This window comes from Tasmannia lanceolata, unplaced genomic scaffold (genome assembly GCF_043159265.1).
Source record: "Tasmannia lanceolata isolate RefF3 unplaced genomic scaffold, GAP_Taslan_0.1 ptg000006l, whole genome shotgun sequence".
In the NCBI taxonomy this organism is placed as follows: domain Eukaryota; kingdom Viridiplantae; phylum Streptophyta; class Magnoliopsida; order Canellales; family Winteraceae; genus Tasmannia; species Tasmannia lanceolata.
Genome location: NW_027518683.1, coordinates 31,488,281 through 31,560,369, shown reverse-complemented (window position 1 = coordinate 31,560,369; position 72,089 = coordinate 31,488,281). Strand labels below are relative to the sequence as shown.

At 41.6% G+C, this 72,089-nt stretch overlaps 3 protein-coding genes and 1 long non-coding RNA gene across 6 annotated transcripts; 1 reads left to right on the top strand and 3 right to left on the bottom strand.

Moving 5' to 3' along the window:
- The first annotated feature begins 4,561 nt into the window (after positions 1-4,561).
- Positions 4,562-5,109, top strand: LOC143878921 (uncharacterized). Its single transcript, XM_077381137.1, has 2 exons — positions 4,562-4,578; positions 4,677-5,109. Exons 1-2 carry the CDS (start codon positions 4,562-4,564, stop codon positions 5,107-5,109), a joined length of 450 nt encoding a protein of 149 aa, XP_077237252.1.
- A 36,353-nt stretch (positions 5,110-41,462) lies between these two features.
- Positions 41,463-46,291, bottom strand: LOC143878920 (uncharacterized). Its single transcript, XM_077381136.1, has 3 exons — positions 46,215-46,291; positions 42,007-42,452; positions 41,463-41,927 (listed from the first exon to the last, which is right to left on the bottom strand). Exons 1-3 carry the CDS (start codon positions 46,270-46,272, stop codon positions 41,463-41,465), a joined length of 969 nt encoding a protein of 322 aa, XP_077237251.1. The 5' UTR covers positions 46,273-46,291.
- A 5,752-nt stretch (positions 46,292-52,043) lies between these two features.
- On the bottom strand, positions 52,044-53,249 carry LOC143878552 (uncharacterized). The gene is made up of 2 exons (XR_013251011.1): positions 53,110-53,249; positions 52,044-52,777 (listed from the first exon to the last, which is right to left on the bottom strand). It is a non-coding gene; the product is annotated as an uncharacterized LOC143878552 (long non-coding RNA).
- A 2,687-nt stretch (positions 53,250-55,936) lies between these two features.
- Positions 55,937-70,191, bottom strand: LOC143880231 (transcription initiation factor TFIID subunit 13-like). 3 transcript variants are annotated; one of them, XM_077383058.1, is made up of 6 exons: positions 70,044-70,191; positions 67,821-67,946; positions 63,569-63,606; positions 62,266-62,325; positions 60,167-60,241; positions 55,937-56,243 (listed from the first exon to the last, which is right to left on the bottom strand). In XM_077383058.1, the coding sequence occupies exons 2-6, from the start codon at positions 67,921-67,923 to the stop codon at positions 56,133-56,135; spliced, it is 387 nt and encodes a 128-aa protein (XP_077239173.1). In that variant the 5' UTR covers positions 67,924-67,946; positions 70,044-70,191; the 3' UTR covers positions 55,937-56,132. The 3 variants fall into 3 exon arrangements, with proteins under 3 accessions (XP_077239173.1, XP_077239172.1, XP_077239176.1); XM_077383057.1 differs by lacking the exon at positions 70,044-70,191 and adding an exon at positions 68,693-69,380; XM_077383061.1 differs by lacking the exons at positions 63,569-63,606; positions 70,044-70,191.
- Positions 70,192-72,089: the final 1,898 nt, after the last annotated feature.

Below are 72,089 nucleotides of genomic sequence, written 5' to 3'. Positions count from 1 at the left end.
CACATGTGGCTACACTCTCACACACAATCTGCCATCCATGAGTGAGGACAAAATCTGGTGATAAGTAAGCCCATGAATAATGACAAAATCTGGTGAAATTTTAGCCTTTGTGGCTGTACTTTCACATGCAACAGTCATCTGCGAAATACTTTTTTTTTTTTTTTAGCCACCAACAATTCCCACTCTTTTAGCCTTCTCACATCTACCCTTCTTCTCTACTTTTAAATTTTGGTTTCTTATTTGCGGGCTGAGATAAAGGTGGCTGGAGTGAGATCTGAGTTTCAGGCATGGCTTGGGTAATGAAAGCGAAGTGGGTTTTGTAAAAGGATTGGATCGGATTGGGTTGGAAGAGAATATAGGTCTTGACTCATGTTAAAATCAAAGGGCTTTTTGAATGGGGCCAATATGTGATCAAAGTGAAGAGGGTTTGGGTCTGTGTGAGTGTGAAGATGTGTGCGATTACGAATTCTTTGAAGATAGAGGGATGTTGTAATCCAAGTGAGGGTAGAGGTTGTCGTTAATAAATTGGGCATGAGTGTGCTGTCGTTGGGTTTTGAAATCAATGGTGGCTGTTGAGTTGGGGTTCACAGTTGGATGGAGTATGAGATGGGCTACCTGGAACAGGGGTTTTGGGTTGTGGATATGTGAAGAAGAAGGGTTTTGTAGCTGCGGAATTGAGATGGGTTTTGGCTGCAAAATTGGGTGATTGGGGTTGACTCGGCTGCAATTGTAAGCGAAGTGGGTTTGGAAATTGAGTTTGCTACAATTCCAAACGAAGTTAGTTTTGAAAAGTGGTGGGTCTCGTTAATGGGTTTTGAAAAGTCTATTTCTCTCAAACTCGTTTCCTTCATACACTCCTTAATCAATTTTTACTGATTTTTTTACCCAAAAGAACCCGAATTACCCGAGAATTTAACGAATTTGAAACCTCCCTAAAAGCCTATATAATTTAATTACTAATCTAAATTAGTTATTAAACTAGGATATAATATGAAGAAAATCTGATGCAGATAAAGAAAATTTAGAACATGCATAGGGGTTAAAGCTAACAACAAGAGCCATAACATGGTACTTACCTATGAGAGAAGAACTCTGGCACAAAGAAGATTGAAGGTGAAGATCTGCTTCAGCAAGGATGGAACTCCAAAAAATTTGTTTGACAGAGGAGACCTTTGACGAGAATCCAAGAGAGGGCTTAAATATGAGAGAGAGAGAAAGATGAGATCTGCCGTGTGGAGAGAGAGAGATGAGAGTTGCAGTGGGGAGCGAGAGCTTGAGGAGATAGAGAGATTGAGATTGGGAGAGAGGCAGAGAGGTGGTGAGTGAGCGTGAGAGAGCAGAGAGGGATCAGCGTGAGAGAGAAAACCAGAGAGGTCGAGGGCTATCAAGAACCAAGGGAGAGTTGAGAGAGAGCTCCAATCTGCAAGAGATGGAGATCTTCCTTTTTTTTTGCACTGTTCCTCTCTCTCCCTCAAAAAGACAACCGTCCTCCCTTCTAAATTCAACCACTCAGAGAATCTTGTCCCCCCCAATCAGAGAGAGATCTCCCCTCTTCAACTTAGTAACATGCTATATCAATAAATGAACAACTATACGCCTCCTCATGAATTTTAGCAACCCACGTTTTCAATTTTTATTGAACCCAATTGACAATGAAAAATGATACCCATACACCCCCCTCAAATAGCAGACACGTTTTGACAATTGAGAAAACGTGTAATATTCTTGGTACCTTTCAAACAAAGAGGCAAGTTATAAAATTGATTTCCAATCTCTTACCCTCCTTCTTTAAAAAAAGGTATATTTGGAATCCTTGCAAGCTGGGTGTACTTCCCGGAAAAGCATTTCCCTTGTTCAATTTAGGAAATTAGCTCACTGATTTGGACGGCTCTCACTTACTATTTTCTTTCTATTATTTTTTTTTTTTGAATTAACCGAATCTCCTCTTCCTCTTTCTATTTGTATTGGGCCCTATTTCGAATTCCCAAAAAAAACATATCCTTTTGCCGAATTACATTTCTAAAAAAAATTGGTTTCTTCAAAAATATTGCGGGTCCCACTTCTGGTGAATTATTCTTGCATTGCAATACTTGCATTCAAATCCCCTCCATTGGATGATCTCAACCGTCCAATTTATGGGTTGCGGCTTATACGAAATATTCCTCGAAATTGATTCAAATTAGAATGATCTGAACCATTGATTTGCTAGGCTACTATGTAAGGTTGCGCCCTCTGAATAAATTTCGTGAAATGATCCAATCGGTCCACTTGATGCAACATAATGTAAATTAGTTGTGCTCCATAATGATCTCCATGGGCTAATCTGATCCGGCAAATGCCGAGTTAGATGTGAATTGGTTGCGCCCCCTAACTCATTTCCTTATAATAATCGAGAACTTCCCATTAATGGATCACAAAGCAAATTGGCCGTGCCCCCTTAAACCTTTTCCATCAGATGATCCAAACCGGGCTGCAATGTCCATTGGCTGAAATACACTATGCTCGTTATGAAAACAACGCAGTTCACACTTGCTTGATCAAAATCTAATCGAAATGTTCAATGCACGGTCACCCAGTGGGTCCAAATTCTCTCCTGCTCGGATTCTCGTGAATAACCCTTCTCAACCCTTAGCGGGAAAATGTGAAACACGACAGAAATGATCGAAAAAGATCGAGAAAACGCAAGAAACGGACACGGAAATAGAAAACGGTAGAAAACCGATAGCAAAACACTAACTTCTTTGTTGATTAAAGCGGAGCAAAATAGGGTGTCTACAGTAGGGGAAAATGAGGGTTTTAATGAGGGAAAGGAAGGGAGGGGTGAAAATGGGAAGAAAGAGGAAGAGATTGGGGTGGAAGAGAGAGAGAGCGAGGGAGGAGGAGCAGGAGCAGGGGCGGAAAAAAAAATTGGCTGGGGCGAGTGGGAAGGGTGGGCGAGAAGAAGGAGAAAAATGAGGAGCGTGATGGAGGGAGGGAGGAGAGAAGAAGGAGAAGGGGAGCTTCTCCAATGGTCCCTAGGGCACAAAAACCCCTAGGGCTCTGATACCATGTTGAGAGGAGAAGAGATTAGAGAGAAAAGGAAGAAGTTAGGGTTTACTCCCCCTTACTTTAGTATTTATATATAAAGAGAACATACAAAGACCACTATGCCCTTAGGCTATGCAATACACCTTCTAACACTCAGATTTCCCACCCTTGGGCAAATCTCTTCTCAACGAGCCCCCAAACCATATCCCCAAGACTAAACCATGTCCAACTAGCTAATTCTGAAACTGGGAACAGGAAAATCTCTTTTTCAATGGAGAAGTATGAAAAAGGAACCAGCCGTTGGACAAACTGTCTAGTGGGATTTTTCGTGGGAAAAAGACCATTTGTGCAAACTCTCAGAGAAAATCTGGAGAAAAAATGGGAGCTTAAAGGAAGTCTGGAAGTCTTCACTCTCAGAAATGGATCCTTTCTCTTCAAGTTCAGTTGTGAAGAAGATTGCTCCTCCACTCTTGAGTGTGAAGGGCAAACTTATGCTGGCCGTCCCCTGATTCTCCGAAGATGGGACCCCAATGCCCCGCTGGAAAAACCTATTATAACCTCTGTTCCCATCTGGATAAAACTCCCCGGCCTCCGCCTTCAATTCTGGAATACGGATGGTATTAGCAAAATCGGAAGTGCTATTGGCAAACCGCTTTACATGGATCTAAAAACTGCAGAGGCAACCCGTCTTGGATTTGCCAGGCTGTGTGTTGAAGTTGAGGCTGGGGATACCCTCCCGGACTTGCTGGACATAGATACTCCGTTTGGAATCATTACTCAAGAAGTGGAATATGAATGGCGCCCAAGATCGTGTATTCATTGCAAAAATTTCTATCACCCAACTGAAAAATGTGTCAAAAATGATGCCCAGCCCAGCAAAATCGTTCAAAAAGAATGGAAACCAGTGAAGTTCAATAAACCTACTATTGCGGAAAGCTCAGACCATTCCCAACTGCAGAACACTATAGCCTCCACAGGCCCAGATTTGACCTCAGCTATTCTTGATCAACCTGAAAATGTAAGCAAGAAACCATCTGAGATCATTCCTCTCACAAATAGTTTCAATGTCCTTCAAGACATTGAAGATGATGAACCGCTCCATAATACTGAAGAGAAGCAGAATTATCAGAATTCTGATAATCCTCACCTGAATATTGACACCCCTCTTTTTGCAAATCTGGTCAAAAGGCCAATTTCTACTGAAGAAAAGCAAAGAAATGTCATGGACCAGATTGATGATGAAACCAAATTTCCTTCTTCTGAAGTGGAACCAGATAACTATGCAGTTGGTGATATCAGTGCTGCCCAAACTTCTGAGCTCAATTCTGTTCCCCATGTCTAAGATCGCAGTTTGGAATGTGAGAGGAATAGGCACAACCCAAAAAAAAAGGTGATATTCGTAGACTCATCCAATCAAATGATATCCCTTTTATCTGTCTGCTGGAGACTAGGGCAACCCAAGAAAATATGATCGAATATGTGCATGAAATATGTCCTTCTTGACATATTCATGCTAACTACAACCACTCTTACAATGGTAGAATTTGGATTGTCTGGGACCCAATCCTTGTCGGTGTTAATTTCATCAATGTGTCTGCTCAATTCATCCATTGTGAAATTCATTTCTTCCAAACTCATATTCACTTTAGCATTACTGCTGTATATGGGTTTAACAAAAGTCATGAAAGAAACCAGCTGTGGAATGAGCTTATCAGCTTATCTCAGACTATCAACAACCCTTGGATTGCTCTTGGAGATTTTAACGCCACCAAGTTTGCTGATGAGAGAATCGGTGGTGCTCCTCCTGTTCTGGCTGATCTGAGAGATTTCAATCACTGCATTGACTGCTGCTCCCTCTCTGACCTTAGATCTATAGGTCAATCTCTCTCTTGGAACAATAGTGCTAAATCCTCTGAGCCTAAGTGGAGGAGACTGGATAGAGCTCTGGTGAACATTGACTGGCTCTGCCAATTTCCCTACTCTTTTGCCGAATATAAACCTCCTGGCCTTTCTGATCACTCTCCTCTTGTTGTTCAAATCTATCCTATCCCTTCGCTTGGAGGCAAACCATTAGATTCCTGAATATGTGGCTTGATGATTTGATCCTTTACGAAGTGGTGGAAAGAGCTTGGGCCACCAGTATCTCTGGAAACCCTATGTTTCAAGTTGGCTCATGAACTCAGACAAGTAAAACAGTGTATTAAAACTTGGAATTCTGAAGTATTTGGTAGAATTGATGTCCAGGCTCCTATTCTCAAAAATCAGCTGAAGGAAATTCAACAAAGGATTGCTTCCAATCCTGCTGATAGTTCCTAAAAAAGAGAAGAGCTCCTTATCAAAGACAACTACATCAAAGTTGCTCAGAAAGAAGAATCCTTCTATAAGCAGAAATCTAGAATTCAGTGGCTCAACGTGGGCAATTCTAACACTCCCTTCTTCCATTCAGCCCTGAAAACCAGGAGAAACTTGAACACCATTCACGGCATTTCCAATTCTGCTGGAGACATTACCTCTGACCCCAACCAAATTGCTGATACCTTTGTTGAATTCTTCTTTAATATTCTTAACACCCACCATCCTGATCCAACCATTCTCGTTCTAGGCCCTATCAGAACCCTGGACTCCGTCATGGCTGACAACCTGACGAGAGCTTTCACCGTGGAAGAAATTAAAGATGCTGTCTTCTCTGCTGATGGTGATAAAGCCCCGGGACCAGACGGCTTTAACCGTAATTTTTTCCAACATTTCTGGTATCTTATTGGAGATGATGTCTCGAAGGCAATTCTGCATTTTTTTAAAAATGGAAATCTGCTGCCTGAATGGAATGCCACCTTCATTTCCTTGATTCATAAGATCTCAGATGCTACCTCTCCTGACAAATTCAGACCCATTTCTCTCTGTAATTTCCTTTATAAAAATCATTACCAAGCTGCTGGCCCAAATCGGACATGAATAGTCTTGTTAGTCCTTACCAGTCTGCATTTGTAAAGGGAAGGTTAATCCAGGACAATATTCTCCCATGCCATGATCTCTGCCATAACTTCCACATAAACTCATCCATGAAAGCAATGTGCATCAAGATGGACATCAGGAAAGCCTTCGATAGTGTCAAACATGACACTCTCCTATCCTTCATGCGGAAAATTGGGTTTAATGAAATATGGTGCTGCTGGATCCAACAATGTATCGCCGCTCCCTCCTTTTTCTATTCTCATTATTGGAGTTCCTCATGGATACTTCAAAAATTCCAATGGCCTCCGACAAGGAGACCCTCTCTCTCCTCTTCTTTTTTGTATTGTGATGGAAATGCTATCTTGAATCCTTCACACTAGTACTTCTCAGGGTCATATTAAAACCCCTTTCCGCAGAGAAGGCATCTCTATTTCTCACCTTTATTTTGCAGATGACATCATGTTCTTCACTGAAGAATCCTCTAACACTGCTCAAGGCCTAAAAGATTGCTTAGACACTGTCAGTACCTGCTTTGGGCTTGCTACTAATCTCAACAAATGTGAAATATTCTTCACTGGCATTAAGCCAGGGAACAAAAGGGAAATCTGCAACATACTGCACATGCAGGAAGGTCATCTCCCCATCAAGTATCTTGGGCTCCCGTGAATCAGTTCAAGGCTTACAATCGCTAATTGCCAGCCGATTATTGATAGACTCAGAAGTAGAATTTCAACCTGGTCCAACAGGCATCTCTCCAAAGCTGGTAGATTGGTACTGGTTAAATCTGTTTTATCTTCTTTCCAAATTTACTGGTCAGCTTCTTTCCATCTCCCCTTAGGACTCTTGGATAGCATCGAGAGGATCTTCCGCAATTTTATCTGGTCTTGCCATAACCCTCAGCGAAAGTTTCACCCCATTGCTTGGAATTCCATGTGTAAGCCCAAATCTGAAGGAGGAGTTGGTCTTAGAAAACTTGCTGATATTGACAAAGCCTTCCAACTGAAACAAGTGTGGCATATTATACAAAACAGGAGAACTCCCTGGGTCAAGTGGTTCCATGCCAAATATGTTCACCGTAGGAATTTCTGGATTATAAACGCGCCCAGCTCTCCCACGTGGGCAGCTAGGAGTATCTTTAAAGCTAGAGATTCAGCAAAATCCCTGATCTGCTACCTAGTTGGAGAGGGTCCTAGGACATAAATTTATGGAGCCAACCTTGGCTTCCCTTGGGCCCTATTAATTCTCTCTCTTCTCTTGGTTCGCTACCTAATTTCATCCCAAGCAAAGCTTCTGTTCGTGATGTATTTAATGAAGGTTACTGGGAGCGGATCCAGCTTGAACCTCACTTTCAAGAGCTGAAGAATCTCTCTTCCTCTGCTTTGTTTTCCTCCAATTCCATCGACAGGACTATTTGGAAACCTTCCAATGATGGTTTCCTCAACACTAAAAGTGCATGGAATGTTGTCCGTCCCCTTCACCCAAAGGTTCATTGGTACTCATCTATATGGTTCACAGGTCATATTCCCAAACACAGTTTCATTGCCTGGCAAGCCATCCAAAACAAGCTCAGCACATCTGATAGGCTCACTTTCCTGGGCTCCTCTCTTAATACTACTTGCCCCCTTTGCCAAGCTGCCCTTGAAAACATAAACCATCTTTTTTTCTCTTGTTCATATTCTGCTTGGATCTGGAGAAGTGTTCTGTGGCGAATTTCTTATAGGAAAAAGCAGAAAAGATCAATCTTCGAGGAAGAAGAATGGCTTAGAGGAAAATTTAAAGAGAAAGATCAGTCAGCCACTGCTGCAAAAATTCTGTTCGGGGCCTCTATCTACTACATCTGGGCGAGACAAATCAGAGAATCTTCAAAGGTGCCGCAAATCATAAGCAATACATTCTTCGACAGATTCTCCACTGCTCAAGAAACCGTATTCTATTCCTCAAACTTGATGTGAAATTTGCAGATGACTTAACTGTCAACTTGAGACTCCCTGGTTTTCTGAAAACTGCGGTTCCGAAGTATTGTCGATGGATTCCTCCTGATTCCAATACCCTGAAGTTAAATTCTGATGCGTCTCTTGATGAGGACATTGGATCCCTCGGTGGTCTGATCCGTGACCATAAAGGGTCAATCATCGGCTGCTTCTCTGTGATTTGCAGGTCCGAACCAATTCATCACCTGGAGCTTGAAGCTATTCTTGAGGGGATTATTCTTGCAGACAAGTTGAACATCTCGAAAATTTGGGTCGAATCTGACTCCCTCTCAGCTGTCCTAGTTATTAATATGGGTCAAAACTGTCCTTGGGCAAAGATCCCCACTGTTGAAGCTATTCACAATGCCCTTAAGAAATTCATTTCGTGGGAGATTTCTCATATTTGGAGAGAAGCCAATGAAGCAGCTGACTATCTTTCGAAAAAGGATTACCCCTCAAAAGGAATTTCTCTTCCCCCCTTTCAGCTTCCACATGATCTGAAGGCAATCATCACTGCAGATTCTAATGGAACTCAATACCTTCGGCTGTAATCTTTTTACTGGTATCCAACCCGCATTGGTTGGTTTTATGTGTTTTTGGGAGTGTGTTCCCACCTTGTTGGCCTTTGAGCCTCCCCCTTTTTTCTTCTTACTTGGCCAGAGGCCCTCATTGTATTTTTCTCCTCTCGGCTATAGGCCCCTGTTTTGGCTGCTCTCCTGTTGGGAGCTTGTTCCCTTCTTGTTGGTTTTCGAGCCCTCATAGTTGCTCTTTTTATTTTCTCAATGAAATCTGGTAGCGGTCCTGCCTAACCCCAGCTTACCCATCAAAAGAAAAAAAAAATTGAAGTCTTTGGGGGAGCAACTCAGGGCTAAGAATTGAATGCCCCAGGTCAAAAACTCCCAAGTGAGAACTTGAAAATCTCCATGCAAAAACTCCTGCTGAGAACTTTAAAGTCATTATCAAGAACTTGAAAGTCTTGGGCGAGCTACTCTAGTGGAAGAATTGAGTCCTGGTTGAGTAACCCCCTAGCGAGGATTGACAGTCATCATCTAGAACTCCTTGGATGAGAACTTGAAATTCACAAGCCAGCAACTACGAAGTGAGAACTTGCTAAATGCCCTTCGGGTGGCTTAGTAAGCCACTCCTAAGCCACCCAAAGATCATTTAGCAAGTTCTCACTCCAAATTCCCCTATTAGATCCATTTCAACTTTCAAAGACCTTAACACCCTCACTAGGGGAGCTTGCTTTAATCTTGTATACTTTAAAAATCCCCCTCACATGTGGCCCCTCTTTCTTTGGGTTGGCCCATACATGGACATGTGCCCCACTTTTGGGTTTGGCCATTGCATGTGAATTTTGGTATCAACTATCAAGGAGGTTTGAACCCAGGCATTTGCTCTGATACCATGTGAAACAACCAGTTACTCCAAAAGCTTAAGCTGTTGGAGAAGGTGTTATTTAATCTTTTATAGTTTAACAAAACAGATGCAATAAATATATAAACGATATTTTAAATTCCGATTTTGGTCGGCACGGAAATGGAAATGTTTCGGTTTCGGTTAGAAATTTCGGAATAAGTCATGTAAAATCATGGAAACATACAGAAATATATGCAAATGATAGAATTTTAAGATTAAACTTTAGGAAATGCTAGAATTAGAACAAATACAAGCTTAGAAACCATCACATACGTAGGATAGCCATCTATAATGGTTTAATAACATTGAATATCTAGTGACATACATTGTCGCACATGTCTGATAAATTAGTAGATACTGCATTTCGCATATAATTTATATAAATATTTATACCTAGGGATTCACTAGCGTCCATCACAGAAGGCATTTTGCTGATGGTCTGTTGCATGTCAGAGCAGCCACCTCATGAATGAAGACAAAATCTGCTGAAAAGTGAGCCTGTAGCTGCCCTGGCATGCAACAGACCATCGGCGAAATGCCTTCTGCGATGGACGTTAGCAAATCCCTCATACATAACAGATACAATTCATATAAATATCATTATGTAACACGTTGATATAGTATACCAGTAATTTTCTTATGCTTTTGGCTTCGATATGAGTTTCAATTTCCGTATGTGGAGATGGAAACAAAAACATTCCGGTCGTTTTGTGTTAGGTTCAGTGGAAATTTAAAATCATGGTCATAGAAGCATTTGGACCTTCCTCCAAATTAATAGGGATTAAAGACTGGGAAAATCAAAGGGCAGAGACCCTATTGGAAGAACAGTCTATTTTGTCAAAAACATAACCAACAATGGTAGTTGTAGAAGTGTATGTAGGGATTCAACTAATAGCAGCCCAAACCAATGGGCAGTAACCTATGATGGTCATGACATTTTAGATTTCGCTAGAACTATGGACGTCACTTTGTGAGGCAAATGAGATCATCTTATAAATATTTCACCATATTAATAACATTGTCATTTTTCAAATATGCAAGTATGCAACTTGTCAACTAAATTGTTTCCTGCTCAATGGAAAAGAACTTGGGAAGAATGAATGCCTTAATTTTTGCAACCAAATGCACCAACTTAAAAAAAAGTTGAGTCCCACAAGAATTTTGGTGGCTTTTAAATTGTAACATCACATCTCTGAAGCAAATGACATGTGTGCAATAAAAGATATGTTTACATATTGATTGGCAACTAGTGGCCTCATTATATGAGGATAGAATTCCAACATAGCTTTTGGATTCAGATAAACTCAGAATATGCTTGGAAATCTTTGAGCTAGAAATAAAAAGATGCATCTATCTACAATGTTTTTATGAGTGTTTTTAAAGGTGGACCATGGACAGACGACACGAGACATTCAAACCTCTCATGAGGCAAGGCCGAAGCCTCACAGATTATCTAATTTATAATTAAAGATAAATAAATATAGAAGAAAAGAAAATTTACTTAAAAAATATCATAAATTCTAGAAAAAAGGTGCGGTTCATTTTCGGTCAGAAATCTTCACTCAACTAAGAAAGAAAGTATAAGGCTTAAACATCTACTAATATATTGCATTCTTAGAAAGCTAGTCATTCTCTCAGCTCCCAAAATACAACTTACCAAAGCCCAAATCACAAATTCGGAAATCAAAACACAAATGAAAAGCTGTAATTCAAAACCCCAAAATACTACAAACACAAATGAAACAAAAAAAAGAAGAAGTTAAAAACTAGGTTGAAGGTCAAAAAAGAGAGAGAAAGAATAGGCTTTTGTAGTCATCTTTGCAATTGATGTTCATTCACCACAAACTCTACATCCAAAAGGGTGCTAAAGAGAAATCCCTCATAAGTGATGCATTTTAATTCCATTGGACAATTAGGAACTGCTGAATAAAATTGTGTTCCTCCAAAAACTATCCCCCAAATCTTCAAATCTCTATGATCTCATATAAGAGGGTTTTATTTTTATTTTGGAATGATGATGAAATTTGTTGAGAAGATAAACAATCAACAACTGGCCGAGATGGTCACAAAGAAGAGAAGAAAAGGAAGCCAAAAACAGCTCAAATGGGCACACCTTAAGGATAGAAATCAGAAATAATCAATGCTTCTGTAGACACTCTGGCCAAGTGAAACTTATCCGTGAGGTTGTTGGCAGATCACCTGACATGCTGAAAATGCGAGGGTTTCAATTCATGAAAATGGACTTCATATAGCTCACTACGGCTGTGATAAAGACGCTACGGCTACCGTGTTTGATGAAGATGTGATAACACTCTTTTTTGGAGAAGAAAAGTGTTTACATGTTGCAGATCAGGGTGTAGAGTGGGTTGTTGATTCAACTGCTTCTTCCCACGACTCTCAATAGGGAGTTCTTCACTTCATATAAAGCAGAAGACTTTGGTATGGTAAAGATGAGAAACACCAAAGATTGTGGGAATCGGTGACGTGTTCATCGAAACCAATGTTGGGTGCACATTGGCTTTGAGGGATGTGTGATATGTTCCTGATATGCGCCTAAATCTCATTTCTGGGATAGCCATAGATAGGGAAGGTTATGAATGCTACTTTGGTAAGGGAACTTGGAAGCTCACCAAAGGTTCACTCGTTGTTGCAAAGGGGAAAGTTTGTTGCACATTATACAAGACTTATGCGAAAGTGTGCAAGGATATGGTAAATGTTACTGAAGACAGTTCTCCTAGCTTGTGGCACAAGAGGCTTGCTCACATGAATGAGAAGCAGTTGCAGAATTTTGCAAAGAAGGCACTTATTCCATTCATCAAAGGTACGCGTCTTGACCCATGTGATCATTGTTTATTTGGTAAACAACATAGGGTCTCTTTTGTTACGTGATCAGAAAAAAAATTGATGTTTTAGACATGGTTTATTCTGATGTGTGTGGTCCCTTTGAGGTGGAATCCCTTGGTGGCAATCGCTATTTTTTCACTTTTATTGATGATGCATCTAGAAAAATGTGGGTTTATTTTTTTAAAACAAAAGACCAGTTGTCCAATATTTTCAGAGATTTCATGTCATGGTAGAAAGAGAGACAGAGAAACCTTTGAAGTGCCTATGTATTGGTAACGAGGGAGAGTATATATTAAACGAGTTTAAAAGTTATTGTTCTAAATATATGATATAAGACATGAAAGACAGTTCCTGGTAATGGGGTAGCAGAGCAAATGAATCGCACTATTAGTGAGACGGTCAGATGCATGATGAAGATGGCTAAGTTGCCATAGTCATTTTGGGGTGAAGCAGTTCGCACTGCTTGCTACTTAATTAACAGGTCTCCCTCGACTGCGTTGGATTTTAATATTCCAGAAAGAGTGTGGACAGGAAAAAAATATTTGCTACTCTCATTTGTGGGTGTTTGGGTGTAAAGCTTTTGCTCATGTGCCCAAAGAGCAAATGATGAAGCTTGACGACAAACCTACTCCGTGCATATTTGTGGGCTATTGAAATGAGGAATTTGGGTACAGACTATGGGATCTTGAAAAGAAGAAGATAGTTAGAAGCAGAGATATTGTGTTCCACGAAGATCTGACTTTTATAGATTTTAAGAGGGTTGAAAAACCTAAGAGGTGGTTAATGATATTATTGATCTTACATCTATTCGTTCTTCGTTCGAGCATGTTACACATGGGGAGAAGTGCAAGAAGATGGTAGTGATCATGGATCATATGCAAGTGGTCATAATACTGTGAAAGATCATGACCAGGGGGAGCAGCCCCCACCGACGAGATAGTGGAATATCAGGTTAGAAGATCTACTAGAGAGCATCTACCATCAACGAGATATCTTACCTCAGATTATATATTGGTTACTAGTGAGGGGGAGCCAAAAAGTTTTCAAGAGATACAATCTCATAAAGGCAAAGAATACTGGGCAGTAGTGGAATGGATTTTCAGGAACTGAAGGATCCGTGATGCGATCGAAACACGGTTGGGGCAGTTGAAGAAGATTCGTATTGTCAAGAATCCGTTTAATAAGTTGACTATGGTTGTTTCCACTGGAAAGCTTGAGCTATGCCTAGACATAGCTTGTATGGACTCCAAATGAGAGTCAAGGATGGTGTCTCCTCTTCATGGGCTTGGAGGGGTCTAGCCCATGTAGGCCCCACACCCAACCAAGAATTCTATTAAAATTGGATTTCCAAGTTTCCTATATGTAAAAGGAAACAAGGTGGGTTCATTTCCAATTTGGAAATGCAAGTACCGTGTGTGGGTGTGTGGTTGACATTTTTGTAAAAATGTGAATAGAGAAAAAGAAAGTAAGAGAAAAAAGAGAAAAAGAGAGAGAGAGAAAGTGAGGGAATAAGAAAAAAAGGGGTTTTTCCTTTGTGTTAGGGTTTTGATTTGGGGATCAAAACCTATGGCTCCTTTTGGAGTGTTCTTCTTGGAGATTTTCACTGCGCCGTTGAATCCTCTCGTTACGCGGAGACTTCGCAAGGATTTGTATTTCTTCGACTTGAAGATCGAAGTGGGTAATTTTGGTGAGAAAGTGGGTTTTGTTGTTCGCAACGAGGTAACCCTTTATCTCTCTTGTTTCTTGTAGTTACTCAAGTTTAGGGTGAATACTTGAGAAAGAGACATTGTATTACCTATTTGATTAGTGAATATTCCGTCGGATTCGCCCCGTGGTTTTTCCCTCTTCATTGAAGGGTTTTCCACGTAAATCTCGGTGTTCTCTTGCTTGATTGCTCTCTTGATTGTTTGGTTCTTTAAATCCACATATTTATTTGCTTCTTAATTAAAGTGGGTTTTCTTCGGCGAAAAACCCAACAGACATCCCTAAGAAAAATGAAATGTAAAACACCTGTAAATAGATTAGTTTTTTATTTTTATTTCTTTGGTGATATGCAATATGTAACTTCCTTTAATTTATAAATAACAACATTATATGAAATTCCGTATCCAACTCGACACCTACAATCAGATCCGGATGAGCTCCAATTAATTGAATCGGATTGGATAGACAGGCTTTTTATTGGGATAAAAGAGCCCAAATCGTTGCTCAATTCCGGCAGGCTTTTGATTCTCATTGAACATGGCAAACAGGTAAGCCTCAATCTGGGTCCGTGGCCTCCTTGGAGTTCCATGGGACGATGCATGCCGAATTAGGTTTGCAACTTTGCATTGTATTTCTTGGCGTGGTCAATCGTCACCACATTGCCTCCGGCCGATGGCCAACCACTGGGAGTCCCTGCCCTCTCCAATGCGGCATAAAGGGCATCCACACTTGCATCAAATAGATTCGAGTATCTAAGTCCATTGTCCCTAAAGACAGCTTTTTTGGAAGTGAACAATGCGTAGGGTAAGGAAATGTCCTTAGGGTCTGACACATAGCTAAAATGGGGGTACACATTGGCTAGAAGAGGAGCCCTCGTGCTAGCTAGAAAGCGAGCTATAGGAACCATGTGATGGGGTGTGAAAACACCAGCCTCTCACAGGCTGCCACCTGTCCCAGAGTAGGTGAGCTACAGCCTCTCACAGGCCGCCACCTGTCCCAGAGTAGGTGAGCTGCAGCCTCTCACAGGCCGCCACCTGTCCCAGAGTAGGTGAGCTGCAGCCTCTCACAGGCCGCCACCTGTCCTGGACACCTGTCCAGGACACCTCACCAGATTTTCCTATAAATACAGGATCAAAGCTCAGACCAATGGGTAATGAAAAATCCCTTCTCTCCCTAAAAACTCTTAGACATCTCCCCTTCACTCCTGCTCATACTGACTTGAGTATCGAAGGGCCTGTCCGGAGTAAAACCCGGTCTGGTCTTCTGACCTCGCTTGCCTTGTGCAGGACTCAGCCCTCATAGCAGGACTCGTTCTCGACCACCTCACTTCTCGTTCACTCCGGTCTCTCAGGACTCGGCTCCCCTAGTCATCTAGCTCAGCTCTCACGTCACTGCTGTACCTGTTACCGATTTTAGGTCTAACAGATTGGCGCCATCCGTGGGACCCCAAAACTAAAAGCTGTCCTTACACATCCCACTCACAAAAATGGCAGGACGCAAGAGTACGCGGATGCCTACTGCGCGGGCGCGGACTACCCAAACCGCGCTACCCCGCAGGACCCGGAGCGAGCGAATTGCATCACTAGTAGTAGCAGCTTCTGCTACAGCAGAGCAGAGCCCGGCTCGCTCAGAACATCTGAATCCCTTGCCCACCCCGGAGCAAGTTCAAGCTCTATTTCAACAGATGACAGCTCTCGTTGGGCAGTATCAGCAACTGCTTCAGACGCCTTCACAACCTCCCCCAGAGGCTCTGCGATCTGTCCAAGAAAGGCCAGACATCCACAGGGGAGAGTCGTCGCGCCATGGTGAGGTTCGAACTCACCACTCCACCAGACAAGTCCATCACCCCACAGCGAGACATTCCCAAACAGAGCCTCACCGCCGCCAAAGGTCACGGTCCCGCTCCGCACAAAGGCGCCGAGCTCATGAAGATCGTGCACCACCAGTGAAGTCCCAACCTCGTCGTATGAGTCGGGAGAGCCAATCCGGCTCTGCGGCGAGCCAGTCTGTGGAAAGGATCAGGTCCTTGGACCACAGGACGGATCCGCTGCTACAGAGAATGGAGGAGATGGACCATCGGATAGAGGAACTGGCGAAGGACCAGAGCCGGCCTGTCTCCAGGGCGTTCTCAAGTAGGACGCCATTCACTGATGATGTTCTGGGTGCCCCAGCACCCAGAGGGTTTAAAATGCCCGCCGTCCCTCAGTATGACGGCACTACAGACCCCGTGGACCACTTGGAGACGTTCAGAACAATTATGCTCCTCCACGGAGCTTCCGATGGCTTTCTTTGCAGAGCGTTTCCAACGACGCTAACTGGCGCAGCAAGAGACTGGTATTCCAGAATCAAACCGAACTCCATCAACAATTTTGATGATTTTGGAGAGGATCTTGTCCGCCACTTCATGAGCAGCTGCAGGCCAAGGAAAACAACAGCTTCCCTGATGGCCTTGCGACAGGACGACAACGAGCCTCTGAAGGTGTTCGTCCGCCGATTCAACAGGGAGGCACTTCAAGTGCCAAATCTAGATCCCTCAGCAGCAATGAATGCGCTCCTCGCAGGCGCCAGGTCTAATGAATTCCGTCGAGCGGTGGCTCGACAAAATCCGCACTCACTAGCGGATCTTATGGCCGGGGCAGAAGTGTACATAACGGTGGAAGAAACACTGGCAGCTCTTAATTCAAATCGGAGGATAACCTCTGAAGAGAAGAATCTCCCTAAGCAGCGCAGGGAGGATAAACCTCTCAGGAGAGAGAAGTCTCCGCCTACTCAGAGAAGAGAAGAAAACTTCACGCCTCTCAACACCTCCAGAAAGCACATACTGGCGGCGATCAGCGAAGAAGAGTTTGTGAAGTGGCCTGCTAGAATGATCTCCAAGGGAAACAGGAGAGATCCCTCAAAGTACTGCCGGTTCCACAAGGACCACGGCCACGACACAGATGATTGTTGGCAACTCAAGCAGGAAATTGAACAACTCATCAGCCGGGGCTATTTGAAAAAGTATATCCGAACTGACAGCCGCAACCAGGAGCGCAGAGGAAAGAGCCCCCAGGGCCGCAGCCCTCGAAGATCACAGCAGCCCCCTGCTCGGGACAAAACCCCTCAGCTGGGCAATCCGCAGCCTGAGGCACCCCAACCTCAGCCAAGGGGGGTCATCGGTACAATTATGGGTGGGCCTGCAGCTGGGGGCACCTCTTCTACCGCTCGCAAAGCATATGCACGGCGAGTTAACGCCGTGCACACAACCAGCAAAAAGACGAGAACGGAGAATGAGATCTCTTTCTCAGATGCAGATCTGGATAATCTTATCCTGCCCCACGACGATGCACTGGTTTTAACCATGCTCGTCGCCAACTGGGAGGTGAAGAAAATCCTCGTAGACAATGGGAGTTCGGCGGACATTCTATACTACCACGCCTTTGAGAAAATGATGATAGGCGACGACCGTCTGAAGCCGGCAAACTCAGATTTATTTGGCTTCTCCGGAGAGGTCGTGAAAGTGGTGGGGCAGATCGAGCTCCCTGTTCTTGTCGGAGATCCACCTTGTCAAGCTTTCGCCATGGTCAACTTTCTGGTAGTAAGGGCCACTTCGGTCTATAATGCTATCTTGGGACGGCCTGGCCAGAACCTCATCCGTGCAGTAGCCTCGGCCTACCACCAAAAATTGAAGTTCATAACCCCCAATGGTGTGGGGGAAGTACGAGGAGATCAGCCTCAATCCAGAGAGTGCTACGCAACGGCACTTAAAGGCAAAAATGCAGTGGAATCACTGCCAATTGAACTGCTCGATGTAAGGGACGAGCTCAGAGGGACTCAACCTGCTGAAGACCTCCTCTCCATCCCACTGTGCCCAGAGGACAGTGAGAAAGTCGCTCTGATCGGTTCCTCCCTCAGCGCCGACATTCAGCACCAGCTCACCAATTTTCTCCAGGACAATGCAGATGTCTTTGCATGGGTTCCCGCCGATATGCCCGGCATTGATCCAGAGATCAGCACACACAGGCTCGGTGTTGATTCAACCTGCAGACCGGTGAAGCAGAAGAGATGACATTTCGCCTTCGAAAGGCGGCAGGCAATAAAAGAAGAAGTGGAGAGGCTTCTGAAGGCTGACTTCATTCGCGAGATTCGATACCCGGACTGGTTGGCAAACGTAGTCCTAGTCAGGAAGACTAATGGGAAATGGAAGACCTGCATCGACTTCACCGATCTGAATAAGGCTTGTCCTAAGGACAGCTATCCACTCCCGAAGATCGACCAACTCATTGACGCCACAGCGGGTCATGAACTGTTGAGCTTCATGGACGCCTTCTCCGGATACAATCAGATCAGGATGTACGAGTCGGATATACCAAAGACCTCCTTCGTCACAGATCAAGGGACTTACTGCTACCGAGTTATGCCCTTCGGCCTCAAAAATGCCGGAGCCACTTACCAAAGGCTTGTGAACAAACTTTTTCAGAACCAGATCGGCCGTAACATGGAAGTCTATGTAGACGATATGCTGGTCAAAAGTCGGAGTGCGCAGGATCATGCGTCTGATCTCAGAGAAACATTCCAGGTCCTGAAGAAGCACAACATGAAACTTAACCCCACTAAGTGCACATTTGGTGTCAGCTCGGGGAAGTTCTTAGGATTCATGGTGAGCCAGCGAGGGATAGAAGCAAATCCAGAAAAGATCAGAGCCGTGATGGAGCTTACTGCCCCAAAAACCATCAGGGAAGTCCAGCGGCTCACGGGAATGATAGCGGCGTTGGGTCGCTTTATCTCCAAATCAGCGGAAAGGTGCCTCCCCTTTTTCAGCGCGGTCAAGGGACTCAAGACCGCGCCCTGGACGGAAGAATGCCAGATCGCATTCGAAGAGCTGAAAAGATATTTGTCCTCTCCGCCATTATTAACAAAGCCGGAGCCGGGCGAGGAGCTATTTTTGTATCTCTCCATCAGCTCCACGGCTCTGGCAGCTGTACTCGTCCGTGAAGAGCACCGCCAGCAAAAACCTATTTATTATGTTAGCAAGGTGTGGGACCCGATCCCGCGAGAGGGGTGGGGCGCGTGCCGCCAAGCCCTCTCTTGGTCTCTCGTACCCACGCGATTGGCGTGTGCATTTTAATTATTGATTTTAATTCATCTTTTATGTGAACTTGGGATCACTAAAGCAATCCGAATTCCACACAAAAGAGACTGACAGAGTCGCCACCTAGATGTGAGATCTAGGACTCGTAATTAACCAGAAATCTAGACTCGCTACCTGGTTGCAAGAATGGAAGGTATGGGGATTTATCCACCACATGCACCATTCTTGCCCGATAATCGGTCTTCGATTCCAAAAGCTAACTCTTTTAAATTTATTTTAAATGGCTCATTCAACTCTCTATTAATGTGCTAACTACGGGACATGCATTCTATGATCTAATTTCAATGTATTTCCTAAATGGGGTGAATGTGAATTTTATTAACCTAAATGCACTCTAATTCTTTTAGCCGTTCACAGTTTAGACTCATGCGGGCCAGGAGTGCATCCTACATGCAACTACATGCCTATGTGCCTATGTGATTGTTTTAAGATTGATGAGATTTGTTTTGAGTTGAATTAGGTTGATTAATTTGAAGTGGAGTGACTTATGCTATATGAACCTAGATTTAATACAATGGACCTAAGTTACATTCTTAGTATATTTGTGAACTTTGGATTCTAAGAATTCTATTTTGAAAATCTAGAGTGTGGTCTCTAAGTTTAGAGCCTAGAATTTTATGACTGGGATTTTTCATCTTAGATGATTATAAGTTCTTAGATTCTTTTAAGATTTTTGAATTCTTTTGAGTTCCAAATTTAATAAACACAACTAATCATGCAAAGAAAGCAACTAGCATACTAAAAAGCAAAACAACTAGCATGTGATTCTAAGCTTACGATAAGAATAATTTAAAGAAATCTAAACATGCAACTAATCATGCAACTAAGTAAAAGAAAATATCTAACATGCAAAAAGGGTTTAAGGAAAAGGAAAGAGTGAATAGGGGAATGGAAGGGATGAAGAAGGGTGTAGGGGAACGAGAAGGATGGAGAAAGGTGCGACTGAACTTGGGATTTGAGATGAGATCTTGGAGTAAAGACTCAGGTTTGGATTTTGGAATTGGGCCTTCGAATTTGGATTTGAATTTAAGCTTTGAAAGAATCATTAAGAAATTGGATTGTGAGGATTCAAGAGGCGAATCTATGAGATAGGCCAAGCGAGATCGGTTTTGAAACCATTGGGTATTTTGCTAGTGGGTTTTAACTTTGGTTTGAACTGGACAAATTGGTTTCGAAAATGGTTGTTATTCGGTTATGCGGAGTATGACTTGGTTAGGAAGTTGGGGACACAACTCGGTTACTCAGTTGAGTCATTGGGTTGCGACTTGATTGGGTTGGAGAATATAAAAAGATGACTCGGTTTGAATTAATTGGGTTCGGCTGGATCCGTACACACTGCTGGGTTTTGAGAACATTCATGTACGTGTGTTGCTGGGCATAAGATATAGCATGGTTCATGTGTTATGGGTATGATGGGGTATAGGAAAAGTTGGTGGAAGACTGCCATGGAGAGGGGTTGGTTACAGGGTCAGAACCTGGTTGGGCCTTGGTTCAGCCATGAGACCATGATTTTGTTGGGTTGGTTGGTTGGGTCGAGTTCAAGTTGAACTGGGTCAAGTCGGATTGGGTCCAAATGGGTCGGGTTAGATCCAAATGGTTAGGTTGGGGTTGAGGTGGGTCTGGGTAGGACTTGATTGGAATGGGTTGGAAGGGCTCGGGTTGGTTTTGGTTGGTCGGGCTGAACTCGGGTTAATGGGTTGACTCGGCTTAGACCGGATTGGACTCGGTTACGAATTCGGGTTGCAAATCGAGTTGCGGTTCGGGTTCAGGTTCAAGGTGACTCAGTTAGGTGATTCAATTAGGTGACTTTGTTATGGCGACTCGCTTGAGTCGAATGGGAGAGGAAACTGTTGGGTCAGTTTATGGTGAATGGCCGAGTGATGTGGAATATAAGGGGTTAGGGTATGGGGATAAACATGTTGGGTCTGTTGGAATGTATGTGATGATGTATGGTGTATGGGATGGGGATAAGGCATCAATAGATGGAGCATGGGAGTGTATGAGGTCTATGGATGGCTATTGTAGGCTACTGGTGGTGGTGAACCTGGATATAAGTGGATGGAAGTAGGGTGTTGGGTTAGGTTCGGTTGGATCAAATCAAATGGGTCATGGGGTGCGACTTGATGCGTATTGTGTGGCCATGGGATTGGATGCATCGGCGTGGGTATGAGCATTGGGATGCATAAGTAGTGTAATTTCGGGTAAAGGTCTATGCCGAGATCGGTGTCGGGCTAGGTACGGGATGGACCAATTAGATTGAGCCGGAGTGGGTTTACTTGGATGGGCTGGGTTGAATTTGGGCTGACTCGGTTTGACTCGGATCGACTCGGGTTGAACAAGGGCTGACTTGGTTTGACTCGGATCGACTCGGGTTGAACTTGGGCTGACTCGGTTTGACTCGGATCGACTCGGGTTGAACTTGGGCTGACTCGGTTTGACTCGGATCGACTCGGGTTGAACAAGGGCTGACTCGGTCTGACTCGGATCGACTTGGGTTGAACAAGGGCTGACTCGGTTTGACTCGGATCGACTCGGGTTGAACTTGGGTTGGCTTGGGCAGAGATCGACTCGGGTTGAACTTGGGTTGGCTTGGGCTGATCTGCTTGGATCGGGTTGGATTATATTCGGTTGGGTAGAGGTTGACTCAAGTTGGGTCATGCTGGGTTCGGGTTGGGATGTGGCTGAGTGGATGTGAGTAGGGGTTTGGCTATGATTGGCCGAATGGCCATGATTTGGGTGAGGATTAGATTAGGCCGACTAGGCCATGGGAGGTGGGTTTGGACCAAGCGCTAGGCGGGTTTGGGCTAGGGCCGAATGCTAGGGGTTTGGGCTTAGGTGATACGGCTTGCCTAGGATGAAACTAATGGATGTGCATGTATGGGTATGATGGTTATGCAACAGTGGGGATGATGGTACATGGTTCGGTGGGATGATGCTATGGATGGGCTGATGGTGTTGAATGAGATGAGAACATGGGCCATGGGATGTAGCATTTAAGATTTATGCCACGGATGAATGGAGTGATGGGGTGTGAGAATGGGACTATTGGATATGGATAGGCTGTTGGATAGAGATGAGAATATAGGGTGTATGGTTCGGATGAAAGTTGATGGTTGGGGAGGTGAGGAAATAGCTATGAACGATTGGGATTAATTTAGGCATGGGGATATGATAACATTGCAGAATAGCTAAGAGAGGTGGGATATTGGGTTCCGCCAGGAGAGTTGTGTCGGGTGAGCCGAGTGGGCTGCAGCTTGAGTCAAGGCCGACTGAGCCAGGCGTTGGGGTCAAGGCTGATTAGGCCGTGGGCTTTGGGTTCGGGGTGCCGATGGGGTGCGGCTTGCGGGGCTGAAGCGGGTTAGGAGTGCGGCTTAGGTTGGGTACAGTTTCAAGTTGAACCAGGTTGGTGGGGTTTGATTGGGCTGGATTGGGTTGGACGTAGGTCAGGTTAGGTTGAGTGGGGTTAGGGATTGGATAGGGCGTGTGTAGACACCCACATTTTGCTTTACTTTAACCAACAATAACCTAATATATGTTTTAGGTCATTAATATCTTGATCTGACTTTACGGATCATCAATCGGGACAAAATAAGATAGGGTCACTTCATAGCCCGAACCCTGATTCCATTCCGAGACCCGATTTCCGTAAATCGTTAGATCAATGGCAGATCTTGACCTGGGTCTAACCATCCAAAACCACCTAACCTCTCCTCTCATCCTAACCATCCAAACCTCACCTAACCTCACCTAACCTCTCCTCTCATCCTAACCATCCAAACCTCACCTAACCTCACCTAACCTCACCTAACCACCTAACCTTACCTAACCTCACCTAACCTCACCTAACCTCCTATCCCATTCTCCTATAAATACCCTCTCATCCCACCATCCATGAAAAAGAAGAAAAAGAACCCCTCTCTTAGAAAATTCATCCCTCTCCCTCATCTCTTCAAGGGTTCGGCCATCCTTGCCGGATCGGGTGATTTTATACGTTGGGTGATATATATCAAAAGCAGTCATTATCAAGCAAGGAATCATCTTCAAGGAATTACCATCAAAGAAAAATCAAACACAAAGTGGGTTTCCAAAGAGGTAGGCATTTATTTCAATTCTATGTAGGGTCTGTTTTCATGCATATCTTTTACTTTAAAAGAAAAACCATGTTATGAAGCATGTAGGGTCTGTTTTCCCCCTGGTTAGCCTCTGGTTAGACCCTGGTTGCACCCAGGTTCGCTGCTGGTTGCACCCAGGTTCGATGCTGGTTGCACCCTGGTTCCCTACTGATTCGCACCCTGGTTCCCTGCTGGTTGCACCCTGGTTCCCTACTGGTTCGCACCCTGGTTCCCTACTGGTTCGCACCCTGCTTCCCTGCTGGTTGCACCCTGGTTCCCTACTGGTTCGCACCCTGGTTCGATATTGGTTCGCACCCTGGTTCCCTGCTGGTTCGCACTCTGGTTAGACCCTGGTTGCACCCAGGTTCGCTGCTGGTTGCACCCAGGTTCCCTGCTGGTTGCACCCTGGTTCCCCTGCTGGTTCGCACCCTGGTTCCCTGCTGGTTCGCACCCTGGTTCCCTGCTGGTTCGCACCCTGGTGCACCCTGGTCCGCACCCTGGTTTGTACCCTGCTTCCTCCTAGTTAGACCATGGCTAGTCTCGGGTTTGCTCCTAACTTAGACCCAACTCACTAAACCCCATACCCATAAGCCTTAAACCCTATAACCGAGTCACATCAACTCAAGCCATACCTTTGTCCACTCACTGAGGCACACCATTTATCCATAAATCTGGTTACATTAAATCTAACCCAGCCAGGCCACCTGCAGCTTAAGTCAAATCGCCCCAATACAATCCAACCAAGTGGGATCCCAACCCAGCTCAACTGAGTCAACTCTAGCCAACCTCCCTAGTCGAGTTGACCCAACTCTCTAGTCGAGTATGCTCAACCTCTTTAACCGATTGGACTCTCCCCTTAGTTGACTCAATCCAATTCCTTAATCAACCCATCCCAATGCAACCGAGTCGCATTCGACCAAGTGGCGGCCTTCCATGTCACAACCGAGTCATTCCCCTATTCTACTAATGCCCGTTTACACCTAATAGAACTTCCTCCCTTTTGCCTAACCAAGTCATATCCCAACACAATCTGAGTCGCATGTCTGAATCCATTTGGCCGAATCTCATAAGCCCGCCCATTTTGAATTCCCAAAATTCAAACCCTTGATGATTCCTATATGCTCAATTCTTTGATGCAAATTCCCAATTCCAAAATCCCATTGATAAATCAATGTTTCTGAATCTCAAGTCCAATGCTCAAATACAAACCCGATTCCTGATCCAAATACCAATTCTGTTTTCCAAAATCCAAGTAACCTCCCCTGTGGAACTACGTGTGGCTTGATCCCCATCACGGGGTACGTAGGCAATTTGGCACTCCCAAGTTCAGTCGCACCTTTCTCTATCTTTCCCATTCCCTCACACTATTCATCATCTCGATTCATCTCGTGTCTCTCGGAACCATTGGATTATGGTTTCCGTCGTAAGGACCCTTAGAGCCCAATTTAGGAACACCGGTGTCGTGTCGTGTCCTAAGTTTTAGGGAGTCTTAGGTTTTAGGGAGTCCTAGAGTTAGGAGTCCAGCCTCATCACGGACGTTTGCTATGTATAGCAACCGTGCCATAGGTCTAGTTACACTAGTCACCCAATCTTTCCCTAGGACAAGCCTAGTAAACTAGGATGTAGGCAAACCTGCATTAGTCTAAGGGACCATTTGCATTTAGATGAGAATCATATAGCATCTTAGATGAAATCCTAAGATAATAAAATCCTCAACTTGAATTAAATAACTTCTCCTAAAACTGTTGAAACAGTCAATCCCGTCTAGGTCGGTGTCCTAGTTGAGTTAGGCATAAGTAGCTTAGCTTAGGTGCACCGAACTACGTCGACTCTGATCCCAGTGAGGCTTGGGTACGTAGGCAGCTTGGATGTCTGATGGCATACCACCCGCGAGTCGGCACCACAAACAAATTGTGGTGTTTTGTATATTAATTTTCTTGTAAATGCTTGATCAAATCACTTAGGACTTTCCATGAAATTAGAATTTTAGGAGAACTTTCACTTAGATTGAATCCAGACAAATTAATAAATCAAGATACACATTTAGGATTCACATTGAAATTAGATCATAGGATGCATGTCACTTAGTTCGCACATTAACATAGAGTTGAATGAGCCATTTAAAATAAATTTAAAAGAGTTAGCTTTTGGAATCGAAGACCGATTATCGGGCATGAATGGTGCATGTGGCGGATAACTCCCCATACCTTCCATTCTCGTAACCAGGTAGCGAGTCTAGATTTCTGGTTAATTACGGGTCCTAGATCCCACATCTAGGTGGCGACTCTGTCAGTCTCTTTCGTGTGGAATTCGGATTGCCTTAGTGATCCCAAGTTCACAGGAAAGATTAATTCAAATCAACAAATAAAATGCACACGCCAATCGCGTGGGAACGAGAGACCAAGAGAGAGCGCGGCGGCGCGCGCCCCACCCCTCTCACGGGATCCGGGTACCACAGTTTGGCGACTCTGCTGGGGATCACCTAACTTCATTAAAATTCCAAAAGATAATTCATTTGAATTTAATTTAACTGGCTCATAAGAACTCTATCTCTTGTATACTTGTCAGATTAGTTTGTCTTGTTTTATTTTCTCATCACATTTTACTCAAACTTAATCTAACAAAACCTGAAGGCATCATAGATCGCGCGAACTTATTGCACACACTTACATCACTTGCATCTAAACCCTTGCATCTCACGTGCACACACGTCCTATTTTAGGAACCCGGAGTGTTATCTAGCATGGTTGACTGGGATTTCATCACCTGGTGCCTCTGTGCTAGAGAAGCATTCCACCCTTAGCCTGGTACCTTTATGGTACGTAAACGGATCTCTTGTTCACGTACTGATACGCCGGACACTGGTACAGTATATCGAGCAGGGATTCGCGCTAAGGGAACTCTTGGCCTTACCCCTAGATTAACCCACACATGCATGTAGTATACGAACACATGTGCATCACGTGTGTGAGCCTAGTTTAGGATATCCTACCCATTGGTGTCTAGATTAGGCCGTGGTCCATCTTCCAATGGTCACGATCGGTCCTTATATACACGAACAAAGTCATGAGTCGAGATTCTCTCTCCACTCCGATAGATTAGGATTAAGGTTGATGCCTTCAGGTAACACTGATAAAATGTGAAAAAAAAAAATTCCCTTTGAGTTAGGATATAAATCCCATCATTTCCAAAGATCTCATAGGATTAGTCATTCATGATCTATCCGTTGAAAGCAATCTTATGCTATCTCATCTAATCTTTTGATCGTGCGTCTTTCGTTCTTCTGTCATACGATTCGATCGTATCTTCATGCCATCCCCTAACTGGCAGATGCAGAATCTCACAATCTTTCGATTATGCGTTCTCATGATCTGATCATGCCTGGTCCAGATAATCCAATCTTGCTTGTACCCCTGGTCTGTTCCTCCTCTAGGGGCTACCTTTTTCAAGATTATTTTGCTAAGTCCTTCAGAGTTCACTCTCAGAATCCTTGAGCTAGGGGCATTTCCCTATGCGAATCAGTCATCATTGTCCAAAATTGAAAGTATCAGCCATGATGATGTTCAGAACGAACCAGCCTTCGCCGAGCCTTCAACGCCAAACAGTTGCAGCAGTTAAAGTTTTAGTCACTTACTATTTTATGTTGAGTCAGTCATCATGGTCAGTATAATTGTTGAGTCCGGTCTTACAGTTAAAGGTCAATGCCTAGTCCAGGCAAGTTATCTTCTGTTTCCCTTTCTTATTTAGAGTTGTGAATCCTGAGCATGTTCAGGATAGGTCGTCTGATGTAATAGCTTTTCTTTAAATAAAATTTCAGTCAGTTCCAAAAAGTTCACTTGTGTCTGTTCTTAAGTGTGCTTCTGATCTTAAAATAAGACTCCCTCTTCAAATGAGGACAAAATTGACGAAACTCCACTTGAGTCACAGCAATTACTTGAACGAGAGGAGGAGCGCCAATCCCAACCTTTCAAAGATGAAATTGAAATGATAAACACTGGCACTGAAACTTTGATTCAGTGAATGCCGATTGAAAATACATTACCCTCTAAAGAGTGTGAAGAATTGATAAAATTATTTCAAGAATAAGAAGATTGTCTAGAAAAGCTACAACCGATACCAGGGGCAAGACATAGATGGAAAGCTCAAAGAAAATGAAGAAAGTGAGAAGATATATGCTATACAAGGGGCATAGAGTGGAAACAACTTTCATATTTCCAATCAATGACCTTGGTTCTCAAATTCATAGCAAAAAGCCAACAAATTCAAGATGAAAAGTTCAAGAGCAAACAATGAAAAGTGATCATCAGATATCGAGAGTACGAATCCATAGATGGAGGATGTCAAAGAACAAGTTTCGCTCTATGAAAGTCGAAAGCACACTTTAGAATCTTGGAAGAAGAAGATCCATTATCTCTTACCTGGAAATGCCGTCAAACTCCGTAAAAAAAAAAAAAAACAAAACAAAACAAAAAAGAAAAAAATAATCAGTACCAGACGGACTCTAGCCAATCTGAACATCGGAAGGCCCCCTTTGGCCTAATAAATCCCAAAATCAGAACCAATGTCAAAAGAATACCGGTTTGCAAACCCTTCGAGCCTGAATAAAATTTTCTTGAAAACCCATCAAACCAGGGGCATTTCCCCGAACTACGCGAGACCTGATCCCTATACTGGGGTACGTAGGCAACTCGGTTGAACCGAGTTCGGTCGATTCAAAAAGGAAAAGAAATTCAATCCTTTCAAAAAAAAAAAAGAGAGGGACAAGTTCCAAAAGAAGAGAAGTTAATTGTTCCAGAAAGAAAAGAAAAAAGGAAAAAAAAATCAAACAATTTATCTTCAAACTAGGGGCATTCGCCCTGAACTACACACGACCTGATTCCTACCTTGGGATATGTAGGCGACCTGTTCACAGGTTCGGTCGAAATCTTTGTTGAGCCTTAAGCCATTCTTTGAAAAGCCCTATCCTACCTATAAAAGTCCTTCTGGTGTTCAGAACTAATGAGCTAGGTCCTGAGATACAATAAAAAAATGAAATGATGATGAATAAGAAAAATAACGGAGTTTGAAGATCTGCTAGACTGAAAACCTGAAAGGGCGGTCTAGGCAAAATTTAAGATCATTCCCCTGCTAAGTTGAAAACCCGAAAGGGCGGCTTAGGCAAAAGCTAAGGGGATAGCCTGCTGGATCGAAAACCTAGAATGGTGGTTCAGGCAAAAGTTAAGGCTAGCGCGGTCCGCCAAGTTAAAAACCCCGAAGAGGTGACTTGGTCACGGTAAGAGAATCATTATAAGAAGGCTACAGCTGGTATCAAGACTGAAGATCAACTGAAGTTCAAGCAAATTCAAGTGATATCCTCAAAACTGGGGGCATTGAAGCTAAGCAATCTTAGGGGGCGTAATTAAATCCTTGAGGCATTACTGTTTTAAGGAAAAAGTCCAGTGTTTACCAATTGAAAAACTATTCCTCGAAAGGATAGACTTACCAAACAAAATATTAACTAAGTCAGAAGCATCACTGTGTTTGTCAGTATAGTCAGTCAATCTTTGTTATTCTAAGTTCACTCCTTCAGGGCTGCTCAATCCTTTGAGTAGTGCCTTTCATCTAAGTTTTCTCTTTAGAAAGAGTCAATCGTCGTTCCTATGTCCAAATGATGTAACTGCCTTGGTGAAGGAGGCCCGGCCTAGGCAGCTCCCTGCAATTATACCTGAAAGGGTTCGAGAATCTAGTCAAACAGCTACATTTCAAAGAAGATCAACTCAGAAGAGTTCAGAAGTAGAAACATCAGAAAGCCCAGCTTCCGTAAAAAGATCATACCCCAGGAAGGCACCTTAAGCTTGGAAGAGCCCCAGATGCAATGGTGGTTGAGCCAATTTCTCAGAAAGATGAACCATTAAAATTCAGAATTTCCTTCCGGTTAGTTAAATACTATCCTGGTCAAGAAATGTTCATCTAAGCACCTGTCAAAAACAGATCCCGCTTTTCCATGTTAGAGAGCCGTTGTTCTAAATTACCAATTTCAAGTATCTTGTTCAAGGTTTCAGTTATCAAAATCCCCAGAAGACAAGACCAACAGTCTCATTGAGAAAAATCTTGTTGAAGTTTCATAAAAGTGTTCCTAATCCATTCTTGTTACTAATGGTTCTTCGTTCATAAGGTTGGTCGTCTCATCATTCGTCAAAGTCTTGGTTTCCAATATCTTTACTGGGCACGATCTATAATGTCCCCGATTTCATTGAGTTCAAAAAAAAAAAAAATAAAAAAAAATCCAAAATTCATCAAATCCAATCCCCGATTCAAACAAATCCAATCTTACGTCAAATTCAAGTTCATGAAAAATCTCATGTCCTCTTTGAGCCCTTTTGTGAAAGGTGCCTCATTTCTCGAGTCCATTTGTGAATGGTCTCGTCTTCTCCTTGAACCCGTTTGTGAACAGGTTTCTCATTCTCTGAGTCCATTTGTGAATGCTCTAATGTCCTCTTTGAGCCCGTTTGTGAACGGTGCCTCTGTTCTCGAGGCCATTTGTGAATGGTCTCATCTTCTCCTTGAGCCCGTTTGCGGACGGTACCTCATTTTCCAAAAATAAAAAAATTTATCAAATCCAAATCCTTAATTAAAAATAAAAAAAATAAAAAAAATCCAATCCTACGTCAAATTCAAGTTCATAAAAAATCTCTAAATTCTTCGAGCCCGTTTGTGAACGGGGCCTCATTTCTCAAGTCCATTTGTGAATGGTCACGTCTTCTCCTTGAACCCGTTTGTGAACAGGTTTCTCATTCTCTGAGTCCATTTGTGAATGGTCTCATGTCCTCTTTGAGCCCGTTTGTGAACGGTGCCTCTTTTCTCGAGGCCATTTGTGAATGGTCTCATCTTCTCCTTGAGCCCGTTTGCGGACGGTACCTCATTTTCCAAAAATAAAAAAATTTATCAAATCCAAATCCTTAATTAAAAAATAAAAATAAAAATCCATTCCTACGTCAAATTCAAGTTCATAAAAAAATCCCTAAATTCTTCGAGCCCGTTTGTGAACGGTGCCTCATTTCTCGAGTCCATTTGTGAATGGTCTCGTCTTCTCTTCGAACCCGTTTGTGAACAGGTGTCTCATTCTCTGAGTCCATTTGTGAATGGTCTCATCTTCTCCTTGAGCCCGTTTGTGAACGGTGCCTCATTTTCTGAGTCCATTTGTGAATGGTCTCGTGTCCTCTTTGAGCCCGTTTGTGAACGGTGCCTCATTTCTCGAGTCCATTTGTGAATGGTCTTGTCTTCTCCTTGAGCCCGTTTGTGAACGGTGCCTCATTTCTCGAATCCATTTGTGAATGGTCTCGTCTTCTCCTTGAGCCCGTTTGTGAACGGTGTCTCATTCTCTGAGTCCATTTGTGAATGGTCTCATCTTCTCCTTGAGCCCGTTTGTGAACGGTGCCTCATTTTCTGAGTCCATTTGTGAATGGTCTCGTGTCCTCTTTGAGCCCGTTTGTGAAGGGTGCCTCATTTCTCGAGTCCATTTGTGAATGGTCTCATCTTCTCCTTGAGCCCGTTTGCGGACGGTACCTCATTTTCCAAAAATAAAAAAATTTATCAAATCCAAATCCTTAATTAAAAAAAAAAAAAAATCCAATCCTACGTCAAATTCAAGTTCATAAAAAATATCTAAATTCTTCGAGCCCGTTTGTGAACGGGGCCTCATTTCTCGAGTCCATTTGTGAATGGTCTCGTCTTCTCCTTGAACCCGTTTGTGAACGGTGTCTCATTCTCTGAGTCCATTTGTGAATGGTCTCATCTTCTCCTTGAGCCCGTTTGTGAACGGTGCCTCATTTTCTGAGTCCATTTGTGAATGGTCTCGTGTCCTCTTTGAGCCCGTTTGTGAACGGTGCCTCATTTCTCGAGTCCATTTGTGAATGGTCTTGTCTTCTCCTTGAGCCCGTTTGTGAACGGTGCCTCATTTCTCGAATCCATTTGTGAATGGTCTCGTCTTCTCCTTGAGCCCGTTTGTGAACGGTGCCTCTTTTCTTCGAGTCCATACAACTATGGTCTCTTATCCTCTTTGAACATCATACATCTATGATGTCTCATTTTCTTGGAATCCGTACAAATACGGTATTTCATTCTCTTCGAGTCCATACAACTATGGTCTCTTATACTCTCTGAACATCATACAACTATGATGTCTCATTCCCTTGGAATCAGTACAAATACGGTATTTCATTCTCTTCGAGTCCATACAACTATGGTCTCTTATCCCCTTTTGAACATCATACAACTATGATGTCCCATTCCCTTGGAATCCGTACAAATACGGTATTTCATTCTCTCCGAGTTCATACAACTATGGTCTCTTATCCCCTTTGAACATCATACAACTATGATGTCTCATTTCCTTGGAATCCGTACAAATATGGTATTTCATTCTCTTCGAGTCCATACAACTATGGTCTCTTATCCCCTTTGAACATCATACAACTATGATGTTTCATTTCCCAAAAATAAAATTAAAAAAAAATAAAATAAATTAAAAAAAAAAAATTCATCAAATCCAATCCCCGATTCAAAAAAATAATAATAAATCTAATCCTATGAAAAATCTCTAAATTCTTCGAGCCCGTTTGAGAACGGTGCCTCTTTTCTTCGAGACCATACAACTATGGTCTCTTATCGTCTTTGAACATCATACATCTATGATGTCTCATTTCCTTGGAATCCGTACAAATACGGTATTTCATTCTCTTCAAGTCCATACAACTATGGTCTCTTATCCCCTTTGAACATCATACAACTATGATGTCTCATTTCCTTGGAATCCGTACAAAAACGGTATTTCATTCTCTTCGAGTCCATACAACTATAGTCTCTTATCCCCTTTGAACATCATACAACTATGATGTCTCATTTCCTTGGAATCCTTACAAATACGGTATTTCATTCTCTTCGAGTCCATACAACTATGGTCTCTTATACCCTTTGAACATCATACAACTATGATGTCTCATTTCCTTGGAATCCGTACAAATACGGTATTTCATTCTCTTCGAGTCCATACAACTATGGTCTCTTATCCCCTTTGAACATCATACAACTATGATGTCTCATTTCCTTGGAATCCGTACAAATACGGTATTTCATTCTCTTCAAGTCCATACAACTATGGTCTCTTATCCTCTTTGAACATCATACAACTATGATGTCTCATTTCCTTGGAATCCGTACAAATACGGTATTTCATTCTCTTCGAGTCCATACAACTTTGATCTCTTATCCCCTTTGAACATCATACAACTATGATGTCTCATTTCCTTGGAATCCTTACAAATACGGTATTTCATTCTCTTCGAGTCCATACAACTATGGTCTCTTATACCCTTTGAACATCATACAACTATGATGTCTCATTTCCTTGGAATCCGTACAAATACGGTATTTCATTCTCTTCGAGTCCATACAACTATGGTCTCTTATACCCTTTGAACATCATACAACTATGATGTCTCATTTCCTTGGAATCCGTACAAATACGGTATTTCATTCTCTTCGAGTCCATACAACTATGGTCTCTTATCCCCTTTGAACATCATACAACTATGATGTCTCATTTCCTTGGAATCCGTACAAATACGGTATTTCATTCTCTTCAAGTCCATACAACAATGATCTCTTATACCCTTTGAACATCATACAACTATGATGTCTCATTTCCTTGGAATCCGTATAAATACGGTATTTTATCTTGCCCAAGCCCATTCAAAAATGATGCTGCATTTTCATTAAGAATCTTTCAAAAGTCATCCATTATTCTCTCTGAGACCATTTGAAAATGACGTCTCATTTCCTCTGAAGCTGTTCAAAAGCGATATTCCTTTCCCTCCGAAAATCCATTTGAAAATGGTATCCCATTTCTCTCGTTGCCAGCGGCACCGCAGCGGGTTTGTTTTATTGCATTCCAATTCTAGGATTTCATCTAAGGTCTTGCATTATATTAGGTTGCATTGTGTTTAGGGGGTTCCTTTGTCGATTAAAGTTACGCAAAATGGTTCTGTCATTTTAACTTTGGTATTCGATGACTACGTCGTCTCTACCAAAGAGGGGCATCTGTAGACACCCACATTTTGCTTTACTTTAACCAACAATAACCTAATATATGTTTTAGGTCATTAATATCTTGATCTGACTTTACGGATCATCAATCGGGACAAAATAAGATAGGGTCACTTCATAGCCCGAACCCTGATTCCATTCCGAGACCCGATTTCCGTAAATCGTTAGATCAATGGCAGATCTTGACCTGGGTCTAACCATCCAAAACCACCTAACCTCTCCTCTCATCCTAACCATCCAAACCTCACCTAACCTCACCTAACCTCTCCTCTCATCCTAACCATCCAAACCTCACCTAACCTCACCTAACCTCACCTAACCACCTAACCTTACCTAACCTCACCTAACCTCACCTAACCTCCTATCCCATTCTCCTATAAATACCCTCTCATCCCACCATCCATGAAAAAGAAGAAAAAGAACCCCTCTCTTAGAAAATTCATCCCTCTCCCTCATCTCTTCAAGGGTTCGGCCATCCTTGCCGGATCGGGTGATTTTATACGTTGGGTGATATATATCAAAAGCAGTCATTATCAAGCAAGGAATCATCTTCAAGGAATTACCATCAAAGAAAAATCAAACACAAAGTGGGTTTCCAAAGAGGTAGGCATTTATTTCAATTCTATGTAGGGTCTGTTTTCATGCATATCTTTTACTTTAAAAGAAAAACCATGTTATGAAGCATGTAGGGTCTGTTTTCCCCCTGGTTAGCCTCTGGTTAGACCCTGGTTGCACCCAGGTTCGCTGCTGGTTGCACCCAGGTTCGATGCTGGTTGCACCCTGGTTCCCTACTGATTCGCACCCTGGTTCCCTGCTGGTTGCACCCTGGTTCCCTACTGGTTCGCACCCTGGTTCCCTACTGGTTCGCACCCTGCTTCCCTGCTGGTTGCACCCTGGTTCCCTACTGGTTCGCACCCTGGTTCGATATTGGTTCGCACCCTGGTTCCCTGCTGGTTCGCACTCTGGTTAGACCCTGGTTGCACCCAGGTTCGCTGCTGGTTGCACCCAGGTTCCCTGCTGGTTGCACCCTGGTTCCCCTGCTGGTTCGCACCCTGGTTCCCTGCTGGTTCGCACCCTGGTTCCCTGCTGGTTCGCACCCTGGTGCACCCTGGTCCGCACCCTGGTTTGTACCCTGCTTCCTCCTAGTTAGACCATGGCTAGTCTCGGGTTTGCTCCTAACTTAGACCCAACTCACTAAACCCCATACCCATAAGCCTTAAACCCTATAACCGAGTCACATCAACTCAAGCCATACCTTTGTCCACTCACTGAGGCACACCATTTATCCATAAATCTGGTTACATTAAATCTAACCCAGCCAGGCCACCTGCAGCTTAAGTCAAATCGCCCCAATACAATCCAACCAAGTGGGATCCCAACCCAGCTCAACTGAGTCAACTCTAGCCAACCTCCCTAGTCGAGTTGACCCAACTCTCTAGTCGAGTATGCTCAACCTCTTTAACCGATTGGACTCTCCCCTTAGTTGACTCAATCCAATTCCTTAATCAACCCATCCCAATGCAACCGAGTCGCATTCGACCAAGTGGCGGCCTTCCATGTCACAACCGAGTCATTCCCCTATTCTACTAATGCCCGTTTACACCTAATAGAACTTCCTCCCTTTTGCCTAACCAAGTCATATCCCAACACAATCTGAGTCGCATGTCTGAATCCATTTGGCCGAATCTCATAAGCCCGCCCATTTTGAATTCCCAAAATTCAAACCCTTGATGATTCCTATATGCTCAATTCTTTGATGCAAATTCCCAATTCCAAAATCCCATTGATAAATCAATGTTTCTGAATCTCAAGTCCAATGCTCAAATACAAACCCGATTCCTGATCCAAATACCAATTCTGTTTTCCAAAATCCAAGTAACCTCCCCTGTGGAACTACGTGTGGCTTGATCCCCATCACGGGGTACGTAGGCAATTTGGCACTCCCAAGTTCAGTCGCACCTTTCTCTATCTTTCCCATTCCCTCACACTATTCATCATCTCGATTCATCTCGTGTCTCTCGGAACCATTGGATTATGGTTTCCGTCGTAAGGACCCTTAGAGCCCAATTTAGGAACACCGGTGTCGTGTCGTGTCCTAAGTTTTAGGGAGTCTTAGGTTTTAGGGAGTCCTAGAGTTAGGAGTCCAGCCTCATCACGGACGTTTGCTATGTATAGCAACCGTGCCATAGGTCTAGTTACACTAGTCACCCAATCTTTCCCTAGGACAAGCCTAGTAAACTAGGATGTAGGCAAACCTGCATTAGTCTAAGGGACCATTTGCATTTAGATGAGAATCATATAGCATCTTAGATGAAATCCTAAGATAATAAAATCCTCAACTTGAATTAAATAACTTCTCCTAAAACTGTTGAAACAGTCAATCCCGTCTAGGTCGGTGTCCTAGTTGAGTTAGGCATAAGTAGCTTAGCTTAGGTGCACCGAACTACGTCGACTCTGATCCCAGTGAGGCTTGGGTACGTAGGCAGCTTGGATGTCTGATGGCATACCACCCGCGAGTCGGCACCACAAACAAATTGTGGTGTTTTGTATATTAATTTTCTTGTAAATGCTTGATCAAATCACTTAGGACTTTCCATGAAATTAGAATTTTAGGAGAACTTTCACTTAGATTGAATCCAGACAAATTAATAAATCAAGATACACATTTAGGATTCACATTGAAATTAGATCATAGGATGCATGTCACTTAGTTCGCACATTAACATAGAGTTGAATGAGCCATTTAAAATAAATTTAAAAGAGTTAGCTTTTGGAATCGAAGACCGATTATCGGGCATGAATGGTGCATGTGGCGGATAACTCCCCATACCTTCCATTCTCGTAACCAGGTAGCGAGTCTAGATTTCTGGTTAATTACGGGTCCTAGATCCCACATCTAGGTGGCGACTCTGTCAGTCTCTTTCGTGTGGAATTCGGATTGCCTTAGTGATCCCAAGTTCACAGGAAAGATTAATTCAAATCAACAAATAAAATGCACACGCCAATCGCGTGGGAACGAGAGACCAAGAGAGAGCGCGGCGGCGCGCGCCCCACCCCTCTCACGGGATCCGGGTACCACAGCGTGGGGTAGGTTCGGGTTTGGGTAAGGCTCAGGTGGGGTTAATGCGGAATCTGGGCCGGGTTGCGAGGTTCGGATTTGTGGGGCTGATGCGGAATCAGGGTCGGGTTGCGGGTTTAGGTCTGTGGGGCTGATTTGGCATGGGGTAGGGTGCTGATTGGGCGTGGGTTAGGGTTGTAGCCAAGGAGTGCGGGTTAGTGCTGGATTGGGTTAGGTGCATGGGTGAATTGGGGCTGGATTGTAAGGACATGCATAACACAGTGCATGGGTTTTGGTTCACATAATGCATGATAATTTTAAATTAAAAGGGCCATGTTCACAAAGTGTACAGCACATACAGGGGGCAAATTACCCACAACATAGGTTCCATTGGGTTATGGGTAAAAAATGAAAAGAGAGAGAGAGGGGAGAGAGGATGCATGCAAATTACTTTTAGATCAAAATTAAAGAATTTCTTCTCTTTTAGTTTCTTGAAATCTATTGAACAAAGACTTCTTTTTTTTTTTTTAAGATTTGTGAATTTGGGAGTCTCTCAATCCAAAAATTCTAGTAAATTGAAGAAATTTGTATGCTTCCCCATTTTAGAATAAAAGAAAATTCCAAGTTGGCCTACCTTTTCCGAAGCTTGATGTTGCTCCCCCGTGAGTTTCGAATTCCCTTGTGAAGTCTTCTGGATACGATGCTTCCTTTGATGGTGATTCTCAAGATGATTCCTAGTTGATGTGCAATTTCAACCCAAAACAATCCAAGAGGACGAATGAGGCCAAATAGATGTTTTGGCCGAAATATAAAAAAAAAACAAAGAGAGGTGGACTAAAAGAATTTAGAGGGAGATGGAGAGAAGACTGAAAATGGAGCATTCGATGATCTTGATGGGGGATGGAGAGAAGGCTAAGAATGTTTTTCCTCTCCTAGATGGAGCAATAAAGGAGGTATTTATAGGTGAAGGTTACCTTGAGTTGCTATGTTGGAGCAATGGTTGAGATTAAAAAGATGGCAATTTAGAAAGGAGTAAAGGGATGAGATCAAAATATCTAGAGAATTCCTTTCCCAAACTTGTGAAACGTATGGGTTAGATGCCCAAAATACATACCCTTCTATAATAGAAGGAGCTTGTGTGGTGGAGATTGTTTGCACAAATTAGGAAGCAAAGGGAAGTAAATAAGATGAGGCCAAGTGTCCCAACAAAATTTTGCAAATAAAGAATTAAATCAAGGACAATTAGAAACGTCCAAAAGAGGAGTGCATGTTGGAAATTTGGCATGATTCCCTACTCAATTAGAATATGTCACTTGCCTCTTTTAGTTTTAGGCAATCCTTTTGACCAATAAGCTTGAAACACATGCCTCTTTTTCAAAGTTTGTAAAACTAGCCCAAAATCATTTCAAATCTCTAAACAATAGGGGAAGAGGAAACAAGCCACGTTTTCCCAAGCTTGGGAAAACGTGTGGTGAGAGGAGAGAGAGGGTAGGAAAGAGAACTCTCTCGAAAACGGAAAAATGTCGTTTTCCGGAGATTTTGGCATCCGACTCCGATAATTCTTTCGCCTTTGGAATCCCTGATTTTTTCTCGTTCATTTAAGCCCAATATTGCCATAGAAACTGTTTTCAGAATTTTCGACCAATGTGAGCCTTCGATCTCTGTCGGTAGATCATTTTTTCAAAGATCGAGCAAATTGGTGGTCCGAACGAACCAACTGATTCGATCAACTTTGGGCCAACGGTTAAAACTATTAAACCATGATATTGACAATAGTTGAGACATTAGAAAGTTTTGATATCGATGATTTAACGGGACAATTTCGACGGATCTCTCTTATCCCGCCTTGATCCGTGACTTTTCACTGGGTTTTTGCTCAATTAAGTAACCCAATGTTTAATCTGAATTTGAGATTAACCTTGATCGATCATATTTTGACTAAATGATCACAAATTCTTAGTAAGGAAAGACACTCAGGTCAAGATCTGCCCCTGATCTAACGATTTATGGAAATCGGGTCTCGGAATGGAATCAGGTCCCGGGCTGTGAAGTGATCCTAGCTTATTTTGTCCCGATTGATGATCCGTAAAGTCAGATCGAGATATTAATGACCCAAAACATATAAATCCATGATAGAGGGACTCTCACATGGATTTAACACACTAAATTCACCAATCAGGGTATTTTTCAATTTTTCGGATCTAATCATCTCACCAGGTACATCTCTTTATCATTTTGGTTTTCAGAAAATTTGAGGATGCATACTTTACCAATGAAATTCCACGGATCAATATATTAGGTTATTGTTGGTTAAAGTATAGCAAAATGAGGGTGTCTACACAAGGTTCTTCACGACGCAGAAACAAGGTACCAGCGGGTCGAGAAATTGGCTTACGCGCTGGTAATGGCCGCCAGGAAGTTAAGGCCGTACTTCCAAGCTCACACTGTAAAGGTCTTGACTGATCAGCCACTTCGACAAGTTCTCCATCGACCAGATATCTCCGGGCGACTTGTGAAATGGGCTGTAGAGATAAGCGAGTTCGATATTCAGTACGCACCCAGGCCAGCTATCAAGGCCCAAGTACTGGCAGACTTTGTAGCCGAGTGCACTATCCCCCAGCAGGTCGTCGACCCTGAAGCATTGCAGCTCCCAGTTATAGAGAAAGTAGTCCCTGAAGAGCGTATGACAGAAGAAATTCGGACGGAAATCAGGCCACCTTCAGCCGGACAGGACTCCATAACCAGCACACCGACTTGGGAAGTATATGTCGACGGATCTTCAAATAAAAACGGCTGTGGAGCTGGCCTCATCCTCACTGGGCCTGATGAGTTAACTGCGGATTACGCCCTGAGATTCGGGTTCCGTGCATCAAATAATGAGGCGGAATAATAGGCCCTCCTTGCCGGAATGAGCCTGGCGATTCAGACTGGCGCCCAAAAATTGAAAGCGTACTGCTACTCGCAGCTGGTAGCAAACCAGATCCAAGGGGTCTACGAAGCCCGAGACGAGCGTATGATTAAATACCTCGCCAAGGTTCGCCAACTTTCCAGCCGGTTTGCAAGTTTCGAGGTCATCAGAGTGCCAAGAACAGAGAATGCCAAAGCTGACGTGCTGTCAAAACTGGCTACCTCTGGATATACCACTCTCGGAAGCATACACATGGAGTTTCTACAGAGGTCCAGCATCGACAGTAAAGCCATGGAAGTCATGCAGGTGGAAGATGAGCCGTGCTGGATGGATGAGATCATGGGTTATCTGCGCGATGCTAGACTCCCGAAGGATAAGAAAGAAGCTCGTAAGGTGATACAGAGAGCTGCCCGATTCTCCCTCAGTGGTGACAATCTATACAAAAGGTCATATACTCTCCCATATCTGAAGTGTCTGAGGCCGAGCGACGCCGCGTATGCACTACAAGAGACTCATGAAGGAATTTGCGGAGAACATCTGGGGGGCAAAGCCCTGGCGATAAAGGTGCTGCTCAGAGGACTGTATTGGCCTACTATCAGGCAGGATGCCCTGGATCTGGTTAAAAGGTGTGAGAGGTGTCAGAAGTTCTCTCCTACCATCCACCAGCCTGCCGTAGCAATGGCTCCAATTATTAGTCTGCTTCCCTTCGCAGTATGGGGGATGGACATCCTGGGCCCTTTCCCACCGGCCTCTGGAAAGTGCATGTTCGTGGTAGTGGCGATCGACTATTTCACTAAGTGGGTGGAGGCAGAACCTCTGGCCCAGATCACTGAGCAGAATGTGCAGAACTTCTTCTGGAAGGCAGTAGTCTGTAGATTTGGGATTCCCCGTATCTTGATCACGGACAACGGCAAACAGTTCGACTGCCGGAACTTTTGAAAGTTCTGCTCGGACCTAAAGATTGAAAAGAGATTCACTTCGGTTGCTCACCCCCAGACCAATGGGCAAACGGAAGTAACTAATAGAATCCTGCTTCAGGGGATAAAGAAGAGGCTGGATGAAAAAGCTGGCCGATGGGCAGATGAGCTCTATCACGTTCTGTGGGCTTACCGCACTACTCCTCGCACGACGACTGGTGAATCGCCATTCAACCTCTCCTTTGGTACTGAGGCTGTGATACCAGTCGATATAGGCGCTCCGTCTCCCAGAATCACCAGCTTCAACGAGCAGCTTAACGGCGACGGGCTCCGTGCCGATCTCGACTTACTAGAAGAAATCCGGGAAGAATCTCGAATCCGGGTCGCCGCTTATAAGCAGAGGGTATCAAATTATCACAACTCCAAGATTCGCCCCAGAGAATTCAGGACAGGAGATTTGGTCCTGAGAAAGGCAGCCGTCTCCCAACCAACGAAAGTCGGGAAACTCTCCCCGACTTGGGAAGGGCCATATCGAGTGAAAGAAGTTATCCGGCCAGGAAGCTATAAACTGGAGACACTGGAGGAGCACTTATTACCTCACGCATGGAACTCCAAAAATCTCAGGAGATATTATCAATAGACAAAATGTACGGCGTAAAAAGGTGACTTTGTAAATTTGTAAATTTGTTGTTATAAATAAATAATCTTTTTTGCAGACTTTGTTTCACTCTTACTCTCTGGAAACCCAGTTCACAAAACTTGGGTACTCATTGGAAACCCAGTTCACAAAACTTGGGTACTTATTAGAAACCCAGTTCACAAAACTTGGGTACTTATTGGAAACCCAGTTCACAAAACTCGGGTACTCATTGGAAACCCAGTTCACAAAACTTGGGTACTCATCGGAAACCCAGTTCACAAAACTTGGGTACTTACTGGAAACCCAGTTCTTAAACTTGGGTACTCACTGGAAACCCAGTTCTTAAACTTGGGTACTCACTGGAAACCCAGTTCACAAAACTTGGGTACTTACTGGAAACCCAGTTCTTAAACTTGGGTACTCGTTGTTCCTAAACTTGGGTACTTGTTAGAAGACCAGCTCGTCACAATTCGACTATCAACAGCCTCAGTCCCAGGTTATCAAAATTAAAAAGACAAGTCGAGCAAATCACTCAGTTGAGAAATATCAGAGACAGACAAATGTGATTTCATTGATCAGAATATGTGGGGCCTCGAGGGCCATTACAAAATTCACTTTAAAGCGGCTGCTAAGAGCTGTAGGGTCTCAAGGACCATTACAAAATGAGGTCAAAATAAACAAAAAAAATATATATATACTAAGCATCTGGAAGAGAGGTGATGTCAGCAGGAGCATCAGTAGGAGCATCTGGCTCCTCATCAGTAATCTTCGGCCTGGCAGGGAGAGTCATGTTCTGCATCAATAAGTTTGGATTGCAGGCCTGGAGCTCCTGGAGGCAGTCGTAGTATCCAAGACTATAAGCCTCGCTCGACAGGCTGAAAAGTTCAGCCTCCTTCGCCTCTGTGGCCTCCTTCACTGCCGTCTCCTGCCTCTCTTTGGCTCTTCCTCTTTGAGCCTCCATGGCTTCAGCAGCCTTGACCAGTTTCTTCTTCTCTGCGGCCAGATCCTCCATCAACAACCTCTTCTCCTCCTCTACTCGCCCGATGCTCGTTTGAAGCTCCTGCACCTCAGCGGCCAACTTTCCGTTCACCTCTTCAGATGCAGTAATGGCTTGGGAGAACTTCTTACTCTTCTCCTTGAGGTCATTATAGTAGAGCAAGATCTGAAGAAAGAAACAGGCATCAGTATGGTAAAAGGAAGAAATGGGCAGAAAGTTAGCAAACGGATCACCTCTTCCTTACCTGGTAAGCTGAGGATAACACAGCCTCCTCTCCTGTAGCTGGCGGCTCGTGAAGGACCTGTTGCTTGTCCTTCCGCAGCAAACACTTGCTCATGATCTCTGCTGCCACTCGGCTCTCGCCTAGGGCAGTGTCATCCTTCAGAACGGCCCAATTGGGTCGAAAGACGTGCTCACTAAGCCCCGTAGGAGGACGAGCTCCAGAACCGGTTCCGGTAGAAGCACCACCGGACTTAGAAGAGCCACCGCCCTGGGCAAAGGGGCCTATCAGCTTCACCGTAGTCTTGGCCCTCTGGGATGGGGGTGGAGGAGTGCCCTGTGATGGGGCCGGACTCGCCAGTACAGTCGCCTTTCTCTTCTGGCGCTCCTGTTGTGCCTGTGCAGCACCCTCCTGTGCCCGTGGCTGGGCTCCCTGTCTTATCTTCTCGACAGTCGATTGTTTCTTCATTTCTGCCAGACAAGCGAGCAGTCAGAAGCAAGCATATAAAAGTAAACATATTCTAAAGACAAGTCTAGCTACATACGTTCTGGAGTCGCGGCACTCACGCCCAGTCCAACTAGCACCTCCTCTCCTGAGAACTCTGCACAGCGGATAAGGCCTGACTGCTCGATCTCCTTCCGCATCAAGGCGAAAGTCTCTCTGTCCTCACTCTCGAGGAGCGGCTTTCGACTTAATTTGGAAGTGTCCGGAGTGTCCCACACTAGAGGGACAGGCCAGGGCTCACTGACCTCCTTATCCTCGACGTAGAAGAACCTATTCTTCCATGAATGTATTGACGAGGGGATGCCGGTAATGATTTTAAGTTCAGGGCGCTGGCTGATGTAGATCCAGCCCCCTTCCTTATGCCTCTTCAGATGTGCACAAGCACGGAATAGCGACAAGCTCACGCTCCTCTCTAACCGGCCGTGGACAAGATACAAGAACCGAGTCAGTAGTCTCCATGAGTTCGGAGCTACTTGAGCTGGGGCCAGTCCGTAGTATCGAAGCACCGCTGCGAAGAATGGGTGCAAAGGAAATCGGAGTCCCGCCCTCATCGACTCCTCATAAATACAGAGATCTCGACTCTCGTTACAGGCTCTGTCTCCCTCTATAGCTGCCTTCAGTTCAAATCTTGGAGGCACACAGTACTTATTCCTAATGTCGCCTAGCATGGACCTGGTGAGGTAGTTCTCTTCGACTAGAGCTCGCAGGTTGTATTTTGGGTTGGCATCCATCCGCGCTCTAGCGACTACCTCCACCGCCTGACCAGGAAGGAATGTTGTAGACGCCTCAGCAACGTCACTTTCAACACTCCCTTCTGCTCGGGAGAGACTACCAGTGGGGAGTGGAGTGGCGTTCAAGTCTAAAAACACCTCGTCCCTGTCCCCACCGTCGTCGCTATCTACAAGATCTATCCTAGCGGACGTCCTAGCCATTACAGGCTTCTGCGGCGGCCTAAATTCTGAACTACTGCTAGTGGAGGACTCCGTACCGGACTCGGAACTCGAATTACTATCAGACATGTAGTAAAGAGAAGGGCTGAGAGGAATACCGGTGGGTGGAGCTCGTCAAGTCCTTGCGTAACTCGAACTGCGAACTGCGAATTGAGAACTAAGAAGTCGGAGCTCTCAGAGCAAGAAAAAGAAGAAAAGTAAAAAGTAAAAAATGGAAGGGGGTAAACCTCCTTTTATAGCTTTTCAGAGGCGGTGGGGCATTAAATGCGACGCACGCATCTCGAGGACACTCGAATGGCGCCACGTGTCCCATATTTATGATGGACACATTCTCCCACTCAAAAATACGATCAAGCACGCGCGTGTTCCTACGTGCATGAAAATTCACATCTCTGCTCCGCACTCCATGCTCCGTACTCCATGCTCCGTACTCCATGCTCCACACTCCGTACTGGATCTTTAAAGCCGAACTGGATATAACGCGTTTCAACAAAACGACAAAAATCAGTCCGGTCCGAACCGCACTGGCCGCAAGACGACAAAAAACAGTCCGGCAAAATCCGAACTGGATATAACGCGTTTCAACAAAACGACAAAAATCAGTCCGGTCCGAACCGCACTTGCTGCAAGACGACAAAAAACAGTCCGGCAAAATCCGAACTGGATATAACGCGTTTCAACAAAACGACAAAAATCAGTCCGGTCCGAACCGCACTCGCTGCAAGACGACAAAAAACAGTCCGACAAAATCCGAACTGGATATAACGCGTTTCAACAAAACGACAAAAATCAGTCCGGTCCGAACCGCACTCGCTGCAAGACGACAAAAAACAGTCCGGCAAAATCCTAACTGGATATAACGGGTTTCAACAAAACGACAAAAATCAGTCCGGTCCGAACCGCACTGGCCGCAAGACGACAAAAAACCAGTCCGGCAAAAGCCAAACTGGATATAACGCGTTTCAACAAAACGACAAAAATCAGTCCGGTCCGAACCGCACTGGCCACAAGACGACAAAAATCGGTCCGAACCGGACTCAACTTCGAGCCGGACTCCGGACTGGATCTCCGGACTCAACTTCCAGCCGGACTCCGGACTGGATCTCCGGGCTCCACTTCCAGCCGGACTCCGGACTGGATCTCTGGACTCCACTTCTAGCCGGACTCCGGACTGGATCTCCGGACTCCACTTCCAGCCGGACTCCGGACTGGATCTCCGGACTCAACTTCCAGCCGGACTCCGGACTGGATCTCCGGACTCCACTTCCAGCCGGACTCCGAACTGGATCTCCGGACTCCACTTCCAGCCGGACTCCGGACTGGATCTCTGAGCTTAGTTTTCTGACTCACTCCCAGATAAGCCTACCCGTTAAGAGAATCGATTGATCACACTTTCCCAAGTCTCTCAATGACTTGGAAAACTAGGGGGCAACTGATGGGGTGTGAAAACACCAGCCTCTCACAGGCTGCCACCTGTCCCAGAGTAGGTGAGCTGCAGCCTCTCACAGGCCGCCACCTGTCCCAGAGTAGGTGAGCTGCAGCCTCTCACAGGCCGCCACCTGTCCTGGACACCTGTCCAGGACACCTCACCAGATTTTCCTATAAATACAGGATCAAAGCTCAGACCAATGGGTAATGAAAAATCCCTTCTCTCCCTAAAAACTCTTAGACATCTCCCCTTCACTCCTGCTCATACTGACTTGAGTGTCGAAGGGCCTGTCCGGAGTAAAACCCGGTCTGGTCTTCTGACCTCGCTTGCCTTGTGCAGGACTCAGCCCTCATAGCAGGACTCGTTCTCGACCACCTCACTTCTCGTTCACTCCGGTCTCTCAGAACTCGGCTCCCCTAGTCATCCAGCTCAGCTCTCACGTCACTGTTGTACCTGTTACCGATTTTAGGTCTAACAGGTTTTCTGACCTCGCTTGCCTTGTGCAGGACTCAGCCCTCATAGCAGGACTCGTTCTCGACCACCTCACTTCTCGTTCACTCCGGTCTCTTAGGACTCGGCTCCCCTAGTCATCCAGCTCAGCTCTCACGTCACTGCTGTACCTGTTACCGATTTTAGGTCTAACACCATGTATTCTCTAGAGCTATCTGAGAATACCCCAACTGAGGGAGGGTAGGATTTTCCCATTACCGACGTGGCAACTGATGTAGACACCTTGATCTTGCCATGTAGGCCTACAGACTTGAGGGCATAATATATGTTCTACATAGCAGGTAGGACGAATTGTGCTAATCCTCCGGTATCACCTCATTTCCAACAGCGATAAATTGGAAACTTACATCCGGCTAAGATCGGATGTTCTTTTTGACCCATTTATTTGCTGCCGGGCGAGAGGATCTGAGCTTTCGGAGGTCCTGGTTTAGGACTCCGATGATGAGTTGGATTGGATTCTAGATCCACGGAGGGCATTTAATGCTTTCGAGTTAGGATTGTAAATCCTCATCCGTTCGATTTTGTGGGATTTGTACATGGCAATGACCTCCTTTGCAGATGTTAAGTTGTTGCCGAGCATGCCATAACAAACCCTCACAGTTGAACCCCCCTGGACAAGAACACACCTTAAAGTTAGATTGAAAAATTAAACAAGCTATGTGGGTTCAACTCGGGTCGATTTTTGGGAACTCAGGTTGAGCTTTTATCATAAAATGGGTTCGGTTTCAGTTTAATTCTAATCAATTTGTTAGACAAAACTCGACCCGGACCCAACCCTAATTAAAGCACAACATTTCATAGTATCTTCAGTCATAAAATAGACATGGAAATTATTTTACCTGCGGAAAACAAGAGCGTGGATAATACCAGAAGAGAGATTTGGGGCGTATTAAACATTGTTAAAGGGGTTAGATAATCGAAGAAAATAAGGAACTTGACACCAGAAAAGAAGCGAGTTAGAAATGCTGGGTTTATATAGGACGGAGAGTCAATACATTTGATTATCACATCTCTTAACTTTTTAGCGTGAGCGTAATTTAGGCCTAAAGAACGGTTCATGTGTTCTTTCTTGCTCCAAATTCAAGGATTGAATCGTGGTGTCATTCCAAATGAATGATCTTGAAGCTCGGGTTTCTACATATTTATGAGAATTTATATGATGTGTGGCCGTGAAAACACGGGAAGTCTAAAAAAAGTAGGTACGGCCCACTTTTTTTGATGATCCAAACCGTTCATCTGTTTGGGCACAACGTAAATAGGTTGTGCCCCAAAAATCATTTCCATAGGATGATCCTAACCCTCCGATCTGTAGACGATTCCATAAATGATTTTTGGGGCACTACATATTCTAATCAGTTCAGATCAGAGGGTTAGAATCATCCTATGGAAATGATTTTTTGGGCACAACCTATTTACATTGTGCCCAAACAGTTGAGCGGTTTGGATCGTAAATAAAAAAATGGGCCATACCTACTTTTTTAGACTTCACGTGTTTTCACGGCCACCCATCATATAAATTCTCCATATTTATGAAAATGATAACCGTGCTCCTTTTATAATGGAATTGTAGAGAAATTATATGATGGCCGACCGTGAGAACATAAAGGGCAGAAGGAGACAAAACTTTCTTCCTTGGTTTTTGAACCAAGGAAAAGTAAAAACCTCTTAGATTTAAAATCAAGGGAGAGAGTTTCTCTCTCTCTCTCTCCGAGCTTTATATTCACGGTCGGCCACCATATAAGTTCTCGTCATTCTAATTGTCTTTTTTTTCAGCTTTCCCATTACATTACTTTTTAGAGTTTTTATAGGGTGTCAGCACGGGACTTCACGGGTGGGCATCGTATTATTTCTCCTTTTGGGAATAAATTTTTATCAATTTTTGATATGCGTGCCCTTGTCAATTAAATGGGTGGTTGGATTTACATGTTATTAGTAGGGGAGTGATATTCCGCCCCCCCCCCCCCCCCCCCCCCCCCAAAGAAAAAAAAACAGAAATCGTTGACTTTTATGCTTTTGGAGTTGACGGTTGCTTCTCCACCCCTTCATAAAAGTTAACGAAAACTGTGGGGGGGTGGGGGGGGGGGGCGGGTGTATCACTGCCCTATGAGTATTAATATGAGTGTCTTTATCAAAATTTGTGGCGGGGGAGGATATCACTACGCTATTAGTATTAATATGAGTGTCTTCATCAAAACGGGTGGAAGAACAAATACTAACTTTTTATATTGGGGCGGTATCGTGATCCGTTAGATATTGGACATGTAATGAAATTTCTCGTTCAGTTACGTACCCACTTAAAAACAAATAAACCCTAGTTCCAAGATATCCATATAAACCAATTATACAATCATTCTTTCTACTTTCTAGGCTATCGTTTACGTGTACAACTAAACCCTTCCGTAGTGATCCACTATGATAATGAAAAAGATTTCAACATATACGCCCAAATCGATCAATAATACCAGAATCAGATGAATCGGCCCGGGCCGGCTTACTAATGGGATGCCCTGATAGGTTACAAAATTTAATCTAATTAGAGGAATTATTTGGTATGGTGTTGACATAATTACTTTTATCATGGGAGATGATATTTTTCACCCCCTCTGTAGTAAGCATTCGCCCCGCTTACAACGTGAACAGTGGGTAACTTTAACGCTTTTTGACGTCAAATCATGTTAAAAGGGGGGTGAATTCGTACTATGGGGGGCGAAAATATCAATGCCCTTTATCTTTACAAAAGGGCACGATGTGTTGAATTTTAACCTAAAGAATAAGGGTATAAGAAGGATATATTAGGAATGACGATATTTCCCTCTGTTGGGGTCAGAATCAAGTGCGTGGCCACTGGACCCACAGCTGACCTTCAAATGATAATCTCCCTTGCCAGCACAACTACTCCTCCCAGCACGGAAACCCCCACGGTATTGCTAGCCAATCAACTAGATTTTAAACATTTCTAGTGGATTTATTTATCATCCATTATGGTCCGTTGGACATTTCACTTTAGTTCCATTGTTTACTTTACTCTGACAATTAAACATTTTACACTTACGAAATTAGTTTACTTCACTCTGACAATTAAACATTTTACACATCCATGCTTAGATGGATGTGGGGCCACACAATGTTAGATAGAATAAAAAATGAAGTCATTCGTAAAAAGGTGGGTGTGGCACCAATTGAGGAGAAGATGAGAGAGCGCCGCTTAAGATGGTTTGGAGGTATCCAATGTAGGCCTTTAGATGCTCCGGCGAGAAGAGGCGACTCGTGCCAAATTGATGGAGTAAAAAGAGGTAGGGTAGACTGAAAACAACTTGGGTACAAACAGTGAGGAAAGACTTGATAGCTAGGAACATAACATAGAACATGACCTTGGATATGATAGAATGGAAGAAAATGACCCACGTAGAAGAACCCAACTAGAACCAGGATTAGAGTCGGGTAGATTCCTTTTACCTTCTTCATGAACTTTTTTCTGAAGGATTCATTTAGCCGACCCCAACTAGTTTGGGACGAAGGCTTTGTTGAGTTGACTTGAGTTGACACTTATGAAATTAGTTAGTTTAATTGACAATTCACTTTAGTTCCAAGGTTTACTTTACTCTGACAGTTAACCTTTTTACACTAATGAAATTAGTGCATAGACTCCTTTCATGGCTTTCAAGACCCAAGCATCATACAAATGATGAGTCTCCTACTAAGCATTGGAAGGGGATTTTTTTTTTTGTAAGCTATTTTACTTTGCATTTTATTTCATTTCATCAATGTATAGAATGATATTTGGTAGGCAGCATTATTAAACTACACAATAAAGTGCATACATTGTATTTTATTTCATTTCATTAAGATAGAGAATGATATTTGGTAGACAGCATCAATAAACTTCATAGCAACATAATCGTATCTTATGCATGGGATGTCAGATCAGTATGGGATATCAGATTGGAATGAGGCCAGTAATACCTCATAACTCTTAGGGGGTATTGAGATAGAGTTGGGGTCCTTGGATGGGAGAGTGATCATTGTACTTTCTTATACTTCATTAAATTGTACTTCCCTTAGGGTCTGTTTAGTTCCGCGTATTTGGAGGAAAGGAAACGGAAACGAGCCTTAAATCTGCGGAAATGGGTTAAAAGTGGTAATTTTGTTGACTGGAAAAGGAAATGGTGAGTCCCGCGTGGAATCCGTGATAAATGACGTGTCTCGTAGCTTTCCGCCTAATATTTTCCGCCCAAATACATCGGATTCTTTGAGGAAAATTAGTTTTATCGGGGAAACGAAAAAAGAACTCATTCACGACTCACGAGCAAACCCTTCTCTTCCTCATTTGCAAAAACTATCTTCGTCCTCCATCTTCTCCGTCGAGACCGCCATCGTCTCCGGCAAGTCATCCATTCCCTCCGGCGAGCCTCCATCGTATCTGGCGAGTCCTCCATTCTCTTCGGCGAGAATCCATCTTCTCTGCCGCGTCGTCTCCGGTGCGCCTCCATTATCTCCGATAAGCTGATCTCCCTCTCTCTTTTTGATCTGTCAATGATGAGTTTTCTATAGAGGGTTTAGCCCTTTTTTTTCTTTTATTCTAAAGATCTGATGTACTATTTTCCAAAGAGGGTTTAGCCCATTGATAGAAGGTTAACCCTTTTTTTTTTTTGCTTTTTCCATAGATCTGTTGTAAATATGCTCTCTTGACTAAAATCTATTTGTTTTCCCGATTTCCTTTGGTCCTATATGTCATTCTTCTCTCTATTTCTTTTAGTTATTAACAAATTTGTTCAAGTTAAATCATTCTAGGTATGTGATATCAGGTTCTGGAGAACTTTAATGTATGTATATTTCATGTGCAAAGGTTTTATGGCTTATTTGCTGGAGTAAAATCATTCTAGGTTTTATGTATATTTCTTGTACCTCTTTTTTTAACTCTATAAGAGTAGATTTTTTCAGCAAAGTTGCCCCTGATTTTCAGGATTTTTCTAAATTCTCTCATTCTCTCTAGCTTGAAATAAGGGATTCTTTTTATTCGTTTTCTAATTTAGTGTTCTCTCTCCCTACATATAAGGGATTCTGCTAAGGGATTTGCTAGGAAGGCATTAGCGGAGCATCTGTTGCATGATAGAGCAGCCACATAGCGTCAGATTTTGTCTCAATCATTTAATTCATCAAACGTGGCTGCCCCTTATGCAATGAACGTTCCGCGAAATGCCTTCTGCGATGGACCCTAGCAAATTAACTAAGCATTAGGAGCCCATAAAATTATATGGCCCGCACCAACAAAACAAGAGGGGAAGTGCTCCGCCCATTTTTTTCAACTTGGGACAGCCCGCCTCTAGGGTACTTATGGCAATACTATTACACTAGATATGGCTGTCCCAAGTAACAAAAAAAGGGGCGAAAAGAGTGGGCCCCACCAATCAAAATATCATGTGTAATTGTAAATGGTGGGCCTTGCTCCATAACTGTAAAATGGTGGGACCCAGCTTATACACGGGCTTGGGAGGAGATAGTGGGATGCTTGCACCGCATCGAAACATGAAGTAAAAGTCAAATAGTAGTCCCCACCAATCAAAACATGTGTAAAATGGTGAGCCCCATCCATGCTATGCACAATGTGTAAAAAAATTACACCATAGAAAAAATTCCAAAACAGAGGCCAGCTATCAGTTTTAGATTCATAATCAATTTTCAAAAGGGCAGTGATAAATCATCCCCCATATATCGTAAATCGACTCCATATAGGGCAGTGATTAGAGAGACAGAGATGTGGGGTCGATTTATCACTGCCCTTTTCAAAATCCAATAACCAACAAGGCAGTGCCATTGAAAAGCTAACTCTTATTTTTGTAATCCTTTGTCTTACAAGTTACACCTTGTTGGGTATCCATTTAGGACGGTACCAAGACCATGTGAGTCACACGATGATGTTTTACAATATCAATGCTCTTGATTTCATAGACATGTTCACTCATGTCCCTTTTTCAGATGATCACAAAAAGGGACCGACCTTATATACCAATACCAATGAGAGGGCAATTTCATAGTTATACATCAGATGTCCTCCCATCTATGCAATCATCTTCATAGATCATCCACAGGCACTTAGGTGATCTCAGGGCATGCAAGATCAACGGCTCCATTTGATCACATGGGTAGAACCAGTGTTTATTACATACTCAGATGACATCATGCGTAGCCCTGCCAACTTTGAAAAGTCATCCATTGGGACCTTTCCAATTTTGGTAATATGAGATTTAGTAACACCTTCTAAATATTTTAAAAATATTTCTGGGATATTCTGGTCTAAAACCACTCCTTCTATAGAAACAATTTTTCTTCTTCGTGAACATCAGTGGATATGCTGTTGTTGATCTTCTTTATGGCAAAAAATTCATCGCCAAAAGTGTGTCTAACATCATCAAACATGACCTAAAAGTTGCGAGAGAGGAAGACACTTGAGAGGGTGGGTGTGAGTGCAGCATGAAAAACCCATAAAAATACTTACCAATATTCCATGCAATAATTCTTCATGTTTGGCTAAGAATAATATTGGATAACATAAGCTTGTTAATGATCTGAACAATATGTTTAATACTCATGGATCTGTATAGATCTTATTCGAGCTGTGAAAGAAATAAAAGAGCTAAAAAAAGCAACGAGGAAAGCACTGAGCAAAATACATGAAAATATATTAATTTTTATTACTTAACCAGTGAAAATACAGTACAATTCGGCAATACAGCCATCAACCCAGAGTCATATGGAACATGTGTTTGAGGCAGCCAATCTCCACCATGAATGAATGTTTCCACTGTGAATTGAGCAGCCTCGGATTTATTAATCACTCTCCGCCACTGAACTCTATTATTCTTTTTTGCTCCGAGTCCGCAATTTGCATACTCTGCGTAAAATATCTTGTCTGTCGGGACATCCCACTCTAACCACCCTGCGGGATCAATAATTTTGTCTAAATAAGATTGCATGATAATCGTTCGAGAATATGTCTTCCATGGCCGACCCAAGTATGTTTTAATGGTTGGTTTAAAATCGGCCGCCCCCTTTATTGTACAGTATTGGATTGATATCCCACTATTTTTTTTCGGATCTGTTCTTCCTTGGGCAGTTATTGTATTTACGTTACCGTGAAGGGGTGTCCTAACATTAATATTGCATCTTTGAAAAACCACCGCGGCATCCCCAAAGATAAAGTCTATGGTCCCGTAAATATCACACTCCCGATAAAATTGATATCCATCTTTAACATAGAGTGTATCCTGGTAACTTTTAAAACTACACTTGTAGAATACTGAATGGTTGGCCTCGGACATCAATGCAACTGCTTGCCCGTTTGCTGGCCCAGCTGTATTCTCGAATGTTATATCCCGTGCCATAAACCATTCTCCTGCTATGTCTAATAAAAATATAAAACAGTGTTAGTACATCATAATAAAACGTGTTTTTTCACAGAGTACCAACCACTTCCCACTCCCGTTGATGGAAGGATAACGAGGTGGTGCAACTCGATGCCCAACTCAGGCCAAATAGCTAAACTCAGTGGGACCTCTATTTGTTAAACCATTCAAAAGAAAACGATAAGAAAATTTTGAAAAGTGAAACCTTTTTCTAGCTTAATATTACAAGATTGTAGATTAGTAGGGTGTAGTTTTTTTAGATAGAAACTAAAACTGTCTAAATAATACATCAAAACCTTATTTTGAAACTGGCAAAAAACGATAAACATACCTACAGTCGATGAGTTGTAAGTCGAGTAACCAGTTCTGTTACTCAAATTGTTCGAGATAATTGTTTTATCAATCCCGTCGCCAATAAAAGTTACGTTGATTTTATCTTTGCCGACAAAGACTTTCTCTTTATAGGTTCCGGCTTTGATGTAAATGATGTGTCTCTTGCCAATGGAGATCGGTAACATCGCGACGGCTGTTGAAATACTGGTGAAGTTCCCGGTGCCATCTTGGGCAACAATTAAATCAGGCTTGGGAATGATTTCCGCGAGAATAATGGGAAGGAAGAAAAGTAGTATCATAAAATATTTGAGCGCCATTTTGTGTGTTGTTGGATGAAGAAGAATGAGAAGATCGGATATGTTGTGATTAATGAACGTACGTAGTCAATTTATAAATGAAAAGAAGGTGATAGACATGTTTTAATAATGGCAACCCTTAGTTGTCATGATAAAAATACACATCTTAATCTATTATCTTGTTTGATTAAGTTAGTAAGGAGAAATGGAAAAAGAAAGGGAAGTGATAAAATTTGTCCCTAATGCTCTGTTTGGATGCTAGGTTTTTTTTGTTCCCAGGATTTATGTGGGTAAAGTTTTAGTGGTCACATCAGCTTTTTCTTGCTGACATCAGCAAAATCTTCTCTTGAAAATGGTGTTCTCTCTTTCTCTCTCTACCCTCTCTCTCCACTCATCATAATATCTTTCTCTAATTAATCCTTGTCCCCTCTTTTGTCTCCTACCTTTACCCACATAAATCCCAAGTAAAAAAAAAACCCGGCATCCAAACAGAACATAAACCTTCTATATTTTGTTTCATGTTATCTATTACCGCTAAGAACTCTTTAGATAATAGATACCATTATTAAAAGTGGTCCCTATCTATTACAATAGAACTAGATGTGGGTGACGTGGACAGTCCCCCATCAGCTTCAATCCGATGTTGCACCATCCTACAAACCGGATAAGAGAAACTAAATGGGAAAGCTTACACCCTCCTACAAAACCGATAGGAAAAACTAAAAAGGAAAGCTTATTGGGGATTTTTATCGTCCACATCCTCTTTCTAAAAACATGGTGTTGCCGTTTCTCACTTTTTTTTTAGCAGAAATCAATTTAGAAACCTTAAGAAAAGGTTTTAGAAGAGCAACTGCATATCATGGAAACCTATATAGATAGGAGGGCTAGGAATATACTGTAGAAATGATTTTTTGGGGCACCACATATGGACGGTTTGGATCATCCTGTGATGTGGTCCGTACATTACTTTTTGAAAAATAAGGAGTAAAGGCTTACACCATATAAAATCTCCACTTTTACAGTAGCCACCTTAGATGAACTAAAAGAATAAAACAAAATCTTCTATAAACTCAGCCTGTATGGGCCGTCTTTCCTGCAAAAGTGCGCCTTCCCTGAAATTGCCTAGCAGGTCCCTCAAAATGAACATTGGGCCCCACTTCATAGGATGATCCAAACCTTTCATTTTTATAGATCGAAAGGTATAGGACAATCCTATGAAGATGATCTACAGGTACAACCTACTCACATCATGGCCCAACAAATGAACGGTTTGGATCATCCTATGAAGTTGCCCCACTGTACTTTTTGATAAATATTAGACTTCACATGCATACATCATATAAAAACTCCAACCGAGATGAATGGACTAGATTTCCAAAATTTTCCTGAAAATTCCTGTGATCCAAACAGTGCCTTTGCTTAAGCCTCATTATCACTGTTAGGTGGAATGAATTCATTTGAATTGAATTAAATCACCGAAAGTCTTGGGTGGATTGTTTTGGAGTTTAGGCAATATGAAAGCAGAGTTCTTAAATGTCTTCGTCAGCTGTGGAAGTAGAGCAAGTCATTGCAACTATTCAACCTAAAAAGTTCTAAAAAAGACTCACTTTTTAGACCCTTCCACTGTTCTTGATGGGATCCATTGATCAGATTGGCCATAGCAAGTCTAGCCAAATGGCATTGAGATCACCTAGATCGGATAACCCTAGGCCCTTGATCCATCTATCTTTATTTTGGGTCCCCCAAGAAAAGCTAAATCATTGATTTTCTAGCAAAAAATTATGGGTGCAACCTGGGCCCTTGATCCATCTATCTTTATTTTGGGTTCCCCAAACAAAAATTTTACATGCCAATTTTTACTACTATCCCAAGAAGTTTGTGGGCTCAACTGTGAGTCCAAGTAAACAAATGTTTTTGGGCCTAGACATGAAAAGCAAACCGAAGAAACCGAAAAACAAATAATCATGCAAAATCCAATTCTTACACCATGACAAACCTATTAGAACCATTTCAACTTTCAAAGACCTTCCCTAACACCCTCACTAGGGGAGCTTGCTTTAGTATTCTCACCAGGATTCTCCTCCTTGATGGTAGAATTTTCCACTTTAGGACCACAGTCCTGCAACAACCCCACAATAGATTCCCCTGTGTATATGAAGCTTACCTTTTGATGATATTTTGCTTTGGACTGAAAACATGGCTCTTTGAGCAACAACCCTTCCTCTCGTAAAATGATCATAAGAGGAAGCGAAAGTAAGATCGTCATTCAAAAAAAAAAAAAAAAAAAAAAAAAAAGAGAAAAGGGAGATTAAGATCCATTTTACTACATCCTCCGAGCATCGCAAAATCCTGTAATGGATTATTTTCAGTTGGATCGTTCCATGGAATTTAGATTTACAGTAGAATTTGGTTTGAATCACATTCCCGTTGCTCTTCTTGTCCTTCAACATTAGGATCAATGTTTGAGACAATCCTGAAACAAGCGTATACTGATACGTTTTTCCTAGTATTTAACGAGTAAGCTAATCATGGAAAAATGATTGCCAACTTCATTATATTTCCACCATAAGTTCTCAAACCATTAAAATAATTTTTCATATATCAGCGAGAAAATTACCATGCCATTTGAAGAACAGTCATGTAGATTGCAACGAAAACTAAGAGGTGTATTTAGCCAGATATCTAGTTACAGACACTCAGGTAAAGGCAGTGTAAAGTCTCCATTTCATTCTGTGGTTGCGAGCTTCTCTTCATCTACTTCAAAAGCCCTCCTCGCCACTTTAAGCTCTTCATGCATGGATATCAGTTCGGTACATCGGTGGAGCTTTGGCATATCCTGGTTGCATAAAAGAATTAGAAGGGAGTAAAAGTTTTCTTACAGTTTATCACATTGGCAAATTTCAAGAAATAAGGCAAAGTGTCAACGAGAAAAAACTTTATTCAGAAATAGAAGAATAGAAAAAAAGATTATGAGAAATGAACAAAACGAACAAGAGTAACCACACAAGGTAGCCACAATTTCATCTCTTATATAAATATGGGATCAACCCAGGGAAAACGCTTAATCAAAGTGCAATATTATGATGAATAGCATGTCCATTAAAACGTAAGGTAAAGAATAGGCATATCATCCCAGACTGAAGTTTTCAGATCCCTTTGGTGACTCGTCAAAGTGGCTATTCTGAATCAAGGGATGCGTCTGGCGGAAACTATTCCCTTATCCTGTATCGGAGTGTTTATGGACAGAGGATAAACAGGATTCTCCGAAATGAGTCACCTTTGTGGAATTGGAGGGGATAAAAAGTCTGGTCATTCAATTGTGAGTGAAGAAGAGGGGGGGGGGGGGGGGGGGGGGGGGGTGGTTGTCAAGTATAAGACTAACATAGCATTTGAAATAGGATGATTAAAAGTGGAAAGCTAACTAAAAGGACAGTGGTAGCAAGGTGGGTAATAACACTGATTGATACCCATAAGCTCAATTTGTGATAATTCAGTTGGACATCTGAGCTAACCTGAAACATGTGAAACAACCAGTTATTTAATCTTTTATACTTTAACACTCCCCCTCACGTGTGGCCCCACTTTCTTTGGGTTGGCCTATACGTGGCACACGTGCCCCACTTTTGGGTTTGGCCATTGCATGTGAATTTTGGTATCAACTATCAAGGAGGTTTGAACCCAGGCATTTGCTCTGATACCATGTGAAACAACCCGTTACTCCAAAAGCTTAAGCTGTGTTAGAAGGTGTTATTTAATCTTTTATACTTTAACAAAACAGATGCAGTAAAGATATAAATGATATTTTAAATTCCAATTTTGGTCGCCACGGAAATGGAAACGTTTCGGTTTCGGTTAGAAATTTCGGAATAAGTCATGTAAAATCATGGAAACATACATAAATAAATGCAAATGATCGAATTTTAAGATTACACTCTAGGAAATGCTAGAATTAGAGCAAATACACGCTTAGAAACCATCACATATGTAGGATAGCCATCTATAATGGTTTAATAACATTGAATATCTAGTGACATACGTTGTTGCACATGTCTGATAAATTAGTAGATACTGCATTTCACATATAATTTATATAAATATTTATCCATAGGGATTCACTAGCGTCCATCGCAGAAGGCATTTCGCTGATGGTCTGTTGCATGTCAGAGCAGTCACCTCATGAATGAAGACAAAATCTGCTGAAAAGTGAGCCTGTAGCTGCCCCGGCATGCAACAGACCATCGGTGAAATGCCTTTTGCGATGGACGCTAGCAAATCCCTCATACATAACAGATACAATTCATATAAATATCATTATGTAACACATATTGATATAGTATGCCAGTAATTTACTTATGCTTTTGGCTTCGATATGAGTTTCAAATTTGGTATGTGGAGACGAAAACAAAAACATTCCGGTCGTTTCGTGTTGGTTCGGTGGAAATTTAAAATCCTCCAAATTAATAGGGATTAAAGACTGGGAAAATCAAGGGTAGAGACCCTATGGGAAGGACCAAGTCTATTTTTTAAAAAACATAACCAACAATGGTAGTTGTAGAAGTGTATGTAGGGATTCAACTAATTGTATCACTTGGACTATGATCAGCAGCCCAAGCCAATGGGCAGTAACCTATGATGGTCGTAAAATTTTAGATTTCGCTAGAACTATGGACGTCACTTTGTGAGGCGTATGATCTCTTCTTATAAATATTTCACCATATTAATAACATTGTCATTTTTCAAATATGCAAGTATGCAACTTGTCAACTAAATTGTTTCCTGCTCAATGGAAAAGAACTTGAGAAGAATGAATGTCTTAATTTTTGCAAGCAAAATGCACCAACTTAAAAAAAAAGTGAGTCCCACAAGAATTTTGGTGGCTTTTAAATTGTGACATCACATCTCTGAAGCAAATGGTATGTGTGCAATAAAAGATATGTTTACATAGCTTTTGGATTCAGATAAACTCAGAATATGCTTGGAAATCTTTGAGCTGGTAATAAAAATATGCATCTATCTACAATGTTTTTATGTGTGTTTTTAAAGGTGGACCATGGACATGCGACACGAGGCATTCAAACCCCTCATGAGGCAAGGCAGAAGCTTCACAGATTATCTAATTTATAATTAAAGATAAATAAATATAGAAAAAAGAATATTTACCTAAAAAATATCATAACTTCTAGAAAAAAGGTGTGGTTCATTTTCGAGCATAAATCTTCACTCAACTAAGAAAGAAAGTATGAGGCTTAAACATCTAATAATATACTGCATTCTTAGAAAGCTAGTCATTCCCTCAGCTCACAAAATACAACTTACCAAAGCCCACATCACAAATTCAGAAATCAGAACACAAATGAAAAGCTGTAATTCAAAACCCCAAAATACTAAAAACACAAATGAAACAGAAAAAAGAGTTAAAAATTAGGTTGAAGGTCAAAAAGAGAGAGACAAAGAATAGGCTTTTGTAGTCACGTTTGCAATTGATGCTCATTCAGCACAAACTCTACATCCAAAAGGGTGCTAAAGAGAAATCCCTCGTAAGTGATGAATTTAAATTCCATTGAACAATTAGGAAGTGCTGAATAAAATTGTGTTCCTCCAAAAACTATCCCCCAAATCTTCAAATCTCTATGATCTCATATAAGAGGGTTTTATTTATTTATATTTTTATTTTGGAATGATGATGAAATTTGTTGAGAAAATAAACAATCAACAACTGACCGAGATGGTCACAAAGAAGAAAAGAAGAAAAGGAAGGCAAAAACAACTCAAATGGGCACACCCAAAGGATAGGAATCAGAAATAACCAATGCTTCTGTAGACTCTCTGGCCGAGTGAAACTTATCCGTGAGGTTGTTGGCAGATCACCTAACATACTGAAAATGTGAGGGTTTCAATTCATGAAAATGGGCTTTATATAGCTCACCATAGTCACTAGAGTAGGTTTTTTAAGTTGGAAATGAATAATAAAAAGGGAGATGATAAATTCGCAACCCTGTAGGATAATTCACACCCCTTATAACGTGAATTGTGGCAGACTTTTAACGCTTTTTGACGTCAAATCACATTAAAATGGGTGCGAATTATCCCACAGGGGGTGCGAATTTATCATCACCCAATAAAAATTATCCTTTTAATTTATAGTTTCTGCCCATGCACTATGCATGCAGGCATGTGATGTGAAGCGTACGCCTCATGGTAAGAGGCCTACATGTTACTTGCATCATACTTTTTTCAGTAAGCATTGAGGCTTTCTGAGTATTGTCAACAAGTAATATAGTTTTTTTTTATTTTTTATGACAGAGTATCCCCACCCCAATTTTTAGGGCGGGACTATTCCCTATGGATGCACGCAGTCACCCGTAAACCACGTGCATTGGGTAAGCCCTGGGGGATTCGAACTCGCATCACTGGGGAGTATACTCATGACTTTAAGCCAGAGAGCCACACCCGTACGGGTTAACAAGAAATATAGTTGGCCAACTCATAGATGAAATGGACACGGTTGTGATGGAAACATTGCCAAGGACAACCAGAAACATAGCTTGGCCAAAGAAAAGAATGAAGTAGATAACTACCAGTCATGTAATGTTTTATTATATAGATAGCAATATTTACAGAACCGAAAAACGCAAACAAAAACCATAACTGACATCCATGTATACTTCCACATAATAGCAGGTTAATCATAAAACACAGTTATATGAATGAGCTTCATGAATGACTAAATATGCTATAACAACTTCAGCCAGAAGTTACCTTACGGATTAGAAACAAAAAATCTTCTGTCAAAAGTCTTCCCCTTTTTGATGCAATGTCTTGGGCTTTATGCACCTGCAGAAAAGTGGAGAGTAAAAGGTTATAAAAGAAGAATACAGCATGAAACTGAAAGATTCCAGATGGACCATTTAGATTCAACAATATGCTCATTGAATTCCAATTCTTGTAAATCTGTCAATATACCTTTGACATGGATTGATGGATATTGGATAGCATAAAAAGTACAATTCCAGCTTCTGCATGGCAAATAGATATAGCAGAAGAAAAGAATTGGAAAGCTAGCCTTTGTCCTCATCCAATAAGAGATAGTTCACCAAAATGATGGGCAAAACTTCCACCATACTGCATATTAGATTTTCCTATGTATAGTACAGCCAGGAACATTTCTGTATCTTGTTCCAGCTCTATTAATATGGCCCTAAATGAGTGTAGTGCGGCAATTCCCAGTGTAGTTTATGTTTCATCCTCTTCTCTGTCTCTCTATGAGTAAAACACTTTTTCATCATCCAAGGCTTTGGTTCAGAGTCTTGGCCTCTAAGGTGTCTTTTGTGCTGAAAAAGTCTCGTGGATGAAAAATAGCAGTAGCAAGACTCAAATACTTCTTGCTGTTCAATGTCAGTTTGGTAACGATCAGGATCCTCATCGATGATGGCCCCCACGGTAAAAGAAAATTCCACAAAAATTGAAGAAAAAAATTAAATAATTAAAAAAAAAAAAACAGGAAAGATGGTGGACAAGACATGCATTGCTAAACAAATACAGGGAAGATTCATGGCTTAAGGTTCCCAAAGGGGGAACACTCGATATGACACGCATCAAGCTGTATCCAAGTTTTTCATGAATCTTTTGGTGCAATCATACCGGCACCGCACAAATACCCTGGGTCCCAACAGAACTCCAAAGTTATGCGTGCTTAGGCGGAGTAGTACAATTATGGGTAACCTCCTGGGAAGTCCTTGTGTTGCGCCCCTCTTCTATCTTTCAAAAAAAGGTTGAAACTCAAACATTAAGTGGAAGGAGATGTGTATATGTAAGAAGGTGGGAGGCTTGGGATTATATGACTTAAAATTGAGGAATGAAGCGGGACTTCCAAGAATTTTCATTTATCATCTCTCTCTCTCTCTCTCTCTCTCTCTCTCTCTCTCTCTCTCTCTCTCTCTCTCTCTCTTTATATATATATATATATATATATATATATATATATATATATATATATATATATATGAGGAAAGTGTTTCTAGTCCGGCCGACTAGAGATCATTCTCTAGTCCGCCACCCAAAAACACATGGGTCCCACATATTTTGTGGTGATCTAAAGCATTCATTTGATAGGCCTCATCATAGATAGGATGTCCACAAAAATTCAGCTTCATAGGATCTTCTTAACCCTTTGATTTGTGGAGTTAAAAAATTGACAGATTTGTGGCGGTTTATAGCCGTCCATTTTAAGCTCCACAAATCATAGGGTTTGGATGATCCTATGAAGCTAATTTCTTGTGGACACCGTCTCTATGTCAGGGCCCATCAAATGAATGCTTTGCATCACCAAAATATGTGGGACCCATGTGTTTTTGGGTGGCGGACTAGAGAATGATCTCTAGTCGGCCGGACTAGAAACACTTTCCTCATATATATATATATATATATATATATATATATATATATATATATATATATATATATATATATATAAAGAGAGAGAGAGAGAGAGAGAGAGAGAGACAGAGAGAGAGACAGACAGAGACTTTAATTATATAATCTACCCTAATGCTAACATGTCTAAAATCTAAAAACAGAATTCAAAACATAAAAAACTATCCAGTGATAATGCAGTATAATGTTAAAGGCAAACTGTCCTTTCATTAGGCCCTATAACCGATACAACTCACTGTAAATCATATTTATATCAAGTTCTATTTATGCAAAGAAATTTTTATAAGAGTGAAATCGCCAAATAGTTATAATAGTGAAATCGACAAATCGTTGCCAACCAAGAACTTTATGCACCTATTAGTTAATAATTCAGGAAGTCTTAGTTGTTCATAATACAAAAGAAAGTGAAGAGTAGTTGGAGTTACCAAATCCATGACATACTCAACAACAATGTCTTCCACAAGTGCCACTGTTTCTGGAAGCGGCTGCAAAACGATATAAAACAGTTAAGAATCAGTACCAAACCAAATAAGGCATATGATGCAGAAATTCATCATAAAAGGGCATCCATACCTATTAAAACTTCATGAAATTCAGAACAAATAAAGAAGGGAAGAAAGAGGGTCAATGTTCACCAGAACAGTTACTGCATGCTGATGTCAGCACGTACCATTGCTGACGTCAGCAGAGGAATTGAACCAAATAAATTGGAATTCTACTAAATCACCAAGCTTTGTTCTCCTTTTCTTCCATAATGTCACCAACGGCATGTGCACACGCCAAATAGTTGTCGTTGCTGAAGAATAGGAAATCTATTGAGAACTACAGTTGCAGCCCAGAAGACTGTAGGAAACCATTTGTTATTTTCTTTAGATTAATTGTTAATTATTTATTAGTTTCATTTGTATTAGGATTACTTAAAGTTAAGAGTTGAGGATAAGTTAGGACTAGGAGTCCTAGTCCTAGAGAAATAGTTTGTCTTAATCCTAGTTGGATTTAAGATTGTATTAGAGTAGGAGGTGCATTTAACCTAGAATATCCACTAATCTATCTAACAAATAGTTTCTACCCTTATCTTGGACATTTTCTATTAATTTTTTTTTGAAGAAGGCATTTTATATTAATTTGATTTAAAAAAACCCAATTACTTGTCAAAAGCATGGAAAGAAATCAAATAATCAATAAAAGGTATCATTAGAGAGCTTTTAGTTAAAGAACTAAGCGTATATTATATAAATTGGTTGTTTGCTTTTATTTAATATTTTCCAGAGCATTTTTCTGTTTCTATCAACATAAAGTGGGAAATACTATAAAAAAAAACTTCTCACATTTTCGCTTCCGCTTCCCGTATCGCTTCTCTCACTCACTCCCCACTCTTAAAACTATGGGCTAGACACCATAAAAAATGACAAGCACATGCACGGAATATGTCCATTCACTGAATTTAATACTATAATTTCTACTAACCAGATTACAACCAGTGGATTTATTCAGCTCTCAACCCTTATATCCATGACGGCAGACAAAAAATGATGGCTTAGTGAAATTGAGCATAATGACAAAGTTAAGAAAAATATCCAATTTCCACCAACACAATTACAGTGGATTTATTCAGCTCTCAATTGTATTCATGACAGAAAACTCATAGAAAAGATGAATAACTGAAAATAAACAAAACAATAAATTGAGAAAATTGAATTGTGACATTGTGAGAAGCATGATACATACATTGGGATCATCTCCAAATCCATACATCATGTGTTGCACTGTAACATCAGAGTCATAAAAGGTATATCAGTCATTGCTACATAACTACTAAAAGCTAATCGCTTAACAAGAAGTACCCCACTAAAATAACTGCTAGCAACCTTCCAACAATGTAAATACCGTAGATTCATCTCAAAGCTGACACAGTTATATGACTCAGTAAAACCCATTGATTAGAATACTTAATGGATGGAACACATTTTTGAAAGATGTGCTATACCTTTTTTTTGGCTTACGACTTGCAACAAGATTATGATCAATGATTGATGAGGTTATAAAAGTATAAACCAAAAAAATAAAGACTTCAGCTGGAACTAGATGAAAAATAATAAAGATGTACTGTTCATTTAACCACAACCATTGTTAACGGATCAATGACTCGATTATGATCAACGATTGATGAGGTTATAAAAGTATAACCCAAAAAAATAAAGACTTCGGCTGGAACTAGATGAAAAATAATAAAGATGTACTGTTCATTTAACCACAACCATTGTTAACGGATCAATGACTCTTCAAAGTTCAAATTACAGCACCTGGGCAGAAGTAATGAGCAATATGAACGGCAAATTAACTTACCATATCTGCATTGATACCAAGGAGATTTCTGAAAGATTTAGCTTTTGAAAATTAAAAGAGAATATTACAAAACAGAATGGGAAACATACACCGATCAATACTGACAAAGGAGGACGGCAAGAACAAAGATCTTGAGCGAACCAAAATCTTATAGGACTGTTATTGCTGGAAAATCTGCATCAAAAAGCATTGAACTATTGAAGATAGAAGAGGAAGAGGAAGAAGAAACTAGAGAAGTTGAGTTCAAGGCATCAATAGTCGTCCTCTCCCTCACCCAACTCACCGGAGAAGAAAAAAGGAGAAGAGAAAGAGAAGAGAATTTTTGTAAGTTGCAGCCCCAGCACGATTTTATTGTATACAAAATATCCTTCGTAAAATTTAACAAGAATTCCATCAGGACCATCTAATGATAGGTCCAATCAATTAAACATAATCCTATCAATTAAACATAAAGAACTAACACTTACGGTACATGAAAAAAGGATTGTATGTGGGCAATGAGCCCTATCTCACCCAAGTTCTTCAACACTCCCCCTCAAGCCAGTGCATAGATTCCAGTCATGGCATTCAAAACCTAAGCATCATACAAATGATGAGTCTCCTACTAAGCACTGAAAAGGGAATTTTTTTTTTTTGTAAGCTATTTTACTTCGCATTTTATTTCATTTCATCAATGTAGAGAATTATATTTGGTAGGCAGCATTATTAAACTACACAATAAAGTGCATACATTGTATTTTATTTCATTTCATTAAGGTAGAGAATGATATTTGGTAGACAGAACCAATAAACTACACAGCAACGTAATCGTATCTTATGCATGGGATGTCAGATCGGTAAGGGATGTCAGATTGGAATGAGACCAATAATACCTCATAACTCTTAGGTGGTATTGAGATAGAGTTGGGGTCCTTGGACGGGAGAGTGGTCATTGTACTTTCTTATACTTCATTAAATTGTACTTCCTTATTGACATTATTGTTCCAGATATGTGTGACAATGCATGTCACTAGGTGTTCGATAAGATTAAGCCATTATGGATACCTTTCTTTCTTATGTGAAAGTTTATAGGTATGTATTTGTGCTTATTCTAGTTATCTTAAAATTTCATCATTTGTATATGTTTCGTTACGTTTTCGCGGTTTTACATATTTCCACCGAAATTTCCAACTGAAACTGAAATGTTTCCATTCCCGTGCCGACTGTAACCAAAATTTAAAACCTTGCAAGTAACTAGATTAACATCAAGGTACAATAACCAATAGTTGAAAGCTTGTATGAAGAAAACCCTGCCTTGTCTACATCTGTAAAACCTTCTGTTGTTATATATTGTTCCTTAATATAAGCCCTTCTATCAGTTCTCCCTTAAGGTATCTTAAAATATGCCGATAGCCTCCCAATTTTCCACAGTAGGACTTCGAATAAATTGGCTAACAATACTTAAAAAGGGAAGAAAATATCTAGACATGTGTGATAGTGAGGTAGATAAGCTTTCCAAACATGTGACAATATCTACCAAGATCTTCAAACAACCCCTCCCTCCTCCTTCCTTATCCAGCTTAATAGTGGGACCCATTTGAGTATCAATAGGCTTTGCTCCCAAAATTCCTAGTTCGAACAAGAGATTTGTAACATATTTCCTTATAGACAAACTAATTCCAAATCTTAACAGTGCAACTTCACTCCCCACAGAAATAATGTAGCTAACCAAAATCATTAGTTTGCATGTGGTCTTGCAAATATTTCTTGGAAGCATCTATCTTTTTCTTAGCATTACAAATAACAACAATAAGGCTCACATTGCAAGAAAATGAAGAGATCCACAGTTCCACACGATTACGATAAAATCCACATTTCATGATGATGCATATCTCCAGAAGGGACAATACTAAGTAATGTTTGTGTCTGTCATATGTCAATTTTCAAAAAAAAAAAAATGTTTGTGTCTGTCAAAGGAATCACCATAGGTAAAGAGGGATTGGAAAAGGAAGGAACATGATTTGGAATAGAGGATCTCCAATGTGCAAAGAAAGGAGTATCCTCAAACAATGAGACATCCATTTATAGAATAGTTAATTTAAAGTTCAAGCACTTATTCTCAACTCAACTCAACAAAGCCTTCGTCCCAAACAAGTTGGGGTCAGTAAATGAATCCTTTAGAAAAATTTCATGACAGGAAAAATGTGTCAAATGTCAGGATGACATTTTTTTTGAATGGTAGCAATTTGATTTGTGAAAAAAGACCGAGATGGTCAAAGAGATACAAGAAGACCCAAAAGGGAATACATCAAAAGCAAAATGAGAGAGCAAATACAACAAGGGGGGAGGAAGTAAAAAATCGGTAACCGTTGCCTCCCAACTACATCACGAGCTAGTTTGTCAGCCTCACTAATAGCAGACCTTCTAAAATGATTAAAAGTAATAGAGGCTCCATCTGTCCGGTCCTGAATCTCATCAAAGAGAGAAGCAAAGCGCCATGGCAGAACGACAGTCCCTCTCGACCATCTAATGACACTCATAGTCACCCTCTATGACTGTTCTATTGAACAGAGCCTTGTCTAAATGCTTTATAACCTGATAATCAGCTCTTACCTCCACTTCATTTGCATCTGAAGATCCAATTGGCCCCGAGAAGGCCCAAATAGTGTTGTTGCCGCTTGAATCTCTCATAACACCTCCAATACCTGCAAGGCTGGGATTGCCCAAGCTAGAGCCATCAAAGTTCATTATGAGCAATCCTTCCGATGGAGGCTCCCATGCTTGGACCACCAAAGATCTCTCTTTGATGAGATATCCCAGACTTTATACCCGGATGACATTAATTAAACATGTTAAACAGATGTAGATATTCATTTGGTACTAGTGAGTAATAACTAAACCATTAAAAATCAACATATCCATTTCTATGCTTGTAAAGTTGAACAAGAACTAAATACACAATAAAAAAGTATTCAATCCAACCTCAGTTGTCAACTCCATTCCAATCCATAAGAAATTTCCAAAAATTCTGTTTGGGATGGAATCTGGAACGAAAGTCTCCACGACAATGCTGCGGTCCGTATTCTAAAAAATTCCAAAAATTTTGACCAGAATAGGGTGTTTGAAAATTTCATCTAAAACACCACGTTTCGTCCATGATAGACCAACAATGAAGCGAAAGTGACCATCACGGTGTTCTTTTCCTTCAATTTTTTGTACTTTAGATTGCAAGGTAAATGAGTGGACTTTGGGTATTTAACAGCTCCCAATTGAATGAGAAGGTTAAAAACCATCAAGAACCCCTCTTTTGGTAGCATTTGGGGTTTCTTTGGTTTCCCAATAACCAAAACTGAGGTTGAAGATGAGTAGACGAATTCAATGTAAAGAAAAGGAGGATGAGTAAACTAACCACATAGCCATATCGGGACTACAAACAGCTTGTGCCAACTTATCATGTAAAGCGAAAATGTGTTGCAAAGCCACACATGAAGTTCTAGAAATTAGGGTCTTTCTTGACAAATACATAGATTCATGTGCAAATTACACAGCCATGATCGATGTATAAATGCAAGACAGTTCATTATATTGAATTATATTAATCAATAAAAAGAGGAAGTGTAAACAGAGAATGACTCTAGCAAGTGCCTCTACTTACAATCTTTCTGGAATACTCCTCGCTTACGTTTGAAAGAAGCCTCGGACGGCTGTGATGATCCAACTTTTGGCTTTGAAGCATTACCAGCAGAAGAACTATGCATAACTGCTACTTAAGTATGTCCACCTTCAATACATTTTCGTAAGAATTATTGCGGTTCATGAATTGAAAATTTTTTTTTTTTTTTTTTTGAATGGCACATGAATTGAAATATACAACATAAAAAACAAAAAGGCACCACATAAAAAAATAAAAAACAAAGAGGCTGAAAATATTCAAGCTGTTATAAACTGGATCTAAAATATATTGAAAAAAAGTAAAACCAATTGATCAAGCATGCACATAGACAATTCAGCCCAAAGAAAAAAGAAGAAAGAATTTGATAACCATAAATACTAGTAATAATAATTTTAAGAAAAGCTGAAAAACAAAAACATAAAACAAAATTTCTTATGGTTTGTTTTTCCTTTGTTCTCATGTATCAACCATCTTTTTTGAAGTAATAAACTCTCAATCGTTCAAAAATTAAGCACACTACGCATTAGCAGGAGGCCCTTTCTTGGAATTCAAGAAGGCAAATTTAGGGTTTTGAGGACTGATTCCAGTTTCCATGATCACAATCCATCTCCAGAAGAAAAATAACTTCTGGCCTTTTCGTTTTCTTTGTTTTTATTGAATAAAACTTGTAAACAATAACAAGAATCTCAAAAGACACCAAGCCTTGGCAAAATAACGAAAGATTTGTTGTAGACAACAAACAACAGCTAAAACATAAATGAAGCTAGAGAAAATAGAGAAATTTTGAGTAAATTCCTTGTTCAAAGTTGTTTTGCACAATACGAAATAATAGAAAAAACAAAGAAAGGCATTACTCGTGGTAGTAGAGATCACAAGAGCTTGCCGCGACTTCACCACTAACAAAATCTGTTTTCACTTTCTTGAAATAAATAATAAGGGCTCAGCGAACTGACACGTGCTTCTTTGTGATTGGTTAATTTCAAAGAGAAATTCGGTCGCGCGTTTTACAAATCTAAACCATTCATCTCCTATGCCCCCGATTGGACTTCGGGGAACTCCAAGGGACTTGAGGGCATGTTCCAATCGCAATAAAACTATCGTAAGACAATTTCCTGAGGGTACATTCTAATCGCAATAAAACAATGGTGGAACAATTTCCAACTTTTACATGGAAAACTTTTTCACTGTAGAGTGTAGAGTTTTCCTTTTTGTTGATACATTGCACGCAGTAAAATGAGTTGTAAAGCAAATACAGTGATCCAATGACCACTAGTTTTACCGCGTAGAACTCAAAATTCTCTTTGCTATCTATTTTTATGCAAATTAAATCTAAGGGCTGGGATCATCTTCTCTGGAAGATTTTAGGGCCATGACCTATGCACAATGAGGACTACTTAATGAACTGTCTAGATCGTGCTCATGTGTGGGACCATCAATAGTTTAAATTGAGCATATGGGTTGCAACACCACTTAATTCCCAGCACAATAGAACAATAAATTGGCAATCCATCAACAAATATTCTGAAAGAGAAAAGGCTCTTTTCTTCCTAAAAAAAATTACCATAACCATTCTGAAACATATAAAGGGGCAGCATAATGAGATTTTCAAGAAAACCCAAACGGAAAAAAATACCCACGTATGCTTATCTATCACAAACAAGTAAAGCAAACTAATACAATCCAAAACCAAATTTACACTATTTTGTATGACGCATATCAAGGCCATCAATGAATTTCCATCAAAATGTATCTTTTATCATACAGAATTCAAGCTAACTAGTACAATCCAGAAACTGATTTTTAAGTGTAATCGGTACGACCCAAATCATGGCGGCATATTAATTCCCATATATACACCAAATACCACTCTTCAATCATGCCCAAATCAAGCAAAGCAATACAATCCACAATCAACCTTGAACCATACAGTGTCAGTTAATTTCCATGCATATTCATTGAATGTGTTTCAGTAATAAGCTTAAATGGCCACGGCTATAGAATCTGAGACAAATTTATTCCTTTTTATAGATGCAGTATGTACTATTTTCAGTTCCCATAATCAGTTTGGGACACAAAATCGATTCTCAAAATCCAAAACAAACATGACCTTAGATAATGTTAACCCAAATCCAAAACGAAAGGCATTAGATAATGACGAAGTGATTGAGAGGAAAGAAATAAAGCAAAACAGATAGAAGGGATTACCTATTGGCTCGGCTCGATCGGCTGAGAGGAAGAAAAACACTTAATAGGGTTTTTAGATGGGGATGTCCCAAATTGTTTTGGAAATTAATAAGGTTATTTCGGGGCAAGGGTAAATTCGCACCCCCTGTCGGATAATTCGCCCCCCTGGAACGTTAAAAAAGTTAAAGGGTGCGAATTTATCATCGCCCTCATTTCGAAGGAAATTACTTTGTGGCCCAGATAGTAGCAGGACCCTTTTATCCTTTCTCACTGCTTGGGACACCAAAATCAGTGTACGAGGCAATCTGAACCGTTGGACACATCCACCAACGTAAGTCTAGTCCTCTACAAGTCATAGATACACTATATTTTGGTATCCCAAGTAATGAAAAGGGGCGAATATATCACTTCCATTTTAAATAAATAAAAAAATCATTTGATCCATGATTCGTTTGAACAAAAGAAGGAATAGCCTGGCTAGGTATTGTACTGGGCAAGCCGGGGGAATAAAAGAACCTTTCTACTGGACAAAATCAAAGACATACTCTTTCTACTGGAGATATCTGTTTCAAAACTTGTAAATAGAAGAAAAGATCCAGCATGCAAAACGAAAGTCGGTTTGCTTAAATTAAGGGTTCCCAAAAAGTTGCACCCCCACCCCCTTGAAATCCAGATTTTTTTTAAAAATCTATAGGATTAAGAATTTTTCATAAAGTTGCCCCTCTTCTATGAAAATCCAGAATCTTCACGTATTTGAAAAATAGTACACCACAAGACGATCAAAACCGTCCATTTGATTAAGTGAGTCACAAGATTTTACATGGTGTAAGCCCGTATTAGAAAAATTGAATTGTACGGGCTGCACCACAGGATGATCTAAACCGTCCATTTGATGGGCCAAGATGAAAATAGGTCGTGCCCAAAAATTCATTTATGTGGGAACATAATATGATGTACACCTCTATATATTAGAGGGCTAGGATCATCCCATGTAATGAATTTTTGGGCACTGCCTATTAACGTTGTGGCCCATCAAATGGACGGTTTGGATCACACTATGGCATGGCATGTACAATACTTTTTGAAAAATACTGGAATATACATGTGAAAACTCTGTACTAGTTAATTATGAGATTTTATATGTTGTATGAATGTAAAGTCAAGTATTTTTTTTAAACAGGGCCTAATTCATAAGATGATTCAAATTGTTCATTTGTTGTGCACGATATAAGTAGGTTGCACACCTACACCCCATAAATCATCTCCATAGGATGATCCTAACCCTCCGATCTATAATGGGACTGCCCGCTATAGAAATCTTTATAGATTGAATGGTTAGGATCATCCTACGGAGATGATTTACGTGATGCAACCTAACTATTTTGTGGCCCTATAAATTAGCTGGTGGGCCCTACCTATCAAAACATGAAGTGTAGAATGGTGGGCCTCAACATGCTAAAACAACCTTCTTTGCGACTTTGCCCCCTCTAGAGCTAATTCCTGGCTCCTCCCTGGTGCCACCTCATACCAGAGCTGGATGGATGGGGAGGCTGTCCATGTCAGTGAGGTGTCGTGTCGTGTCAGACCAAAGCTAGATGGGGAGGCTGTCCACATCAGCGATGCACGGGTCAAAAACAAATAATTCATAAGAAGATGAGTTAAAATATTTAAAAAACAAGAGAGGAATGCAGTCATAGAAAGATGTAGGTGGAACAAAAGAACACCAAAAAAACCCGAAATGCGTATCAACTATAAACTAAAACTCGGTGTTTGAACCATACCAATCATCCAACCAATTGACAAACATCCCTGTTGTCTAATTATTAATAATTTAAGAAATATGTACCAATCATCAGCTGCAACTTGAACTCTTTGCTCGAAGTAATTGGAAGCTCTTTCATGATCCAATGGAGCTATGAAAGCAAATTAGCATTTCTTCTTGGAATCTCACCATTGCCGGCAAATAGAGGAGAAGAGTTTGTATAAGATTGGATGAAATTTGCAAAACATTCTGAAGCCGGAAAATGCTTCAATGTAGAAAAGTAGAGGATGAAATCAATGATAGCA

Excerpts from the sequence above, each read along its gene's own strand:
- LOC143880231 (XM_077383058.1), bottom strand. The coding sequence starts at position 67,923 with ATGCATAGTTCTTCTGCTGGTAATGCTTCAAAGCCAAAAGTTGGATCA. Across the intron at positions 63,607-67,820 it reads AGGAGTATTCCAGAAAGATT|TGCAACACATGATGTATGGA; the intron begins GTAAGTAGAGGC and ends CTGATGTTACAG. Across the intron at positions 60,242-62,265 it reads TTGAGTATGTCATGGATTTG|GTGCATAAAGCCCAAGACAT; the intron begins GTAACTCCAACT and ends ACTTTTCTGCAG.
- LOC143878920 (XM_077381136.1), bottom strand. The coding sequence starts at position 46,272 with ATGTTTAATACGCCCCAAATCTCTCTTCTGGTATTATCCACGCTCTTG. Across the intron at positions 42,453-46,214 it reads CACGCTCTTGTTTTCCGCAG|AAATGAAGAAACAATCGACT; the intron begins GTAAAATAATTT and ends CTTGTCTGGCAG. Across the intron at positions 41,928-42,006 it reads TGTTATCCTCAGCTTACCAG|ATCTTGCTCTACTATAATGA; the intron begins GTAAGGAAGAGG and ends TTCTTTCTTCAG.